Source organism: Mustelus asterias, chromosome 7 (assembly GCF_964213995.1).
Source record: "Mustelus asterias chromosome 7, sMusAst1.hap1.1, whole genome shotgun sequence".
NCBI lineage: Eukaryota > Metazoa > Chordata > Chondrichthyes > Carcharhiniformes > Triakidae > Mustelus > Mustelus asterias.
The window spans coordinates 59024323-59085270 of record NC_135807.1 but is presented as its reverse complement, the minus strand read 5'-3'; the positions used below and the strand labels follow the sequence as shown (position 1 = coordinate 59085270).

General features: G+C 44.4%; 2 protein-coding genes across 2 annotated transcripts in view; both read left to right on the top strand.

Annotated features, from left to right (window-relative positions):
• The first annotated feature begins 991 nt into the window (after positions 1–991).
• Positions 992–15680, top strand: LOC144495475 (ras-related protein Rab-10-like). Its single transcript, XM_078215492.1, has 5 exons — positions 992–1046; positions 10796–10859; positions 14411–14549; positions 15287–15376; positions 15573–15680. Exons 1-5 carry the CDS (start codon positions 992–994, stop codon positions 15678–15680), a joined length of 456 nt encoding a protein of 151 aa, XP_078071618.1.
• Positions 15681–44561: 28881 nt separating this feature from the next.
• garem (GRB2 associated, regulator of MAPK1) overlaps positions 44562–60948 on the top strand; it is a 109266-nt gene continuing 92879 nt past the window's right edge. The window contains exons 1-2 of the mRNA XM_078216097.1: positions 44562–44976; positions 51770–51910. Of these exons, the coding sequence (XP_078072223.1) occupies positions 44868–44976; positions 51770–51910 (250 nt within the window). The 5' untranslated portion in view covers positions 44562–44867. The remainder of the gene's footprint in view (positions 44977–51769; positions 51911–60948) is intronic.

The following is a 60948-nucleotide window of genomic DNA, read 5'->3' as shown; positions in this document are numbered from 1 at the left end:
CCTGGGGATATGGCTATTTTCCATCCTGTGCACATGCCCAACACAGCAAAAGCCTTCAGTGCTTGATTAGTGCTAGCATGCTTGACATGTTTGCCCTGGAAAGGACTGCTTCATTCATAACTTTGTCTTTCTATAAAATGCTGAGAGTGCATCCTAGACACAGGAGATGGATGTTATTGAGCCCCTTTGACTGGTAGTTATACGTTGCCTAGGCTTTGATGCCATCCAGTAATGTGCTGATGATACGATGTACCTTGTAGATAAGCATCCTGGTCTTGTGCGTCAGTTTGTTGTTTGTCCATGCCCATTTCTTTAGTCGGCCAAAATTGATAGCTTCCTTTTCAATTAGTGTGCTAACTCTAGCAAAATAGGGTGGCCAAAAATAAGCCCACTCCAATACCTTTCCACCCATCCCCGAGATCACATCCATAATATGGGAGGGGTGGATTGGTGGGCACAGAAATTGTTAGCATGCCTGCCAAATTTAACCAGATAATCGAGGGATAATTAGGCTTGTTACCAAGCCAGTTGATCCCAATAATACACTGCCCATTAAACAGGGGGTGTGAGCAGTTGGATGGGAGTGGATGGTAGTGGATGGCAATGGGAAGGGAGTTTCTATCTTTGGGGGCTGCGCTTTGTGGATCACGGGTTGGTGGTCCCCATAAGATGGAACCCCCCTTTCTTCCTATCCATCCTCTGACTAAACCCATCATACTGCCCCCCCCTAACCTGCCTAAACCCTTACTGCCCAATACCGCAGATTTACCTATTTCCAAGGATTATTTGGACCTTCTTCTGCTTCCTCATTGCATTCTCGGCACTGCCCACCAACGTATTCTTGGCACTGCCAGGACTGATGGCGCTATTAGCCAATCTGATTGGCCAGCAGCTCCCAAGGGCAGGACCTGCTCCCCAGTGAGATGCCAATCTCCCACGCCGGCTCTGTTTAGTCTGCCTGCACTGTTTTATGGCTGTGGAGTGCGTTGACATGGAGTTGACATTTAGTCTGCTCCATCCCAACTTTGCTCCTGGGGAAGGGTCTGGTGAGGCACCCTCACCCTGCAGTAATATTCAGCACCAGGTTTTTTATTGTCTCTCATTGCAGATCCAAGATAACAAGCATTTGCTGGATGCTTCCAATCATGTCTTCTTGAGCCTGATTGCAGATAGAAACACAACACCCTGTCCTATAACTACAGTTTTCTTGACACTACTGGTAAAGGAGAATATGATACAGGTATGGGATAGATGATCCAGGAGCCTTTGGAGTTGGTCTTCTGAATGGGTGACTAGTGCAGCATAATCAGCAGAGGAAATTCCCTGATCAGGATATGCTGCACTTTGTCTTGTTTTCAGTCTTGATAGGTTTAGGAGTTATCCATCTGCCTGTGTGTGGAAGCACTGTCATTCCAAATCGGAAAAGGAAAACGTAAGTCAGGAGGAAAGAGATAAAGACACAAGACAGAGTGAAGACTAAGGTGCAGCAATGTTTCACCCCATTATTGATCTCAAAATGTCAGATTTGGAGCCGTTGAACTGAATGGTGCTGTTATCGTGGCAGGACTGAGTGAGTCTACAAAGCTTGGGTGGACAGCTGATTTTCTCAAGTATTTGATAGAGGCCCATCTTGCTCATAATGTCAAGTGCTTTTGTGAGATCCACATAGGCAAGATTGGGTGGTGTTTGCGGCTCAATGCACTTCTTTTGAAGCTGATGTAGGGAAAAGTTCGTGCCTACCATGGATCTACCAACTTTGAAGCCAGATTGTGCCTCTGAGTATATTCTAATATAATATTGGCTTATCGATGGTGTCTTTAGCATTGGCATATAAGATTAATGTATCAGCGCAGATAGTTGTGACAAGATTTAAGGTAAGCGACTTCCAGAAGTCGTGACTGGCATCTTAATTGACATCAAAACCCCACTCTATGTTTACAGTGGTCATTTGTGCATTTGTCATGCTAAGATATGGTATAATTGGCCTCACATGTTGATCTTGGGTTGGCTAAACTAGCCTCTTGGAGACCAGGAATGGCAATGTTGAACTTGTGTAGCACACAGTTGGTCAAGACCATCTTATGTACATTTTCTGTTGACTGGAAACACTCATGCATGCGAGGACACAGTCCTGACTTCCAAGCTGGAGAAGCTTCAGCTTTATTTCTTGGGTACCCATTTACTTTCCACTTGTCAGGATAGGATCCTTAGTGTTCACACAGCCATGCAGGAATGCAGATATTGGAGGGTCAGTTCCTTATTGACTGGGAGCAGCCCAGATTGAACTGGGCAGAGAATGACCAATAGAATTCTTCCCACCTTTGTTGGCAACACTTCCCTTCTGCCAGTCGAGCTGACGTTATACCCTGTAAACTGCCACCTCCGATGTTGGACGCCCCACTGTTAAGAGTAATGAAGGGTGCTCTCCATTTGTTTTTTGGCTGGAAAACCAAGGCAGGATTTGAATACACAGACTTGCCCAGCAACTTGACCTTAGATATTGAATTCAGAAGCAGGGCAAGAACCTTATATCTAGAACCCACTCAATTGAAGGAGCTGCCAAAAAAGATGACCAGACATCTAGCTCTCCTGTCCGGTGCCTTTGACTCTCCCAAGACTGACCCACAAGGGTACTTTTTGACCCACATCTCAGACCTCATTGATAGATGCCAGGACGTGTCCACACGCTAGAGGATGCACATCTCTGGGAGCCAAAGTTGCTTGAGATCTCCTGCAATTCAATCCAGAGCCATAGTATGCCTGTTTGTCACGTGTCACCATGAAGAAGCAGTACAGAGAATCTTGGTGATACAGAGGCTGTGTACCGGCAGTAGAGACTTGTGCACAGTGCTTCCTCTTTGCAGCAAGCAAGCCAGCAGTACTAAGTCATGCAAGTGCACTGACTCATAACATCATCCTGTAGCAAAACCACTGACGCATATAGTAGGACAAATGGGAGCAATAACAATACTCTTCACGTATATGGAATTCTGCTGAGACTGAATTCAAATTAAACCTCAAGATAGATTCAAATGGAACCTTTCAGAATACCGAACCAATTGTTTTCCCATTGTAGTATTTAATTATTTCTTAAATGTGTCCAGTAACGGCCTCACCCACACTTCCTGGACAACCATTCCTGTTGATAATGCTCTTGTCTGTAAAGTATCTTAAAAGCAAAGTACTGCGGATGCTGGACTCTGAAACAAAAACAGAAAATGCTGGAAAATCTCAGCACGTCTGACAGCATCTGTGGAGAGAGAATAGAGCTAACGTTTCGAGTCTGAATAACCCTTTGTCAGACCCAGTCGTTCTGACGAATGGTCATCCAGACTCGAAACATTTGCTCTATTCTTTCTGCACAGATGCTGTCAGATCTGCTGAGAATTTCCAGCATTTTCTGTTTTTATTGTTGTAAAGTATCTTCTTGGCTGCTGAACCATTACACAAGTGGCAACTCTCGTCACTGCTTCTGAGGGGGTGGTGGAATGATCCTAATTTGATTTGATTTGATTTATTATTGTCACGTGTATTAGCATACAGTGAAAAGTATTGTTTTTTGCGCACCATACGGGGCATACCGTTCATAGAGAAGGAAACGAGAGAGTGCAGAATGTAGTGTTACAGTCATAGTTAGGGTGTAGAGAAAGATCAACTTAATGCAAGGTAGATCCATTCAAAAGTCTGACAGCAGCAGGGAAGAAGCTGTTCTTGAGTTGGTTGGTACGTGACCTCAGACTTTTGTATCTTTTTCCCGAAGGAAGAAGGTGGAAGAGAGAATGTCCGGGGTGCGTGGGGTCCTTAATTATGCTGGCGTCTTTGCTAAGGCAGTGGGAAGTGTAGACAGAGTCAATGGATGGGAGGCTGGTTTGCGTGATGGATTGGACTACATTTACGACCTTTTGTAGTTCCTTGTGGTCCTGGGCAGAGCAGGAGCCATACCAAGCTGTGATACAACCAGAAAGAATGCTTTCTATGGTGCATCTGTAAAGTTGGTGAGAATCGCAACTGACATGTCAAATTTCCTTTGTCATCTGAGAAAGTAGAGGCATTGGTGGGCTTTCTTAACTATAGCGTCGGCATGGGGGGACCAGGACAGGTTGTTGGTGATCTGGACACCGAAAAACTTGAAGCTCTTGACCCTTTCTACTTCGTCCTCGTTGATGTAGACAGGGGCATGTTCTCCTCTATGCTTCCTGAAGTCAATGACAATTTCCTCCGTTTTGTTGACATTGAGGGAGAGATTATTGTCGCCGCACCAGTTCACCAGATTCTCTGGGCCTGATTTTACCATCAAGTTGCGCCCGTTACCAAACTTGGTAAAGTCGGGCGTGAGGCGAGTAGCGTGATCTGCGCCCGCCTCCACGCTGGTTCCCCCTTTACCAAGGCCCGAAACTGACCACGATCGGGACCACACCCAAAACAGATGCGACGGCCATTTCAATGCATTTGAATGAACCTAAATTGAATTAATGGGCTGCACACCCAACTTTACCGGCACTTCCCCCTTTACCACCGCGTTCGCCAATCCAGAATCAGCACGAAACTGACATGCTCCATAAAAGTCCGATTCGGGCGCTCTATCAGTGAGTGTTAGTGAAGAGGTAAATGTACAGCGTCCGACGGCTCTCTGCTGCTCACGGGTGTCCTTTTGTTGTGGCCATTTTCTATCTCGGGTCGGTGGCGGCTCTGCGAGGGTGTGGAGAGATGGGGAGCTGTTGCTCTGCAGGGTCTCAATATCCGACTTGCAGCGTGGACCTGGGTCTCAGCACTGACCTCGGGTCTTGTGGTGCTGCTGGGTCCCAGTGCACTCAGCTCACTTCCAGCTGAAGGGTGTGCACAAAGCCCTTGCAAATTGCACTGCTGTAGCCTCTCAACTTTGCAAGGAGCTGTGATTGTGGGGAGCATGTGGCTGGGGGAATTGGGGGGCTGTGATTGTGGGGAACATGTGGCTGGGGGAATTGGGGGGCTGTGATTGTGGGGAACATGTGGCTGGGGGAATTGGGGGGCTGTGATTATAGGGAGCATGTGGCTGGGGGAAAGGGGTGGGGGCTGTGACTGTTGATTTGCTAGGAGCAAGCAGCATTCTTTAACCTCTACATCTGTTCCTCTCCATCTTCTCCCCCCCACCCCTTTCAGAGGGACGAGATGGCTTTTGCGATGCAACCAATCGATCTTGTTGTTCTTTTGGTTGCTGCTGGAGCTGAGAAGGAGGAGCTGGAGGAAGAATTGTGCGCCATCGTCATCTCTGCCTCCAAAAGGAGACAGTGCAACCTGCTGCAAGACCTGGCACCTGTCAAATTGACGGCCACTCTGAACTTTTATGCGACTGGCTCCTTCCAGACCCCTAGCGGAAAAGTCTGTGGCATCTCCCAATCAGCTGTGCACACCTGTGTCAAGCAGGTCACAGAAGCCCTGTATGCCCGGGCTGGGCAGTACATCAAATTTAACCTCGACCCGGGCCCATCAGGAAGCCAGGGTTGCAGGGTTTGCCACCATTGTGAGGTTGCCTAATAAGAAGTCTCACAACACCAGGTTAAAGTCCAACAGGTTTATTTGGTAGCAAATACCATAAGCTTTCAGAGCGCTGCCCCTTCGTCAGATGGAGTGAAAATCTGTTCTCCAACAGTGCACAGACACAGTGCACAGCGCTACAGGTGTCACCCTTGCAGTGTTGGCCTGGGAAGCACGCAAGACAGGCAATAGCTGGTTCACCTGAAAGCTTTGGGACTCCTCCCAACAGCCTCGCAGTCGGTCCAGTGTGGCCGTCAGCCCCTCCTGCATTCCCTGGCTCTGTTGCTGCATCTCCAGCAGCTGAGGGAGAAGTGATCTCAGAGGCCCAGCATGTAGCCTGGAGCCAGCTGAGTCCTTGTCTCCGGCAGGCCCCCGCATGCCAGAGGACCCGGATGTTCCCTTCTCCACCCGATGTACATTATCTGATGTGTCATGCTCACCAGAAAGTGACCCAGAAACCTCACCACTGACTGGACCCACCAACGTGTTAGTATCTGGGATGGTGAGTTGTGAGGTGGAAGCTGACGCCAAAATTGTGCCACCTTCGGAGGTCCCTTCACCCATACCCTCCGAGGACTCATCTGAGCTATCTGGATGGGCGGGAGCTGCAGTATGGGCCTGGAATCCAGAAGGCCCCAGGGCATCCCAATCTGTCCCTGCAACACAGGACACAAGGTTAAGTGCAAGGGAGGGAGAGGAATCCGGGATGCTAAACACATTATTCATATTTCTCCATTGAACATAGAACGAAGCACCAAAACATTATATCACAGGAACAGGCCCTTAGGCCCTCCAAGCCTGTAGCAACCAGGCTGCCCATCTGATTTGTCACCCTCTACCCTTTCAGGGACTATACGCTCTATTCCTCTTTCTCATCCCATTCACATAGCTGTAGGGATGCCCCTTAAAAGTCACTATTGTATCTGCATCCGCGAACTCTCCCTGGCAGCGAGTTCCAGGCACCCACTGTCCTCTCTGTGCAAATAAACATGCCTCGTACGTCTCCTTTAAACCTTGCCCCTCGCACCCAAAACTCGCGCCCCCGAGAAGTTGCTTCAGAGTGAGTGGAGGAATGACAGGTGTTCACGCCTTGATGGCAGCCCGACCATGCTGTCCCTGACAGCCCGCATCTCCCCTTCTCTGGAGAGTTCCAGTGCCCACTCCTCGGAGGGGGTGAGGACCCGGAGGTCTGGTTCACCACCTCTTCTCTTCGCCCTCTCACGGGTGTTGCACTCGGTCTTCTCCTGTGGAGACAGAAGGAGCCATGAAAGAAATGGTGGCGTGACTCCTGCAGAGTATCAGGTGGTGGCCCTTAGAGGGCAAGCACAGTGGGGCTCATTGGGGGGATAGGAAGGAGGTGCTTGGGGGTTAGGAGCTGGAACATGCAGGATGCTGGGGATGGAAGGATCTGGGGGAAACTTGGGAGAAGATGCAAGGTGGAAAGCAGCACTCACCCTTGCTGCACAGATGAGGTCATTGACTTTTTTCTGACACTGCTTCGCGGTTCGGGGGGCCACTGCCCTGGCACTGACCGAGGCGGTGACTTCCTCCCAGGCCACATTTCCATCAGCCCCCCTGGGTCTGCATCCTCCTGGGGGGAAGAGGGTGTCCCGCCTCACCTCTGCTGCATCCAGCAGCCTCCCCAGGTCGCCCTCAGAGAATTGGGGGGCTCGTCGTGCGCACATTTTGTACAGGAATGCCTGACTGCCTGTCCATTCTTGAGTTTTCAATGGAGCTGCCCCTCGTTAGGGCAGATCAGCTGCAGGCAGTTTGGCAGAGCATTCCAGCAAGTTCCATACAGTTTGCTTGTTAGCATTGAAGGGAAGGCAAGTGAGCACTTGCAGGTGTGTTGATGTGGAGGAGGGTGGGTGGATCAGTGCCTCAATGATTGGGGACAGAGGAGAGAGAGAGAGGTGTCACACAGCCATCGGAGTCCAGAGGAGTTGGGGGCCTTGTGTGGGAGGATCTGGGGTGGTGGTGAGGGGGATCACCCTTCCTGTTATCTGTAGGGTGGAGGATGGATCTCTCTGCCTGAGGTCAGTGTGGGGAAAGTGGGGTCCGCTGCCACTCTGCCTGAGATCATTGGGGAGGAAGACGGGTCTGCTGCCACTCTGCCTGAGATTGGTGGGGGAAGGGGGGAGGGACCCTGGAACTTTCTGGGTGGCGGGTGGGTGGAGGGATATGGGGGTCAGTAATGTTCTGAGGTGGGGCAATGTCTGTGGGGGCCAGGGGGAGGCATTATCCGGCCTGGGAGCGAAGTGGTAGGGGAGCGTTATTCTATCATTGTTTTTCTGTGCTTGCGCAGTTGGAGGTGCTGATTGGAACTGCAGGGTTTTGGGCAAGTTAAGCCCCGCCCACAGGCTTCTGCAGCATGATTTGGACTCGCTGATATTTTTGCCAGCAGAGTGTGAATGGGGGTGCCTGAGAACGAGTCTAAAAGTCGGATCTGAAACACTCCCAGATTCAAGTCCACCCAGCACTTCGAATCAAAATGATAAAAATAGAGCCCTCTATCTCATTCCTGTACTCTGTCTCGTCATTGTTTGAGATCCGACCCACTACCGTGGTGTCGTCAGCAAACTTGAAAATTGAGTTGGAGGGGAATTTGGCCACAGTCATAGGTGTATCAGGAGTATAGTAGGGGGCTGGGAACACAGCCTTGTGGGGCACCGGGGTGTTGAGGATGATTGTGGAGGAGGTGTTATTGCCTATCCTTACTGATTGTGGTCTGTGAGTTAGGAAGTTCAGGATCCAGTCGCAGAGGGAGGAGCCGAGGCCCAGGCCACGGAGTTTGGAGATGAGTTTCGTCGGAATCCTGGTGTTGAAGGCTGAGCTATAGTCAATAAATACGTTCTGACATAGGTGTCCTTGTTATCTAGGTGTTCCAGAGTTGAGTGCAGGGTCAGGGAAATGGCCTCTACTGTGGACCTTTTGCGGCGGTAAGCAAACTGTAATGGATCCAGGCAGTCCGGGAGGCTGATATTGATTTGTGCCATGACTAACTTTCAAAGCACTTCATAATAATGGATGTCAGAGCCACCGGACAATAGTCATTAAGGCACGCTGCTTGGCTTTTCTTAGGTACCGGGATGATGGTCATTTTCTTGAAGCAGATAGGGACCTCAGATTGTTGTAAAGGGAGGTTGAAGATGTCTGCGAATACCCCCGCCAGCTGATCCACACAGGGTCTGAGTGCTCGCCCGGGTACCCCATCCGGACCAGTCGCTTTCTGTGCGTTGACCTTTGAGAAAGCTGCTCTGACATCTGCAATGGTGACTTCAGATACAGGTTCATTCAGGGCTCCCAGGGTGGAGGGCAGGCTCGATGGCCTCTTGCTCAAAACGGGCATAGAATGCATTGAGTTCATCAGGGAGGGGTGTGTTGGAGCCGGCGATTTTACATGCTTTCATCTTGTAGCCTGTCATGTTTTGCAGACCTTGTCATAGTCGGCGGGGGTCTGTGTGGCTAACCTGGGACTCTAGCTTGGAGCGGTACTGTCTTTTGGCATCTTTGATGGATCGCTTTAGATCGTATCTGGCTTTCTTGTATAGACAGTAAGAAGTTTAACAACACCAGGTTAAAGTCCAACAGGTTTATTTGGTAGCAAAAGCCACACAAGCTTTCGGAGCCCCAAGCCCCTTCTTCAGGTGAGTGGGAATTCTGTTCACAAACAGGGCATATAAAGACACAGACTCAATTTACATGAATAATGGTTGGAATGCGAATACTTACAGCTAATCAAGTCTTTAAGAAACAAACAACGTGAGTGGAGAGAGCATCAAGACAGGCTAAAAAGATGTGTATTGTCTCCAGACAAGACAGCCAGTGAAACTCTGCAGGCCTAGGCAAGCTGTGGGGGTTACAAATAGTGTGACATGAACTCACGTTGTTTGTTTCTTAAAGACTTGATTAGCTGTAAGTATTCGCATTCCAACCATTATTCATGTAAATTGAGTCTGTGTCTTTATATGCCCTGTTTGTGAACAGAATTCCCACTCACCTGAAGAAGGGGCTTGGAGCTCCGAAAGCTTGTGTGGCTTTTGCTACCAAATAAACCTGTTGGACTTTAACCTGGTGTTGTTAAACTTCTTACTGTGTTCACCCCAGTCCAACGCCGGCATCTCCACATCATTTCTTGTATAGGTCAATGTCGCCTGACTTGAACGCCTTAGACCTGGACTTCAGCGAGCACTGGATATCCCTGTTCATCCATGGTTTCCGGTCGGGAAACATGCAGATTTGCTTCTTTGGCACACAGTCTTTTACACACTTACTAATGAAGTCAGTTACTGTAATGGCGTACTCGTTCAGGCTGGTCACAGAGTTTAAATAGTGACCAGTCCACTGACTCCAAGCAGTCCCGTGAGAGATCATCCGATTCCTCAGACCAACATCGCACGGCTCTCTTTGATGGATTCTCCCGTTTCAGTTTTTGCTTGTAAGCCGGGAGCAGGAGCACAGCCTTGTGGTCTAATTTGCCAAAGTGAGGGGGGATGATAGAGCGGTAGGCATGTTTAATATTTGTGTAGCAGTGGTCTAGGATGTTTGGGCCTCTGGTGGAACAGGAGACGTGTTGGTGGTAAGTTGGTAGTACGCTCTTGAGCTTGGCCTGATTGGTGCTCCCAGCCACGATGAACAAGGCCTTGGGATGTTTCATCTCGAGGCTATTTGTAGTGGTGTATATTTCGTCCAGCGCAATCTTCACGTCTGCATGGGGTGGGATGTAAGATGCCGTCAGGATAACGGAAGTGAACTCTCGTGGAAGGTAGTAGGGGCAACATTTCAGCGTCAGGTATTCTAGGTCCGGGTAAGGAACTTTGGATGAGCTGGCATAAGGAACCAAGCCCCATCAAAAAAATGTAAATATTTATTGGGGTGTTTTTGTGCATGTCCCTTCAATGGCTGCTGCTTAAGTCAGTTCAGGTTTTGCATAGAAATTTGCAGTGTGTGTGATGCACACTCAGCCAATTTGTAATTCAAAACTGCAATAAAGATCCCACCTACGTCATAGGAACCTGATTTTTATATCAAAAGCAGCCTCTCATCAAAATGAGTGGGCATTTTGACCTCGTGCTTCACAGCCCAATGCAGAATGCTGGCGACCATAATAGCTTCATGAACAGGGTTGTAAGTATACCATTTTTAGGCTATTGCCTTACGAATTATGTTGGATGGATGGAGTTGAACCTGACCCTGCTGAATATCTTAGTGGAACTTAGTGAATAATATGGTTGATATCATATTGATTGAGTTTATCTGAGTTTGATTCTTTTCCTTTCAGGGATCAATTTCCGAGTCAAAACTATCAAGATAAGAGAGAAGTGCACAATTAAGTTGCCAATATGGTACTGTTATTTTGAAAATAATTTCAATGGCTTGAATTTAGCAGGCTACTTTTGTAAGGGAAAGCAAAAGGGTAGACATGTAGAATAGGGTGCCATACCATTGGCAGTATACTTAGCCTCAAGTCCCCTGTTTCACCACGATTTTATGATTGGTGAGACAGGAATTGGATGGGCCGCTCATTCACTGTTCCTTTGCAACTTCCTACAATTAATGTTATTATAATGGCCACGAAGGCCATGGGGGACTATGGAGTACGAGCTACCTTATTGAGCAGGAAGAGGTTTGCCCAACAGGAAGCGTTCAGTGGGGCCTTTTCAACTTGTTTCTTCACCCGGACTGTTGTTGTAGGTCCTGAGAATCAAAGAATCAAACTCAGATCCCTAGCCATAGCTAGGTATGGCTCATACCATAGCTAGGTATGGCTCATACCATAGCTAGGTATGGCTCATACCTAGCTATGAACCATACATTCCTTGCTACATGATAAAGTGTGCTTAGTGATGGGAAACTGATGTTCAGCAGGATTATTACATTGGGAAAAAAATTTCCATCTCCCTCCTCTGGACAATCTCCGTTAGTCAAGAATCTTCTCCATTAAGTCAAGAATCTTCAAGTCAAGAATATTCTCTGGTAAGAAAAAGCCATTATGCACCTTTTTGGGAAACTTGAACCCTTGAAAACTTGAACTTGAACCAGTGGGGAAGACTGGGCCTAGTATACTGAGCTCATGCGTTACTGCTTCCATGCTAATGTTTTGGATACTGTTGAGGGAGATAGCCTCTCAGGGGAAAATACCAGCAGCAGCCAGGCCTATGGCACCATACCTGGTTCTGCTGTAGAGCAGGGTCGGGCAAAAAGCAAGTGAGCAGTAGTAATAGGGGACTCACTAGTTAGAGGCACAGACAGGCATTTCTGTGGTCATGATCGAGACTCCAGGATGGTATGTTGCCTCCCTGGTGCCAGGATCAAGGACGTCTCTGAGCTGTTGCAGAACATTCTTAAGGGGCAGGGTGAGCAGCCAGAGATCATTGTACACATTGGTACCAACGACATAGGCAGGAAAAGGGATGAGGTCCTCAAATGTGAATATAGAGAGTTAGATAAAAGGCTAAAGTGCAGGACCTCGAGGGCAGTAATTTCTGGACTACTGCTGGTGCCAAGTGCTAGTATGTGTAAGAATAGGAAGATTAGGCAGATGAATGTGTGGCTTGAGAGCTGGTGCAGGGGGCAAGGAATTAGATTTGTGAATCATTGGGATCTCTTCTGGGGCAGAGGTGACCTTTTCAAGGGGGACGGGTTACACCCAAACTGAAGGGGGACTAATATCCTGGCAGGAGATTTGCTAGAGCCACTCGAGAGGGTTTAAACTAGTTTGGCAAGGGGGTGGGATCCAAAGCAGTAGGGAAACAGAAGAGAAGATTGAGGACAGCATGGAAGTTAAAGAGAGCACATTAAATTTTAACGGCAGTGTCAGTATCCCAGTACTAGACAGGTCAGACAAAAAGCAAGGGAAGTCCAGATTAAACTGCATTTACAAAGTTCGCAGATGACATTAAGTTGAGTGGTAGAGCAAAGTGTGCAGAGGACACTGAATGTCCGCAAAGGGATATAGTTAGTTTAAGTGAGTGGGCAAGATGGAGTCTACTAGATGGAGTACAATGTTGGTAAATGTGTGGTCATCCATTTTGGTAGGAATAACAGCAAAATGGACTTAATGACTTAAATGGTAAAAAAGTGCAGCATGCTGCTGTGCAGAGAGACCTGGGTGTCCTTGTGCGTGAATCACAAAACGTTGATTTGCCGGTGCAGCAGGTAATTAAGAAGGCAAATGATATTTGTCCTTCATTGCTAGAGTGATGGAGTTTAAAAATAGGGAGGTTTGTTGCAGCTCTATAAGGTTCTGGTGAGGCCACACCTGGAGTACTGTGTACAGTTTTGGTCTCCTTACTTGAGAAAGGATATACTGGCACTGGAGGGGGTGCAGAGGAGATTCACTAGGTTGATTCCAGAGTTGAGAGGATTGGCTTATGAGGAAAGACTGGAACTGTACTCATTGGAATTTAGAAAAATGAGGGGGATTTTATAGAAACATATAACATTATGAAGGGAATAGATAAGATAGAAGCAGGGAGGTTGTTTCCACTGGTGGGTGAAATCAGAACTAGGGGGCACGGCCTCAAAATAAGGGGGAGCAGATTTAGGACTGAATTGAGGAGGAACTTCCTCAAAGAACAAAGAAAATTACAGCACAGCAACAGGCCCTTCGGCCCTTCAAGCCTGCACCAACAAAGCCGCCCGACTGAACTAAGAGACGGTAAGTGGAGCTGAGTCCACAAAAACATCAGCCATGATCTAATTGAATGGTGGAGCAGGCTCGAGGGGCCAGATGGCCTATTCCTGCTCCTAGTTCTTATGTTGTTACGTTCTTATTTATTTCAGTGCAAGAGGCCTGATGGGCCAGGCAGATGAACTCACAGCATGGATGGGTGCATGGGACTGGGATATTATAGCTATTACTGAAACATGGCTAAGGAAGGGACAGGACTGGCAGCTCAATTTTCCAGGGTACAGATGCTATAGGAAAGATAGAACAGGAGGTAAGAGAGGAGGGGGGTTGTGTTTTTGATCAGGGAAAACATCACGGCAGTACTGAGAGGCGATATTTCTGAGGGTTTGCCCACTGAGTCTATATGGGTAGAACTATATGGGCAGTCCAAAGATGTGTGGGTTAGATGGTTTGGCCATGCTAAAATTGCCCCTTAGTGTCCTGGGATGCGTAGATTAGAGGGGTTAGCGGGTAAAATATGTAGGGATATGGGGGTAGGGCCTGGGTGGGATTGTGGTCGGTGCAGACTCGATGGGCCGAATGGCCTCTTTCTGTACTGTAGGGTTTCTATGATTTCTACGATAGCTAAGAAATAAGAAGGGGGAGATCACTTTGATAGGATTATACTATAGGTCCCCAAATAGTCAATGGGAAATTGAAGAGCAAATATGTAAGGAGATGTTCTCTAAGTTGGCCGTGAGCCATGCTTATCTTCAGCTTGAATTGGACAAGTCCTCCTGCAAATATGTGACGATCCTCCTTGTTCACAAGAAAATAAGAAAAATAATTCACCTTGCTGAGCCTGTTCTGGCCCTCAGCCCAGACCCCAGAGGAATGGGAATAGGATGGGAAAGTGGAGTTGAGGTAGAAAACAAGCCTTGTTCTTATTGAATGGCAGAGTAAACTTGAGGGCCCAGGCAAGGAGGCCATCACTACTGACACAGCTCAGGTGTCTGGTTATAATAACAAATTCTGCCTTGATGATGTGATTGAAACAAACCTCCATATTTAAAGAAGACCCACCAGCTTGGTGGGTGTCCTTGTTGCCTGCAATTGTAGTCAGCTAGACTGGGGAAGGAAAGGGATCCCTCATTCCATTTAAATTAACCACCCCCATCCCATCCTCCTGTAACAATCAAGTGGGGAGAGTTAAAATCAGAGTCAAATATCTTCTGGACTTGTATGAGAGGTAGGTGATGCAATTTCTGGTTTTTCTATTGACAGGGATACAGCTGGTCAGGAACGATTCCATGCCCTGACAACTCATTATTTTCGAGGCTCAAATGGTCTTATGCTTGTTTATGATATTACAAATTTAAAGACCTTCATTAATATCACATATTGGATTAAAGATACTGATGAGGTGAGCTTTTTCATTGGTATGTTATTGCTCCCTTTTTCTGTTACTTTTAAATTTTCCTCTGTTATGATTATCTTTTCCTGTTTACACTGCGTCTAGCTGTGTTGGAGAACAACTTTCTCACAGGCTGCTGCTTCTGAGATGCCTGTTCAAGCATATATGACAACAGTGTAAATCTTGTGGTGGGAATATTTCACACCTGTATACAACAACTTAGCCACCAGAAAGGAATCAGTTCATTGGATGAACTTATCATTTGTTTCAACATTTCATAACTATCCAGTACGTAAGCACTTCAGTAAAATGCACCACTGCACCATCTAAAAGAAGATGATTTTCTTGTGCATACGGGTACTAAATGGAGAATTCCACGATCTGGTGATCCCAGTCGGGAGCTATACTCAGAAGGAATTATAGTCTCAGAAAATCTCAAGCGCATAGCTCATAAATTCGTTTCCATTTATTTTAGTCGGCAGTAAGTTAAGGTCATTATGTACACACACAAAACAGTTTATTTCAGTGTCATGTGATAATATTTAGCTGATCGCATTCTAAATCTGTATAATTCAGCATGGAAAGAAAACAGTGTTTAGCCATATGATTATTTTTACAGTTACATTGTTAAGGCAGTAATGGTGATGAAAAGGCTGTATTTTTGAAATAAAGATGCACACTACTCAGATGTATAATAAATTCAATGTTTATTGAATGTGTAAAGATGGATATAATTTTAATTTCAGCATGCGGGGGATGATGTTGGCCGAATATTGATTGGTAATAAATGTGACATGCTAGTGGCACAGCAAGTTTCACGGGACAATGGGAAAAGGGTATGTTTTAATATTCAATTATAATTTAGTTATTGTTTAGATATAATTTAGAGATCCTCAACTGTGTAGTAAAATGTATGAGAACAATCTTTGAGTCCTGAACAGTTTAGTGACTGGATAATTTAAAAGTATAAAAGCTATTGTGGACCAAGTAAAGTATGGATATGTTCTTAAAAATAGTGATTTGTATTTTAAGCTTGCCCAGGAACATGGAGTGCAATTCTTTGAGACCAGTGCAAAAGAGGACATGAACATCGACAAAGCATTTGCAACCCTAGGAGAAGAAATAATAAGAAAGGTGTGATTTATATAACTTAGTAAAATGACAACAATACCCAAGTGGTCATTTTTTTGTTCATTCCCTTTCAAAATAATCCTGTCCTCTCAAAAGATACTCAGCTCAATTTCTCCACTATTTCTGGGAATTTCTTCATTGTAATGGACAGTAGCTCCATCTGTTCCTTACAAGAAAAGTCTCCACACCTCAGGCTCCAGTGGGGCCCACTATATCAGCAGAGAGTGGTACACTGAGCAAGCAGAGACATATTGTCTCCACGAGTGCCATTATGAGCTTAAACACTGTGGTCAGATCAGACATGAACATAGAACATAGAATCCTACAGTGCAGAAAGAGGCCATTCGGCCCATCAAGTCTGCACCGACCACAATCCCACCCAGGCCCTACCCCCAGATCCCTACAGGAACTTTGACCTCTGAAGAGCAGGATTTGAAAAAGGATGATGGATTGTTCCTCATGCTCACTGAGCCAAGGGTTGGGGGCGTGTGACACCCACCCCTATTTGGTCAATATGAGCAATAAGACAATAGAGATGCTCACAAAATGGCACTTTCTCCTTTCCATCCCAATTAAAGAAGGTACTTTGTGTCAAGTAAGATATGGTTCACACTGAAAGACACTTAGACCATAAGACCATAAGACATAGGAGCGGAAGTAAGGCCATTCGGCCCATCGAGTCCACTCCACCATTCAATCATGGTTGATTTCAACTCCATTTACCCGCTCTCTCCCCATAGCCCTTAATTCCTCGAGAAATCAAGAATTTATCAATTTCTGTCTTGAAGACGCTCAACGTCTCGGCCTCCACAGCCCTCTGTGGCAATGAATTCCACAGACCCACCACTCTCTGGCTGAAGAAATTTCTCCTCATCTCTGTTCTAAAGTGACTCCCTTTTATTCTAAGGCTGTGCCCACGCGTCCTAGTCTCCCCTGTTAATGGAAACAACTTCCCTACGTCCATCCTATCTAAGCCGTTCATTATCTTGTAAGTTTCTATCAGATCTCCCCTCAACCTCCTAAACTCCAATGAATATAATCCCACGATCCTCAGACGTTCATCGTATGTCAGGCCTACCATTCCTGGGATCATCCGTGTGAATCTCCGCTGGACCCGCTCCAGCGCCAGTATGTCCTTCCTGAGGTGTGGGGCCCAAAATTGCTCACAGTACTCCAAATGGGGCCTAGCCAGTGCTTTATAAAGCCTCAGAAGTACATCCCTGCTTTTGTATTCCAAGCCTCTTGAGATAAATGACAACATTACATTTGCTTTCTTAATTACGGACTCAACCTGCAAGTTTACCTTTAGAGAATCCTGGACTAGGACTCCCAAGTCCCTTTGCACTTTAGCATTATGAATTTTGTCACCGTTTAGAAAATAGTCCATGCCTCTATTCTTTTTTCCAAAGTGTACGACCTCGCACTTGCCCACGTTGAATTTCATCAGCCACTTCTTGGACCACTCTCCTAAACTGTCTAAATCTTTCTGCAGCCTCCCCACCTCCTCAATACTACCTGCCCCTCCACCTATCTTGAGATTGCAGGCACAATCTCAGGATAATAACCAGGATCACAACCCAAGGAATGTTGTCTTATTGCTGGAGTGTATTGCCATAGGCACCACATGCTCTCCAGTTCTTCATACCAATAGCCATTCTATTGAACTTTAATAATTAGTATTGGCTGACCATTCAGGGACAAGTGCCATTGCATCTCTGCTCAGTCTTGTTCTGGCAACATCCAGCTATTGGCCTTAGGGAGGTATGGGTAGAAAATTGTCTGGCTTTGCTTTAGCTCCAGAATCAGCAATGTGCAGGCAGCACACACCCCAACTTGGAGTCTGGAATCATCCCAAAACTGAACCTCTACTTGATTTCAATAATTTAGGTGAGTTACCGGCATTTGTTGTGCCTCCGCTGGCAGCTCGGCTATTTGAAGATATAAATATAAAGCCATTTATCTTGCTGGCTGTGGGGCAAATGGAAATTCAAGGAGGGAGGTGAAATGAAAATGTGGTTAGGCTAGCACTCCTTTTCCTAGCTTCACAGCAATAACTGATAGTCTTAAAATAAGTACTTTCTTAGGTGGCTACAGGGACTGCTGAAGAATCCCAAGTGGAGCAGGCCTAGCTTCTGTTTCCTTCATCTCCAACCAGTTTCACAAAACAGCCTAAAACAAGTATTAGACCCCTAATTTGAATATGCAAGGAACTAATTGCTGTTTTACCCGCTGTCAGTGATATCTGAAAAATGATCCCAATTAATTTATCAGTGGCCCAAATACATACACAGTTATCCAACTACAAAATCTGTCAGTATTTTTGGTGAAAAACAATTTCTTCCCTGAGAAACCTTAACTGATTTTACCTTCCCTCAACCAGGGCACTGTTATTAATTTTAGCTCATTCACTCTGCTGGGAGCAGCTCATTCATCAGACAGGATATTCCTGTTCCATTTCATGATGGGCAGTCCCTTAAGCATAAGATTAAAAAGACTTCATCAATTAATTGAATTGTGCACAGGGAATTCATTCAAATGTTGAACACAGAAAATCTGACCAGATTGAACATGTTAAGGTAGCCTTGGGGAGGGAAGACTATAGTCAAGGGGGCATAGCGGCATCAATTCTGCCATCCTATCAGTGTAGGGGAGTCATAGTCATAGAGGTTTGCAGCATGGAAACAGGCCCTTCAGCCCAACTTGTCCATGCCGCCCTTTTTTTAAACCCCAAAGCTAGTCCCAAATTCCTGCATTTGGCCCCTATCCTTCTATACCCATCTTACCCATGTAACTGTCTAAATGCTTTTTAAAAGACAAAATTGTACCCGCCTCTACTACAATCTCTGGCAGCTTGTTTCAGACACTCACCACCCTCTGTGTGAAAGCATAGTCTCTCTGGACAGTTTTGTATCTCTCCCCTCTCACCTTAAACCTATGCCCTCTAGTTTTAGACTCCCCTACCTTTAGGAAAAGATATTGACTATCTAGCTGATCTATGCCCCTCATTATTTTATAGACCTGTATAAGATCACCCCTCAGCCTTCTACACTCCAGAGAAAAAAGTCCCAGTCTATCCACCTCTCCTTATAACTCAAACCATCAAGTCCCGGTAGCATCCTAGTAAATCTTTTCTGCACTCTTTCTAGTTTAATAATATTCTTTCTATAATAGGGTGACCAGAACTGTACACAGTATTCCAAGTGTGGCCTTACCAATGTCTTCAACAAGACGTCCCAACTCCTGTATTCAATGTTCTGACCAATGAAACCAAGCATGCCGAATGCCTTCTTCACCACTCTGTCCAGCTGTGACTCCACTTTCAAGGAGCTATGAACCTGTACCCCGAGATCTCTTTGTTTCATAACTCTCCTCAACGCCCTACCATTAACTGGGTAAGTCCTGCCCTGGTTCAATCTATCAAAATGCATCACCTCGCATTTATCTAAATTAAACTCCATCTGCCATTCATCAGCCCACTGGCCCAATTGATCAAGATCCCATTGCAATCCGAGATAACCTTCTTCACTGTCCAGTATGCCACTAATCTTGGTGTCATCTGAAAACTTACTAACCATGCCTCTCATATTCTCATCCAAATCATTAATATAAATGACAAATAACAGTGGACCCAGCACTGATCCCTGAAGCACACAGGCCTCCAGTTTGAAAAACAACCCTCTACAACCACCCTCGGGCTTCTGTCATCAAGCCAATTGTCACAAATTAGCAATTCATCAGTGGCCAAGCAGTTTCCATTCATTTACCATGAGCAAACGAATATTCATAGTCATGACAAGTCAATAACTGGAGTTGAGAACCACATTGGTTCATAGAACTATAGAATGGTGCAGAACCTAACCATTTAGCCCATTGAGTCCGTACTGACTGTCCGAAAGAGCATTGCACTCAAGTTCTTCCCTCCGCCCTTTCCCCATAACCCTTGCACATTTACCATGGTTAGTCCACCTAACCTATACATCTTTGGATGCTAAGGGGCAATTTTAGCATAGCCAATCCACCTAACCTGCACATCTTTGAACTGTGGGAGGAAACTGGAACACCCGGGGAGAATGTGCAAACTCCAAAGAGACAGTAAGCCAAGGCAAGAATCGAACCCAGGTCCCTGGTGCTATGAGGCAGCAGTGCTAACTATTGTGCCACTGTGCCACTCTATTCACACTTTCTCATCCCTGTCATAGGGTTCCAGATGTACCATCTCTGGAATGGAATGCTGCTCCCCTCTATGTGACTGTGAAATTCCTAGGAATAAAGTAGCATGAAGAACAACGCGATCTAAGGTGCCAAAGGTTAGCCGTACAACATGTCCCATAGCTCTCTCATTCACACCCTTGTACCTAGCACCCTTCACACATTCTGGTTTTCAATATATCTTTTCAGAGAGGAGCCAAAAGTGAGAATGGATCCAGTGGTCCAGGGTGCTTTTCTATGAATACTCATTCAAGGCTGAAGGTGAAAAAGGGAAAGGTGTCTGCACACGCAACTCCAGTAGGAGGCACTGCATGTGGGACAAGGCCAGGGGCAGCATGAGCATTAGAGTCATAGAGTCATAGAGGTTTACAGCATGGAAACAGGCCCTTCGGCCCAACATGTCCATGCCGCTCTTTTTTTTAAAACCCCTAAGCTAATCCCAATTGCCCACATTTGACCCATATCCCTCTATACCCATCGTACCCATGTAACTATCTAAATGCTTTTTAAAAGACAAAATTGTACCCGCCTCTACTACTACCTCTGGCAGCTTGTTGCAGACACTCACCACCCTCTGTGTGAAAAAACTGCCCCTCTGGGCACTTTTGTATCTCTCCCCTCTCACCTTAAACCTATGCCCTCTAGTTTTAGACTTCCCTACCTTTGGGAAAAGATATTGACTATCTAACTGATCTGTGCCCCTCATTATTTTATAGACCTCTATAACGTCACCCCTCAGCCTCCTACGCTCCAGAGAAAAAAGTCCCAGTCTATCCAACCTCTCCTTATAACTCAATCCATCAAATCCTGGTAGCATCCTAGTAAATCTTTTCTGCACTCTTTCTAGTTTAATACTACAGTGGAACCCCGATTTTACGCACCCCGATTTAGCGCAAAATCGGATGTGGCACGATGACGCAATGGACCCTTTTTTTTTGCCATTTCCGGTTTAGTGATTTAACGCGACCCCGATTTAGCGTGACCCCGATAACATTCGTGATAACATTTTATGAACCCCAACCATTGCGTTACAACAAGGCTGCACTGTATCCTTTCTATAATAGGGTGACTAGAATTGCACACAGTATTCCAAGTGTGGCTTTACCAATGTCTTGTACAACTTCAACAAGACATTTCAACTCCTGTATTCAATGTTCTGACCAATGAAACCAAGCATGCCGAATGCCTTCTTCATCACTCTGTCCACCTGTGACTCCACTTTCAAGGAGCTATGAGCATGTACCCCTAGATCTCTTTGTCCTGTAACTCTCCCCAGTGCCCTACCATTAACTGAGCATGTCCTGCCCTGGTTCAATCTACCAAAATGCATCACCTCGCATTTGTCTAAATTAAACTCCATCTGCCATTCGTCAGCCCACTGGCCCAATTGATCAAGATCCCGTTGCAATTGGAGATAACTTTCTTCATTGTCCACTATGTCACCAATCTTAGTGTCATCTGCAAACTTACTAACTATGCCTCCTATATTCTCATCCAAATCACCCAGCATTGATCCCTGAAGCACACCACTGGTCACAGGCCTCCACTTTGAAAAACAACTCTCTACAATCACCCTCTGGCTTCTGTCAAGAAGCCAATTTTGTATCCATTTAGATACCTGACTCTGGAACCCGTGAGATTTAACCTTATGCAACAGCATTAACAGAAGGCTGAGGAGTAGAGATCCAGACCGTGGAGATGATTAGCAACATCAAGGGTTTTTAATCCAAAGGTCTCCTTTCTATTATTGAGTGAGGGGCAGTGTAGGGCAAGGCTGTGATTGTCCAGAGATCTGCTCCACCACACATGCCACATGGTCCAAGAAAACCTGACACCCATGTGGGTTTGGAGGCTTCCCCTGCCAGTGGCCCTGAAGGTGATTGCAGCACTTTTCTTTGCCTCTGGGTCTTTCCATGGAACAACTGGGGACCAGTGTGACATTTCACAGTCAACAACGAGTCAGTGCATTCAGGAGGTGACCTTTACAGGACAGCCCATCATTATGTGGATATGGATAGCCAGGATAGCCAGGCTCAAAGATTCATGGGCTTCACCACTATCTCTGGGTTTCCTAGAGTGCAGGGAGCAATAGACTGCACCCATGTGGCTACATAGGTTCCCTGGCAGCAGCCCTTGAGGTTCATCAACCACATTTGTGCAGTTGATGCCACCATCAAAAGCACATCCTGCACATTAGTGCATGATTCGCTTGGAGTCACCATGACTCCTACATTCTCAGTCACTCCCAGGTGCCTGGGATCTTTGAGGGCCCAGAAAGTTTGAAGGGATGGTTGCTGGGATAAATGGGCTACCCAGTTAACCAGTAGCTCATGACTCCAGTGCATCGCCCTAAGGCTCCAGCCAAGGAAAGGTACAACGCTGCTCACGCTACCACACGATCCCTCATAAAGCAGGCCACAAGACCCCTGAAGATGCAATTCAGATGCATGAACTGCTCAGGTGGCTCTCTGCAATATGGGCAAGTGACAGCCAACCTGACCTCCTGGACAATGGTCTCCCACGCTGGGGAGGTGAAGTTCATGTGCTTCTTTGAGTTTTCCCTGGTGTAGGCCAGTGGGCCCGGACTACCCAAATGAGAGCTTCAATGGACCTGGGACTGCCGTCTTCTTGAGGCTTTTACCTCTGGGTTCCTGACATGTTGGTGGGTCTGATGAAGTTGGGGTGGGCTCGAGAGAGTGAGATGAGTGTGCTGGACTGGTATTTAAAAATGGTGTCATGACCTTTGAACCTGTCAGGTGAGGGTGGGTGGATGAATCAACTTCCAACCTGCCAGAAGAGTCAGAGGAGAACTTGCCTGTGCGTAATTAATGAGGTTGCAAGTGCTGAATCTAGCACGGGATTCTACTATTATGGTTGGTACTATGGTCTAAAAATGGGAGAATCCTGCCCAAGGAAACTGTCTTCATTGGCCAGAATTTTACTGTCCCGCCCGCCACGGAAATCAGAGCAGGCGAGGGGTGGACCATGGAAAGGACTGTTGACCTCAGGTGGGATTTTATGGTTTCGGGATGAGGTAAAAAATGTAAAAACTACTAGCATTTTGAGGACAAATTGCCTTTTAGGCTAGCTTGCTGAGAAAGTTGAAATGGAGTACACATTTCACTGACTACCACAGTAAGGCATTGCAGCACCAATCTCAGTTTGTATTATTCTCATTAACATGATACTTGAGATGTAGTGGCTTAATGACATAACTGAACTCTCAAAGCTTGCTTAAAAATTCATTTGATGTACATCTTATGTAAATACTGGGAAAAAAATACCACATGCAATGTTTTGATTTTATATCCGCACAATATCTCTACATGAGATGTATGTTGCTTAATCATTGCTCTTTTGAAGATTGAGCATGAAGCTGGATGACGAGGGTAGCCAATTATTTCTCCCATGAAGGAATGGTCCCTTCCTGATGTGTGTGCAGTTTGACAGAGTTTGTGAGAAGGTGACAGTAATGACACATTGGGTGGAGTGGCAGCAGCTGTTTCCTTGGAAGTGCCAGAGTTTATTAGCCAGTAACAATTGCTGAAAGCTTCCCATTTGAAGTGAAAGACAGAAGCTTGATTAACTAATCAGTGACGTGGACCCTTGATGAACTATTTGCTGGCTTTATGGTCATAACGACATTTTGAGGAAGCATATGAAGCTAAGTTCTGCGGTCAGGTTATCTCCAACTTGTTCTCTCCAATGAGCTGTCCCCTGCATATCCAGCAATCAAACAGCTACTTACAAGAATCGGCAGAGAGTCTTCTGTAGTGGTGGTTATCTCCTGTGGTATTGCCACTATCTGGCTGTTCCAGGGGGAGTGGAAGTTTGCGACAGAATGCTGCAGTTGGACTGTAGACTGGGTGGTCACGTAAACACTGGAATGATGCAGGCACAAAGGAAATCACATGTCTGTAGCGTGGGAGTTTTCCTCCGGGTGCAGGGTAGCATGTAAGAGCTGCTTAGTATAGTTAATAAACCCACATTGTTGTTAGTTCTTGTCGTCAGTTATTGCAACCTGGTAACTTCTACATGGTGTCAGAGGTTGACAGCGATGGCACGGTGACTTCAATGCATCGATCCACTCTTGTTCAATGAAAACGTCACGGACAACAGGACAAAATTGGAAAAAAGAATGGTGCATCTATTTTTATGCTGACCTATCAGCTAAATCAAAGAAGGTACAGATGTACACTCTCATAAACTTGAAATTTGAGTTCTTTGGTTTTCAAATGGACGAGGAGAAGGAAGATCCCCGGATATTGCTTAAAAGCATGTCAGTAAAGAACATTATATTGGATAAACTTGTGTTCAATATTACCAACCAAAAACTTAATGAATTTTTTAAATCATACACCATGACTTTAAAGATCCCAACAAAAAAATGCGTATTCGACACACTCACCAACAAACTCATGAGAGATCACATCATCCATGGGATCCAAAGTGATGTTGTCCACAAGCAACTTCTTCACGAGAAAACTCTAATACTAGAATCAGCCATCAGCGTCTGAATACTGAATGAGCAGTCGGAAAAAAACAGCAAAGAGTTGAGGTGGAAAGCATAAGTTTTCACAGTACAGAGTGCACCCTGCCCCAACTGCGGCCATCACTCACAGAATAGAAGTGCATACTTTGCATTTAGTAAACGCTGTAACATCGGTGGCAAATTCAACCATTTTGCTAAATGCTGAAGTTGCAAGCCACAGCAGCCTGCCAAGGCCACCAGCCGGTCACTCCTCCAGATTTTAGAACATGAACAGGATAAATGAGTTGGAGCACAATCAGAGTAACCAAAGTACGGAGCCTCCAACAACAATCTATTGTGAGAGTGTTGACTCTATCACAGAGAAAGGTGAGATTTTCACCATGTTAAACATTGCCGCAGCAATTCAAAACTAAAAGTAAAGATCGACACTGAAGCAAAGTATAATGCCCTGCCCAGACAGTTGCTATGGGAAATTGACCCATATGTTACAGCATATCATAGCACTCAGGTGGACCTCATGGCATATGGCGGACAGGTGTGGTCACTCAGCATGCAGGGCAGCTTCCAGTTTCATGTTGTTGACTAAAATGTAAAGCTGCTGTTGGGTCTTCAGGACAGTATCTCATTGGTCCAGATGTACATACTGTGCAGCACCAGGCCTCCGAAATGATATTCAGCTGCAAGGTCATTGGGAAGCTACCTGTCATATATCATATATGCTAATTGACTCGGTACTACCTGTATTTTGTGCTTCAAGAACAGTGCCCCGCGTGATGAAGCAGAAATGAGCTGGATCAAATGACATGATTGGGTGTCATAGCCCCCATAGCTGAAGCTACAGAGTGGGTTTCAGCAATAGTAGCTGCAGTGAAGAAAGAAAGAGTCAGGATCAACATTGACCCAGTTCACCTAAACAAGGTACTGTTGTGACCTCATCATTCCATGAAGATGGTTGAACATGTTATAGCTGATATAACCAACACCAATGTTTTAAACATCTTGGATGCTAGGTCAGGGTTCTGGCAAATCCTGGTGGATGAAGAATCCTTGAAGCTCTACGTTCATGTCTCCAGTCGGCAAATACCATTTCCTTCGCATGCCCTATGGGATCTCCATTGGCAGTGAGGAATTCCAACCTGGCATGGAACTCTTTGCAGGAGTACACTGCAAAATCATCGACATGTACAATGCAAGAACATGATGCACTCTTAATTTAGTCTTCGACAGAATCAGCACCATACAGTTAAAGCTCAAACTGCTAAATGTAGATTTAGGATCAACCAGGTTCCCGAGTGGGTCACTTGCTAACAGCTGATGGTGTGAAGCCAGATGCAACAGCTATATGACAGATGCTCAATCCAAGGTCAAGCATGCCTTGCAGCATTTCCTAGGTATGGCAAATTATCTTTCCAAATTCATTCCTTGCTACAGTGAGGTCACCAGACCCCATCGTCAGCTCCTCCACCAAGATGTCAAATGGTGTTGGCAGGAGCGCCATACTGTTGTGGACAACAAACTCAAGCAGGCACACTCAGGCCCTCTGGTGCTACAATACTTCAATGTTCAAACACCTGTACTCTTATCCCAACACAAACTCAAAGCAGTCTGCATCCAGAATGGCAGACTAGTAGCCTTCGCACCAAGAGATCTCACTGACACTAAGACTTGCTGTGTCCAGATCGAGAAGGAGCGCCTTGCCCAAGTCTTCGCCTGTCAGATATTTCATGACTACGGGGGCAATTCTCCCAAAGAAATTCAAAGTATCGAATTCACGTAAAACTGGAGTAACTCTGCTGGTTTTTTTTAGTGGGATTTTCAAAATGAATCTCCCACACTCTGAGCACTGCAGGATGCCTCGGAGAGATTCACGCTGAAAATTAGGGGGCGAGGCCTATTTCCTCTGGAGAAGCTGTGGCACCCAATGGGGAGCCTACTAAATGGCCTCCACTGATATCCCCCAGTCCATTGCACTGCTAGACCAGCATTGCAGGCTGGGAGAATCACTCCCTACATCTCTGGTCATTTTGTCAGTATCAAAAGTGATCATCAGCCACTTATAACTATTCTTAAAAAGCCTCTTCATATTGCATCAGCATGACTGCAGCACGTGATGCTTAAGGTATAATGCTACAATCTCAGTGTTGACTATAAACGTGGCATATCTTGCTGATGCTTTTTCTAGAGCCTTCCTACCTACCACTGACCAGGCAGTGAGGAGGACCTTGACATCATGACTGTTCAGGTACTTTGGTCTTGTCAAATCGAAGGATTCAAAGGTACCCTACAGGTGGATCTCATATGCGGACCACTTCATGATGTTGCTATGAAAGACTAGCCCAAGTCTTCAAAGGAGCTTCCCCACAAGATTCATACATTCTTCTCTATGAGAGAGGAGCTAACCATACAAGACTGCATGGCCAATGATTCATCATCCTCATCTCTTTGCAGAGGTACTATATCAGCAACTGTACCCAGGGCTGCAGGCAACTAGGTACAGAACAAAGGAATCCCTATTTTGGCCCTCGATGTATGTGGACATGGAGAGGGAAGTTTCCAGACGTGCACCATGTAATGCGCTCAAGTTGCATCAAGCCCAAGAACACTACATGAGGTCTCAGATTTCCCATGGTCACTCACAACAGCAGATATCTTCAAATGGAATGAAAAACAGCACTTGGTCCTTGTCAACTCATACTCTGGTTGGGTTCAAAATCAATTACCTGCCAGACAGGAAGTGCAATATTGTCACAGGCAAGCTGAAGAGACACTTTGCCACATATGGCATCCCTCAGAGGATAATGGCAGACAACACTCTCCTGTTTGTCTTCAAGGAGTTCAAGGACTTTGAACACACATAGTCCCAATGGGACAATGAGCATATTACGAATAGCCCCCTATACCACAGTCCAATGGCCTGGCAGAATGGGTGGTATGCTCAGCACCCAAGCACCTTCTTGAGTAGTGTGCCCATGACAGCACAGATTTCTAAGCTGCACTCCTCAGCCCCATTCCTTTGCTAGCATATTGAATGTTCTTCAGGTGCATCAGCACACGATCCCCATTGTCAAGGCCCTGTTGTAACCAAAAGTGGAAACGAATGTGAGTGGTGCTCTCATGAAGGGGCGATGAAGGGGAAAGAGATACGACAATGGCATTGCTCTCAGGCTCTGCCCTTCAGAACCTGGTCAAATGGTCACGTGGCCATGACAAACAATTCAATTCAATTCAATTCAGCTTTATTGTCATTGTATAGTGCACAAATACAACAAAAAGTGAGCTTGCAGGCTCCCAAGATACAAAGAAAAAAAGCAAATGCAAGTAGTCATTATAAAATAGTGCCAATAGTCATTAAGTGAATATATGCATATTCACTTAATATCACCTGGGGATATGTTAAAGGACAGAGTTCAGCTGAGTAACAGCTCTGGGGAAGAAACTGTTCCTGAGCCTTGTCATACAGGCTCAAATGTATCTGTAGTGCCTCCCAGATGGCAGGGGGCAAACAGTCTCTGGCTGGGATGGATGGGATCTCTAGTAATGCTGAGAGATCTCTGCAGACAGCATTTGTGATAAATGTCCTGGATGGCTGGTAGTTGGGTGTCGATGGTGTATTGGGCAATTTTGTCTACCCGCTGCAGAGCTTTCCAGTCATAAATGGAGCAACTGCCGTGCCACACCGTAATGCAGTTTGACAAGGTGCTCTCTATTGTGCACCAGTAGAAGATTAAGAGAAGCTGGCGGGACAGGTTGGTTCTCTTTAGCCTCCTCAGGAAGTATAGGTGCTGCTGAGCCTTCTTCACTAGGGAAGAGGAGTTGAGGGACCATGAGAGGTCCTCTGTGATATGGACGCCCAGGAATTTGAAGCTGCAACCGTTTCCACCTCTACCCCATTGATGTAAATAGGAGTGTGTGTGCTACCTCTGGACTTCCTGAAGTCCACAATGAGTTCTTTGGTCTTCTTAGTGTTGAGGGCCAGGTTGTTTCCAGCATCACCAGATGTTGGACCTATTCCCTGTAGGTTGACTCGTTATTATTAGTGATCAGGCCTACCACTGTAGTGTTGTCTGCGAACTTGATGATGGTATTGGTATCATGGACAGGCATGCAGTCATAGGTGAAGGGGGACTAGAAAACAGGGCTCAGCACGCATCCTTGAGGAGCCGTGGTGCTCAGGGTTAGGGTGGGGGAGGTGAGGTTACCTAACCCAACAGACTGAGACCTGTTGGTTAGGCAGGGTCCAGTTACAGAGGGAGGTGTTGACTCCTGGGTATGGAGTTTGTGGACAAGCTTGGTGGGGATCATGGTGCTAAATGCTGAGCTGTAGTCAGCGAACAGCATTCTAACATAGGTGTCCTTGCTTCCAAATGGGTCAGGATGGAGTGAGGAGTCATAGAAATAGCATCTTCCGTTGCCTGTTTACATGATAAGCAAACTGGTGCTGGTCGAGGTTGGCAGGGACATGGCTTTTAGATGAGTCAGGGCCAGTCTCCCGAAGCATTTCATAATCATTCAGGCTCATCACATTCGATTGCTTTGGCACAGGAACAATGGTTGTACACTTGAAGCATGCGGGGACCACCGCCCAGGCCAATGACAGGTTGAACATGTCAATAAAGACCTCAGCCAGCTGATCAGCACATGCCCTGAGTACCAGTCCAGGCTGTGTCCCATTTGTGGACATCATTACAATGTCTGCTGAAGTTATTACTGGGCAGTCAGGTCTCCGAGCAGAACCCCGGCTTAATAGATCACGGCCAGGATTCTCCCAAAAAATTCTAGGTGTTGAATTTGCGGGAAAACTGGAATAATTCACGCTGTTTTTTTACTGAGAGTTCGCACCAGAATTTCCCACACTCTGTGCAATGCAGAGGCCACCAGCGTGAATATCATTAGATTTCAGGGGGCAGGGCCTATTCCCGCTTGGGAAGCTGAAACCAGCGGGTCTCTGCACATGCGCAGTGGCCCCGAACTGTCAGTCTGACCCCCCCCACGGCAAACTCCCCCCAGAAGACCCCCCCGACTGCCCCGCCCCCCAGCCTGCCCCGATCGCTGACCACTCTCCTGCTCCGGCCGATCCTTATGCAGCGTGGCAACAGGACGCCCACCCCCACCGATTGCCCCCTAGGCCCTGCCCCCACATGCCCCACCCCCTAGGCTCCAACCGCAATAGGCCTTGCCCATTGGCACTGCCCCAGGTGACCATGCCCAGGGGACACCAGCTGCTGGCACTCAACCCTCTGGGGACCGAATTGCCCACCTTTCACTCCAGTGGGGTTGACCTGATAGTTCCCTGAAAGTGAGGACCTACTGTAAACCCCACCAGAGTGAAACACTCTGGGGGAGACTTGTGGGCCTGGAGAATTCAGTCCCAGGCCCATTAATTACATTTAAATTACATTAAAAACAGATTAAAATCACTTACCTGGTCTTCCCGCCGGTTTCCAGTGCAGATCTGACGGAGCCAGAAATCTGGTGCTGGGAGATACGCTCGCGGTGGGAATGCATGCACGAATGCCGCGCATGCCCAGCCGTGAGATTCTCCCATCCCGCTGCATTAGAAAATCAGCGCGGCAGGGTGGGAGAATCGCCCCCCCCATAACTTTTATTTTTTTGTTCAGAGACGTGGATGAAAAGAGTTACAGGACTGCCAATTAACTTTTAACAAAAGAACAAAAGAGCTTGTTTCCATGCTGTAAACCTCCATGACTCTATTTTTAAAATCAGAAATATATCGATGCCCTTCTTGAAACCATTTGTGAGTCAGACTCTACCATGCTATGGGGCAGCGTGTTCCACAAATTCACCACCCTCTGCGAGAAGTAGTTCTTCCTCATCTCAGTTTTAAATCTACTGCTTCTCAACTTATACTGTGACCTCTTGTTCTCGATTGCCCCATAATGGGGTCTTTTGGTCTACGTTTAGTCTTTCAATCCCTTTCAGTATTTTATATATCTCGATCAGATATATCCTTCTAAAGTCCAGCGAGTATAAGCCTAACTGTTTAATCTCTCCTCAAAAGTTAATCCCCGAAATCAATCTGGTGAACCTCCTCTGAACTGCTTCCAATGCCACTACATCCTTCCTCAAATAAAGAAACCAAAACTGGACACAAATTTACAACAAAGAAACAGGTTAGTCACACCAAAAGGTTCATTCTGCACATGGGTCCCCTCCCATCTGTCTCGGTGTCCCTATTAAGATAGCCTTCTATTCCTTTCTCCCTCATGTGCTTTTTTTAGTTTTCCTTAGGATGTTTCTAACCCTGTTGTGTTGATTATTCATTGTGGTAGTAGGATCCATATTCTAACCACTCTGAGGGTAACGGAGGTTCTCCTGAATTATCTTTTTGATTTATTAGTGACTATCTTATATTTATGGCCTCTCGTCCTGGACTTCCATATGAGTGGAAGCATCCTCTTTGTGTCCACCCTATCAAATCCTTTGATAAGACTTCTATCAGGTCATCCATTTTCTCTCAAGGTCCCTAGCTTCTTTAGTCTTTCCTAATAGGTATAACCTCTTCATTCTGTCATCATCTTTGTAAATCTATTTAGCACCTTCTCCAGTGCCTCAATAACTATTTTTTAATATAGGGACTGGATCTGTTCACAGTATTCCACAAATATGATTGGCCTTTATACATGTTTAACATAAAATCACTTTTTAATTCTTTCCATTCCAGAAATGAAACCCATTGCTTTGCTTGCTTTTTATGGTGTTGCATTGCTACTTGTAGTAATTGGTGTATCGATATTCCAGAATCCTCTGCTTGACTACCTTATTTAGACACTTACTTTCCAATGAGTATGCAGCCACTTTATTTTTCCTACCAAACTATATTACCTTACACTTATCTATATTGAAGTTAATTTGCCAATTTTGCACCCATTCTGCAAGTTTATTAATTTATTCCCATATTTTCCCAGTCTTCCTTTGTAGGAACTGCAATGCCCAATTTGGTGTCTTCTGCACATTTTGAAATTGTATTTCTGATTTCAGAGTCCAAATCGTTTATGTAAATGGTGAACAACAATGGTCCCAGCGCCACTTTTTGTGGAACACCACTTCCCACTTATTGCCAGACTGAGTAAGTACCTTCAGTCCCTATCCCTATCCCCTATATTGTAGCAAATTAGCTATCCTTTCTGCTACTTCATACGTTCCACTCTGTGTCTACTATGTGGTACCTTATCAAAGGCCTTTTGATGTTCAAGAGTAGGAGAATATTAGAAGCAAAGGAGAGTGAGACAGCATCAAAATATAATATTAAACATATACGTAGGACAGCCTTGCAGATTTCCATATTATAAAGGTCTGAAAGAAGAGTTGTGCCTTCAGTGACTTTGCTTCACTAAGGAAACTCTACAACACCAGGTTAAAGTCCAACAGGTTTATTTTGTAGCATGAGCTTTCGGAGCTACTTCATCAGATTCACTTGAAAGCTCGAGCTACCAAATAAACCTGTTGGACTTTAACCTGGTGTTGTGAGATTTCTTACTGTGCTTACCCCTGTCCAACACCGACATCTCCACATTAAGGAAACCCTGATATTGAAATTCCACTTCCACATGACCTACAGCCTCAATCAAACAATGGTTCTCTCTGTGTCTATCAAAGTCAATATTTCACTCCGCTTTTCTGCCACAGATACCTAGTTGCCTAGATCTTAGACAACATCAAGCCAGGGTGTATGCAGTCCTGCATACGCAAGGTTACTGATATTACCACAACAAGAGTTGGGAATTTGTCTTGGGATAATTCCTAGATGGCAACATAAAAAGACTGTTCTGTTACTGATGCACCATCAATTTACGAGGACTCCAGCGAGTGAGTGAAAATAACAGGCTTTTAATCGCAAAGAACTGGAACACACCCTTGTAGCTAACCTGGCCCAGACTGAGGCAGGGGGGAGGAACCGTCACCTTTATACCTCGTTCAGGTGGAAAGGGAGGAGTCTCGGGTCAGGTGCAGCAGGGGTGTGTCCAGGCATACAACATGTAATTACAGTGGATCACCACAGTTACATCATGTACCTGATTGCCCAGAGTACAGGAAGCAACTGAAAGCACCCACAGTTCATTGCAGGTTCCAAATGTACTAATAGAACATTACTAAATCCATCAGCGTGGTTGTTGAGAGGAACATCTGGCTTTGAAGTTTTCTCTGCCTGACATAAGGACATCTGAGCTCAATGATTGTAAATAAGACTCTGATATCCTGGTTCTTGCTGCTCCATTTACAAACTTTCTTTCCTCTCCAAAGTTCCTAAATGTGTTGTTACCACTTATATCCATTCCCATCTTTCCCAGAACTCCTGGTTTCCACAATACTGAATCTGTACTTCTCAAAGTCACAAAAGATTATAAAAGGGACCTAAAAAATTCCTACCAGCATGTAAATAGTATGCAGGTAGTAAGAGGCAGGGTGAGGCCTATTCGTGACAAAGAGGATGATGAACGCTTAGAGGCACATGGCAAAGCTAGAATACGCAATGTGTACTTTGTTTTGGTGTTTACTAAGGAAGAGGCTGCTGACAAAATATAGGTATGTTGACAAAATATTGGTCGAAGCAGAGATGGTAGAGATAGTGGATGGGGAGACAATTGATAGGAAGAATGTACAGGAAAGGCTGGCTATGCTTAAGAATGGATAAGTTGCTTGGTCCAGATGGTTTCCATCCAGGTTGTATTAAGAAGTGGGAGTGAAGATAGCAGAAGGGCTTGCCATAATCTTCCAACCTTTTCTAAATTCAGGGGAGATATCACAATATTGGAAAGTGCCATATGTGTCATCCTTATTCAAGAAAGGGTATAAGGGCATTTCTAATTGCTGCAGGCCAGTCAGTTTAACATCAGTGCTGGGTGAGGTTTTAGAAACAATAATCAAATAAATTAACTGACACTTAGATTCATAGAATCATACAGTAAAGAGATTTGGTAATATATTTAAAAATGTCTCATCTCCCATGTTGTATAAGGACACTAGATTTGGTAAGAGAACAATTGAGACAGGTATGCCATGGTTATAATTAAGCATTTATATGACACTGCAAAGTTAGAATCCTTTTCAAAACCTGTGTGCAGAGGATGTTTCTGTCATAGCTGGTGACTGCAGTATTAGTTGATACAAATGTCACTATTGGCCTTTAGGCAATTTGTGGTTTATTTGAGGGCGGAATGACTGGGAGAGATGCTGGACATAACTGTTAATAAAAGAGAGCAAGGATTATTCAGTTAAAGTGCTCTGACTGAAGGCAAGTGTTGGAGCTGTCCCACTTCCTTGCTATCCTCTGTCAATGTCTTCTCCTTCATTATGTTAAAAGTCCTCAACAAATGTTGGCTCCATATTTTGTCCTAATCGCAGTGTGGGATGTACTTTATGGGCTGTACTGAGGAACAACAATTGTCCAATGATTGTTGGAGGACTCACTGAACGTGGTCTCTGAGAGTTTGTTGAATAACATCTGATTGCAGCATAGTTTGGCCACCAAGCATGGTTTCAGAGGAGTCATGAGCCAAGTGTGCAAATAGCCCGTGTACTCAAGTTGCTCATCACTCACTTTCTATGCAGTCAAAGAGTTGGGGATTGTGGTTTGCTGTAATATAAATGCATTATGGTAACTGTAAGGAAAACAGCCACAAACCTTAAATGATGCACTGATGGTGATCACGCACCAATTACAGATTTATTTGGCAGGGTCATCTGAAAAAGCCCCAAGGGCAATGGTGCAGACAGTGAAGCCCAGGAATTTGGAGAAGCCTGAAATCTGCAAATCCCAAATCCTGCTGCTTCTACATAATCAGTGGAATGAATGCAATGAAATTATTTGGAATTTGTCACTTGCATAATGAGAACAAAATGGCATTTGTCATCCGTTCAATGTAAGTGTAAACTGCAGCTTGGTTGAAGTTTCTGACATCCCTTGCAGCAACCTGAAAAGAGATGGAGGCAAAAAAAATTGAAACTGAAGTGACCTTGACTATAGCAAGTAATGTGCTAGCTGTTGCAGCTAATTGTAGGTCCTGACCTATAAATGTCTTTGTAAACGAACATGATTATCAGCATTCAATTGAACTGAATGAAACGCTATTTAAAATCCTGAGGTCAGCATGACTTACTGCAGTCCATGATTTGCAAACTTGATCGTTGTTCTTTTCTGTATTTGTAGCTTGATTGGCTGCTAACTGTCCTTGAATTTCATCTGAAAGGCAGTTAAAGCTAATGAATGTTGAATCAAATGCACATCATGCAACACCCAATTTGTATTGGTGATGTCAGAATAATTCTGATGATGAAATCCAGGTATTTTTCATTCAATCTTTCAGAGTATCACACAGAAAAGGAGGTGGATTTGAATTGATTAAATACTACAACCAACATTTTTAATCAGAGTCTGAGAACAGTCTGTTCACTCGGTTCTCTCAGTAACAAGAGGCATAATACAAACATACCATAGAGGGTCATTTGGCCCCTCAAGCCTGCTCTGCCGCTCAATAAGATCATGGCTTTAACTCCACTTTCTTCTCTCCCCAATAACCTTCAACAATCCTTTAGATCCAAATCTGCCTAACTCAGCTTTGAATATATTCAATGACCCACTTCTGTCTGGGGATTGCCAGCCTGGCAGTGCCAGGGGGCCAGGCTGGTGCTGCCAAACTGGCAATGCCCAAGGGCACCCCCCTTTACCTTCCATGGCCCCCCTTCACTCCAGCAGGGCCGGGCTGCCGGCTGCCCGTTAGTGTGGAGCTGCTGTAAACCCCACTGGAGTGAACCACTCCTGGTTGGGGGGGGGGGGGGGGGAGACTCTAGTGGGCCCAGAAACTTCAGTCCTGAGCCCGCTAATTACATTCAAATCCTCATTAGAATAAATTATATAGTTCTGCGCCGATTTCTGGCATGGAGCTGACAGCGCCGGAAATCCGGCAGCCGGAGACCCATGGAGGCTGTGGCGTCCAGCGGGAAGCCCGTTACACAGCCTCCGCTTGAGTCTCCCGGCCCACTGTGCTGAGAATCGCCCTCCATGTTGTTATTTGTACACCAATACGCATGTTGTTCATAAAAATGGTGTACATGCACCACTTTGCGATGATCCAGGCAAACTAGCAGGTTCTTCATTTTAGTACCTCCTCCCCCTCAGAATCCACCAGTGCCCTGCAGTGTAACATGTCTGCTTCATTATATCTTCTGCACATGGCCCAGTCACTAGGCAGTCCCACACTTTACCCATATCACACCTTCACACCTTCCCATATAGGTCTGTCTCCAGAATGGTCATACACTCACCCTTGCTGATTGCAAGAAGCCCATTCAGCTTCATCCTGCATTGCAACCAGGTCCTTTTGACTACTCAATGGCTGCTACGTTCCTCTGTGACCTCCTCCAAGGTTTCTTTGACCTGGTAATGAGATCTCTTGCCATCCCTTGGCATGAGGATCTTCTGCTGATCACTCACAGTCTGGAGGAGGACTCACAGGGAGGCATTGTCAAACCGTGGAGCTGTCCTTGATCTGAGCCCCTCCTTTGGTCTGCCTCCATTTGTATTGTCATGTGAAAAATATGAAGATTCAAATGTGATACTGTTGGAAAGGCGTCAATTGAATTTCCTCCAATGTGGAGATGCAAACAGTGTTAAAAAATAGAATATGACTCTTTTTCTGAACACTTCTTATTCAGAAGGGAAATGAATCAGTTGTGCTCAGATGTTTTTCCTCCTTGGTAAGGGTTCTGAATGAGACATTGCTGGCACAATAGACACACAAATGGAAATGCGTATTCTCACTTTGCTCTAATGCTTCAACTATGGATTCTGTCCTGCTATCGGTCTGATATTTTTCCTTTATTCTTTCATGGGATGTGGGTGTCACTATCAAGGCCAGCATTTGCCCATCCTAATTGCTCTTGAAATGAGAGGCTTGCTAAGTAATTTCAAAAGGCAGTTAAGAGTCAATTGTATTGCTGTTGATTTGTGGTCCTAAGTAAGGATGGCAGATTTCCTTCTCCAAAGGGCATTTACAACAATCAGTGATAGTTTCATGGTCACCATTAGTGACATCCTTGTATGCTTTCTCAAAGTCTGTTGTCCAGTCCCTTGGCTGTTTCACACATAGTAAGTTATGCAATGGCTTCAATAATGTAGCTAAGTTAGGAACAAATTGTCATAATAATTTACTAATCCTAAACGGGACCTTAATGCATCACATTCGTCGGATGTAGTCCCTCTAAAATAGCATCCATCTTTTTAGGTGCTTTATGTATACCTTTACTATTAATAACATGACCCAAATACTGGACTGATATCTGAAAAAGTCATATTTTTCTTTTTTGATACACAGACCATGTACTTGAAAACTTTCAAATGTTGCTTATAAATTATTCAAGTGCTTTTGTTCACTGGAGCGTGTAATTAGAATATCATCCAGGGAACATTGCGCTCCAGAGTGACCGCTTAAAATGCGATCCATCGATTTTTGGAATTATGTTGGTGCGGCTGGTATTCCAAAAGGCATTATTTTATAATGAAAAAGACATTCTTGAGTAATGATGGTGAGCAATGGTTGAGATTCAGCAGCCGGAAATTTCCTATCCCACCCGCCATCGGAATGGTAGTGGACGGGACAGAAAATTTAAGGGTCCATTGAGCTTGGGAGGAAATTTCCGGTCTTCTGGTGCCTGTAGCCAGAAAATCCCGGCCAATGACTACATTCATCTGTAAATATACTAGTAAAAGATTACTCTTACTAAATTTCTACCCACCTGATAAGCCAGCAAACACATCTTCAATTAAAGGATACTGATTAGCACACAACACTGGATTTATGGTTGTTTTAAAATCACCACAAATACGAATTGAACCATTTGGTTTCATGACTGGTATGATGGGGTAGCCTAGTCACTCATCGTAACCGGCTCCAATGCACCAGTGTTAACAAGTCACACTAATTTTTCTTCAACCTTGGGATGATTGCATATGCCACTACTCTTGCTTTGAGACTTTTTAGTTGACTATTATGCTTTATTTTGAGTTTCACTTGAACTCTTTTCTTTGAGCCAAGTGCTTCTTCAAATACACGCTTATATTTATCCAGAATGTGCTGTAGGTATGTTTTGGCATCAACATTGTTGACAGTAATCCCCTTAAGCTTTATCTTCAACCATGATCTCCCAAATAGAACTGGGAATTTACCACAGACCACATGAAGAAGCAACTTTGCCATTTGTCCGCTCAACTCTACGTTGATGTAACCTTTTAACGACACAATCTCTTTCGTGTATATCCTTAAAATCACATCAACTGCTTTTAAAGGAAGAAGCTTCAGCTTTTGCTGGTATGTAGTTTCAGGAATTAGAGATACAGCAGCATTCATTTCAATCTCTATGCTAATAAATTGTCTACTTAACCTTGGAATCACCCAGAATTTATTTGATCCACCCTGTATAGATAAGACATTCAGTTGGAGCTCTTCATCACATTTTTGGACATTCTCTTCTTCACAATCATAATTCTTTTCTTTCATGTTGTAAATTATTTTTGTAGAATGCAACTTGTTGTTCCTGAAGTAACCCAAATTCTTCTTAGAACCATAGAACCATAACAAAGTTACAGCGCAGAAGGAGATCTTGTCCGTGCCAGCCCGAGGATACCCAGCTGCCCTTTCTAATCCCACCTTTCTGCACTCAGCCCATAGCCCTGTAGCTTGCTGCGCTGAAGATGCAGATCCAGGTATTTTTTAAGAGTTTAGGGTTTCTGCCTCCACCACTAAGTCGGGCAGCTAATTCTAGACACCCACAACACTCTGTGTAAAAAAAAGTCTTACTCATGTCCTTCTATACCTCATGTCCCTCTACACCTCATGTCCCTCTACATCTACTGTTACTTATCATGAACCTATGTCCCCTGGTTCTCGAATTCGCCACCATGGCAAACAATTTTATCCCGTCCACTCTATTTCTTCCCCTCATAAATTTGTGCACCTTTATCAAGTTACGGCCTTCTTTGTTCCAAAGAAAGCAACCTCAACCTATCCAATCTCTCCTCATAGCTTCACTTTTCTAGCCCTGGCAACATTCTTGTAAACCTCCTTTGCACTCTCTCTCAAGGGAAACTGGTCTAGCCCAACAGTTTTTACAATGTGACCCATTTTGCCACAATTCTTGCATCGAGTATACTTGCTCCAGCATTCACTCCTGAATGACCCATTTTGTCAGATCTGTGACATGCTTGCTGCTGTCTTGACTTCTTATGGGCAGTTCCTAACTTGTGGATATTCATTCATGCACCAGATTGTGAAGCCACTTTAGAAGCCAGTTCCATCAACACTGTGATTTCTACTGTGTCTTTAAAGTTAAAGCATGTGCCACCCTTTTTAAGGTTACCACAAGCTGAACAATGCTTTCAGCTTCCACTTGATTCCTTTGGTGGAACCTGAACCTGAACCATTCTGCGATGAGCAGTTGCTTTGGAGAGTAATGCTCTTCAAGGGTCTTTGTCAAGTCATTGTAAGCTTTGGTTCCTGGCTTTGCTGGATGAACCAAGTTCTGGAGCAAATTAAAGGTTTTACATCCTATTGTACTGAGGAAAACTGCAACTCATTTTCCATTTTATTCGCTTAAACAAAGTATTGAAAATGTTCTGCATAGGCACTCCATGATTCATTTTCTTCATTGAAAGAACCCATGAAACCTAATTGACCTGACATTTCTCTTGCAGGCATGAGCAACTCAAGACTGCTCAGTATATGTTTTTATTTTCCTGTCTTCCCAGTACGCCCCTTTTTACCCTGGAGACAGTTGTTTTGATGTTTTGTTTTAAACTGCCCCCGCCATTCAGCAAAGCATCCATTATCTGGAATCTCACTCTTCTCTGATTGGAAAACCCCCCTCTTTTAAAACCACTCCAAGAACTTTTTCTTATGTGGCCTTCCTTCGCTGGCACTTTAATCCTGTTGTTACTTCTCCCCAGGCTTCTAATATTCGAAGTGTGTGGGTCCACAATGAGTTTGTCTCCTCCTTAGGATCTTTTCTCAATGTTCTTGATGCAACAAAATCCCATCCTTATTACCAATTTTCTTTCTGTAATGTCCAAACTATGTCAGGCATTATGGGTTTTACACAGAAAGAAAATACTTGGTTTGCATACGTATATTGAAAGTAACACACAGTGGGTTTATTGAGAGATGTTCTCTGCACTGCACCAAGTACAAGCTCAAAGTAAGACAGCTGCCTGTGGCAACACCCAAATGACATCACCATCAAATCATGTGACAAGTTCTTAAAGAAACCTACAACCGTTTTAAATATATAACAATATATTTTTGTACATTTCATTGCTTTACATGCAGGGAGAAGGTATTTCATTAAATACCTTGGAAAAAATTCAGGGAGTACTGAGGGATTAAATGAGACCACCTTTAAATCAGAATTTAATTCAGGATATTTGGCATATTATAAAAGAGTGAGTTATAGGATTGGAAAGACCCTGGTAATATATGGGATTATGATAGTATGACAGTACTTCTGAAACAATCAGTCAAACTATCAGATTCATTCCTCATCATTAATTAGAATTTATAACAAAATCTCAGACTCTGTGCAACTAATAAAGTAAATGAGGCACTTTGTACCTCAAATCTCCTGCTTTATCATGGAGGTCCTGTGGAATAAAATATGGTCGATTAAGGGTTGGATAAAGGTAATGATCATGACCTACATGACAGGGCTATCACATCCAAAGACTAAGTGCCCAGAGTAGGTACTCAGGCGACATATGTTCTAAAGGTGTATAATGAATGAAGGGATGCAATAATTGTAAAAATGTCCATTAAAACTATCTGCTTGTTTAAAAACTAGTTGAATGTTCAGGGTGATGGGCAAGAAGCAACGTCCATGGACTTGCAGTATGGGATGAAAGAGTGGAGAGTAAGAAAATGCAATGCAAGTACTAATAGTGGGCCCAAAAGTGATTCATGTCAGAAATTAATCATATACTGGAGCAAGACCTTGCCCCCGTACACAAGGGTGTTGGATAGTAATCCCCACAGATGCAAAAGTGCAAATAAAGACTGTAACTTGAATAGATTAGATTATAAAATAAAACCACAGAATTAGAAGCAGAAGTCTGCATGAACATGAAATTTCACTGGCTGCCAATAAACGTGATTGTAAACTAATATGAGAGGCAACACAAAATGAATTAAATAGTTGGAAGGCGTTTGGAGTGCATTCTGAGGCATCAGATAATGAGCAACCAGCTCTGTCTCATAGATGGATTTGTATCAAGAATATCATTGCAGATGGGGCTTTAAAAAGTGAATAATTAATATAGATGTCAGAGTGGTCTCTCCCACAGCTGGAAAAGTAACCTTGAAAATATTTTATCTCTTTTGGCCTGTATCCTTGGGAACCTAAATCAATTGACATAAAAGCATTTGTACATTCCAGAGAAGAATGTTTCTGAAACCATTTAGCGAGGCAGAAGATGCAGAAGGAAAGCCATGGAAACTAAACAAAAGGGGCTACAACCCTATTGATGCCTGCAGATAGGATATTTTTAAGTGAGATCTGTTTTTCCTAAAATAGATTGTGCCCAAGCAAAAGCACACCTGACAATGTTTTATTGCATTAATATATGTAGTTTCCAATACACACAAATGCACTACACTTCGAGCCCGACTGACAAATTGGTTGTCAGTGTAATTCTTAGCACACTGAGGGCCCAATTTTACCATTTTCATTCTGAGTGCTGAATCTGGGCGCAATTCAGATCCGACTTGGAAATCTGCTTTCAGGGGCCTCCATACGCACTTAGCCTGAAAAAAAAGTTGCGGGTCTGAATTGCGATGTGGGTGGGGCTTAGCGCGCCTGAAACGATCGGAGCTTTGAACTGCACATGCGCAGTTAGAAAAAAATATTGAAAATTGTGCCACTGTCACATCACTCCCGGGCCACAAAAAATGAATAAACCACATCACCCCCACCCTTACAATGTAACTGTCCCCCTTATCCATCCACCCCCCCCCACTACCCAGACCGATTGCAACCCTCTGCCCCTTTCCCCCCCACCGATCGCCCGCAGAGTGGCAAGGGTCCCCCCTGCCCCTTCCCCACCTACCCCACCACCAGAGATACATCTGACCCACCTCTTCCTCCCTCCCCCCCTAACAGATAACAATCGGGCCTCCCTCCTCCCTCCCCACCCCCCTCCCCAGAGAAAGTTCAGGCCTTCCTCCCCCACCAGACAACAATCAGCCCTTCTCCCCCCCCCCCCCCACCAACACCAGACAACGATCTGGTGATAAAGTCAGGCGTGAGGCCATTAACACGATCCGCGCCCACCTCCGCGCAGATGCCCCACTTTACCGAGGCCCGAAAATGGCCACGATCTGATTTGCACCTGAACGGGCGCAAATCAGATTGCGGCCATTTGCATGCATTTAAATTGAATTAATAAACTGCCCGCCCAACTTCATCAGCAATTTCTCCCTTTACTATTGCGTTCGCGCGTCCAGATTTGGTGCAAAACAGACATCCCTCCTCCCTCCCTCCCCCCCTCCCCCCCCCCGCCCCTCCCCCCCCCCCCCGCCCCTCCCTGATCTGAGTTAGAGAGCCGCCGGAAGCTCTGAACTTAAGCTGGTTATTCACACTGGGGTGGGGGGTTTCACGTGACTCCTCACTCCAAAATAAAACTATTCACCACCACGAACTGGTGTTTCAAGTTGAGCCGCCCTTGCAAATAACATCCATGTGGTTCATGAAACTGACACTTTTTGTGGCATAAATACTATTTGCCATTTTCAGCCCAAACCAAGTCTTGCTGCATTTGGAAGTGGACTGCTTTAGTATCTGAAGCGTTTGTAAATGGTGCTGAACATTGTGATCAGTGAAAATCCCCATTTCTGACCTTGGGGGCGATTCTCCCATTCAGACCCACTAATTTTTTGGCAGGTCGGGCCGGGAGATGTGCGTGTGCACCGATTCACGGGATTCACACATGCGTTATCAACGCACGCACATCTACTGCCGCCGGATTTCTGGCACGGTCGGGACCACATAGGAAACTGGCAGGAACACCAGGTAAGTCATTTTAATCTATTTTTAATGTGATTTAAATGTGATTATTGGGTTGGGGACTGAACTCTCCCACCCGCCAGTACAAATTCACTCCAGCGGGGTTTAGAGTAGCTCCCTATTTTCAGGGAATTAGTGGGAGACCCCTAGGGGCACCTTCGCACTGCCCACTGGGCATGGGACAGTGCCAAGGGGGCAGTGCCTAGGGGCAGGGTCAGCTGTGGGTGAGGCCAGGGGGCGATCGCTGGGGGGGGGGGGGGGGGGGGGGGGGCGCTGCCACTCTGCAGACAGGATCGGTTGGGGCTGGAGGGAGGCTGGGGTTGGGGTGGTCTGCTGGTGGGGGGTCTGCTTCCTGTGGGGGGGGTGGGAGTCTGCCGGGGTGCGAGTATTAGGGGGATCATCACTGCTGGGGGTGGGGACTGGATGTTGAGGCGCTCTGGGATGGGGGGGGGGCGGGGGAGAGGGGGGAGTTGGTGCTGACCTGGGAATGGTTGTGGGAGCTGCGATCGAGTTGGTCAGCGATCGGGAGGATGACAGTTCGGGTCCACTGCGCATGCACAGAGTCACAAAACTGTCTCTGGCATGACTAGGCCCCGCCCCCTGAGCTTTTAATGTTATTCACAATTGTGACCTCTGCATTGCACAGAGTGTGGGAGACTCGAGTCTGAACTCCCACTGAAAAAGCAATCATAATATACATCAGTTTTCCTGCGAATTCAGCACTTAGAATTTTTTTGGGAGAATTGCCCCCAAAGTCTGGGGCAAATCAGAACAAGTCTGATATTTCCAGTGGAAACAAAAGGGCACAAATAAAAGTTGACTCACAGTCTCCACACTAGATGTGGAGAGACTGCTGAAGTGCTGCTGGAATTAAATCCAAGCATTTTATAAAGATTCACAAACATCAGCAATTATGGAAATTAATTTAGCTGTCAATGTAACTTGCACATAAACACACATGAAGACCTCCACATCAGGGGCTATTTAGGAAAATCAAAGGGCAAAGAAATGAACTGCAAATTAAGAGTATTAGATTTTAGTTTAGATTTTAATTAAATCCAGCAACCTTTAAAATTAACATAAAGGAATTTGGAGAAAGGAGATCAGATAAACTAAAATATTTTGAGAAATGTTGACTATTGGTGAAACCTCAGAAAATACAAAGAAGTTTCAATATTTGTGAAATATATATATATATATCAGCTTAATTCCTTTTGGCAGGAAAGGAATGAGGTGGGATGTGCGGGACTGCTTATTTAACGAGAGTACTTATCTGTCTTTATTTGTGTTCGGCTCAATTGCGAATTCAGTGCGAAATATCAGGACTGAAAACGCTGATTTTGTTCTCTCTCCACAGATGCTGTCGGACCTGCTGAGATTTCCCAACATTTTCTGTTTTTGGCGTAATTAAATAATTCTTTATATGAGGAAAACCTTATGTATGTAAATACACCAAAATGTCATAAATAACACTGATGAGTAAATTATGATGAGGAATATGAATTAACAGCATTAAAAGAGATGTATTTTATAAAATAAGATGAACATTTCTGGTTACAAAATAAAGAGTAGTAATGCCCATTAAAAATAGAAGGGAGCTGGCAATGTTTAAGATTTGATTACATCATGGTGGCACAGTGGTTAGCACTGCTGCCTTACAGCCCCAGGGACCTAGGTTAACTTCCGGCCTTGGGTGAATGAATGTCTGTGTGGAGTTTGCATGTTCTCCCCGTGTCTGCGTGGGTTTCCTCCAGGTGCTCTGGTTTCCTCCCACGCTCCAAAGATGTGTGGGTTAGGTTAATTGGGGGCCATGCTAAATTGACCCTTTGTGTCAGGGGGACTAGCCCGGGGTGCCTATGTGGGGTGACGGCGATAGGGAATGGATGGGATTGTTGTCATTGCAGGCTGGATGGGCTGAATGGCCTTCTGCACTGTAGGGATTCTATGATTCTATAATCTAACAGTAAAGCATAGAGATGATGACTGCAAATGCTGCATATATTTGATTAGATTTAAAGAATAAGGGAGCTGAAGAAGGCAGGAGGGGTTGTGCTGGGTGGAGAGAGAAGGGGTGGGGGGAGGCGGATAAGGAATTGGGGGAGCGGGAGGGTGAGTGGGTGGAAGCTGGGGAGGGGGTGAGCGAGTGAATGGGAGGGTGGTGTGGGAAGGGGAGGGGTCTGCAGGGGGTGTGAGGAGGGGAGGGAAATTGGATCGGGCGGAGTCCTTGTTACTGCCCCGTCCTGTCATCTGGAGCGAGTGGGGCAGGTCCGGCTGCTTCTCCAAGTGAAGCGTGTGACTCCTTGGCATGGCGTTTCGGGAGGCCTGCAGGAAAGCGAGCTCGACAGCAGTGCAAGCAGCCGCAGCCTCAGCCCAGCCCCGGGGAAAAGCTGCGGCTGGGCGCCTCCTGGCACAGAGCGGCGCTGCCGGGCGCCATGGAGACACTGAGCGGCACCAGGGAGATTGAGTGGAGCGGCGTGGCGAGGCCGCTGGACCTGCTGGTCAGCACCTACCGGCTACCGCAGCTCGTCAGGCTGGAGAACGGTGAGGAAGGCCGGGGCCCAGGGCTGGCCTGGGCTGAGGGAGGCGCGTCCAGCTCGCCGCCCGGGGGGGGGGGGACTCGGGTCAGGGAAAGGCCACAATCTCCAAATGTGAATCCACAATAATTAAAACTTTCAGGAATCTTCACGGTGCGGCTGTGGTGCAGACTGTAGCCGGACTCGTTGCTTAGTTTTCAAGTTGCTTTAATTGCGAGTAATAAACAGCAACAGCTCCAGATTATATTGACATGAATTTTAGACTGATATCTAAACTTTACAATTTTTACCGGGTGATTAATCACCGGTAAATATGGTGATGTGGTCAAGGTGTGGAATCAGAGGGAAAGGGGAGATTTTGAATTACTTCAGTTTGGAAAGTGAAGTATGTGACAACGCTTTTAAATTCGGCGTAGAGATGGATTTTATCTTTTATGAGTGAGCTCGGGCTCATCCTTGCAAGGCACGCGAATGTTTTGTTAAAAAATGCATTGTCAAAATTACGATAGTTGAATCAAATGCTTTATCAACGTTTTCTTTTTATGTGACTGCAATTGATCGGATTGAAAGCCTGACTAGGGTAGGTAACCCACTGGATGTTTGGTGACTGGTTAACTAATAAATCAGTGTATTGCAGTCCAAAGGTGCTGGGTGTTGCTCTGCCGGAAAATGGACGTTGTTGCGTATTACTCTGTAGTTTGTTTTCTCTGTCACATGCCGTATTGTAGATGGATCAAGTACAATCCTGTACAGCATCTGTGCCAGTCCTAAATGTGAAATTAGTTGAAATGAATCCTCTGAGGAAACAGTGTGGCCATTGATCAGCTGGAAGTAGACACGAGGCTGTTTTTTTTTAACCAATCCAAGCTCAAGTTTTGACGATTGGAGTGGCAAGATTTTATATAAAATGCTTTTATATTTAATGTTTAAAGAGTACAACAGAACATAGTTATCTGTCAAGTGCTGTTACTGTGCCTGGAGAGACAAACGTGTACCATTGTAGGGATTACAAGATTTTAACCCAAATAAAATACTTTGACTTTGTAAACATTCTACCTGTCACTGTTGTATTTAAAAACTAAAGATTGCATGTTTCACTTGCTCAAACAAAAGTCTTAATGAGTTATGTTGCCATTCACTCTAAAATTCATATTCAAGAAGGTCCAAAGTGTTCAAAATTGAATTGCGAACCAAATTCAAAATGATTAAGAGAAACAGTGGTGATGAATATGAATTTAGCATTTTTAGATCCTGGATTAGGTACTACATCAAATAGGAATCCTGATTTCAGGTGTTCAATTTGAAACAGTTTTTTATCCCTTTTCAGATTGTTTTGAATACTTTTAGTGTAGTGGAAACAAATATTACAGATCATTCACTGCAAAGTTGTATTATTTGCTTTTGAGCATTCGCACTTGAACAAGATGAAGTGGGAAAGGGTATAGTGTGTCCAGCTGCTCTTGTGAAAACATTTGAAATGGAAGACTATAAAATGAACTATATCAAGAAATTGAATTTGAGTAAATAGCTTGAGTTGAAAAGCTTGTATTGGTGCATGCATAAGGGGGAATGTCTGTGCTATAATTTCTATGTAGCCTCTTTTAAGGCCAAGTTAAGGAATTATAATAATATTAGGCCTTAATAGATTTTTCTAAATTCCTTAATGACTAAAGTATTTTCAAAACATGAGCAATCATCTCATTGGGTATCTATAAATAATCTGTGATTTGACCCCCAAAGGTTCATATTGCCAGTGCAGCATGAAACTGAGCTGATTAATTTAATAATTTATTAATTAAATTAAATAATTTACCATAGCTATTCCCCCTGACACTAAGGGGCAATTTACCATGGCCAATCAACCTAACCTGCACATCTTTGGACTATGGGAGGAAACCGGAGTACCCGGAGGAAACCCATGCAGACACGGGGAGAATGTGCAAACTCCACACAGACTAGAATTGAGCCCGGGTCCCTGGCGCTGTGAGGCAGCAATGCTAATCACTGTGCCACCCTTTAACATGATTTTAAATGGGTTACAAGTCCAGCCAGGAGTTTTTTGTTTGCTTTTCTGGTGAACGTTTTGAAAACTGAGTTAGTGATTTCTGCCACTCTGTTATGGTTTGCATCAGAGCCTGTTTTTTTTAATAGAAAAATTATGGGAGTTGTTTCTGCAGTTTTAGATTGAGCAGTAGGAAGCTTGTTTGATGAACTGATTTTAATTGGGGCTGTTTGAGTCCTTCATCTTTTCTAGTTGAATGGAAATTAATGAAATGGGTTATACTTGTGTATTATTGTACAGAAGTAGTGGTTGTTTGAGATTTAGAATTATAATTATGATGTGGCAAAAACTCGAGCAACAATTGAGGTTATTAATTTGGAATATTAGTCAAAAGTTATGTAACTATTAGGATTATGTAGTGTCATAAAATGTCAAGTGTATTTGACATAGCATCAGTACGCAGGACCTCAAAGTAGGAAGAGCGTGTATTTAAAACAAACAATATAACTTCGTGGAATAGCAGGAGTATTTGCATTCCCATTACAAAAAAAATGGACAAATGACACAGCTGTTACATCATCTCTAAATGAAGAAAGCATGACCAATCCTACAGTATGTAGGTCCTCAAACAATTTTAAACTGTAACCTGGGGGGTTACATGAAGATGCTGTGTAATCTGTTTATTTGGTGTTTGCCCTTTGGATCTCCCAAAAGTGTGTAAATTAAAAATTGAGCAAATATTAAGGATAAATCAGTTTAAAGATTCTCCATTCCTGACCAATTAACTGTTCACGTCTCTGCTTAGAGTTAGCGAATACATTATCCTTGAAGCTTGTCAAACTACCCTGTCAGTTTATATAACTAAAACTGTTCACTTCAACCTTTTGGCAGCATACATAATGTGCAGTCCTTAGTTTAGTGAGTAAGTATTTGCAAGTTGTGGTGAATCAATCATGCTGGTTGTTGTAGATGAATGATGAACAGCCATTTTGCTTCAGATCTTGTTTTCTGGCTAATGCCTGAAATATGTTGGAAATCTAGAGTTTTGTCTATATTTAAAATGTTAGCTTGGTGAATTTGGTCTCGATCAAAACTCCAAACACCACTTCCGGATAGGCTAAGTTTAATATTTGAAAAATAAAAAAGATAAAACAGCTATTAACTTGCTGCCTCACATCCTTCTGCCTGAGCTGGGGCTCAGATAAATTTAGTAACTTTTAAAGAAATAAATTCAGTGATCTGCAGATATTAAGATTTGATTTGGTTGTGTGCTTGAAGCTATTTTTTGTGATCACTGTTGAAATTGCTAATTTCTTAATGCATTGTCCTTGGAGTAAAGTCCTTGATAAACCCATGCTGTAGTTATTTGCAGGGAAGAACATAGAAACCTTTGTGGTTGGGCAGGTAGTTATTAGCTGTGTTGTTTGATGAAAATAGTATTTTACTTGGAATTTTTTCATGCTCTTTAGTTGGATATTTCTGAGAAATATTTGCACACTGCTGAGGTTAACTTAGCTGCGAGTCACCGATTGATCTAATCATATTTTCTCTGGTCAGTGACGGTGGGATCCAAACCTGGGTGCGCAGAGCAATTCTCAATATGCTACTGCCTCCGCTTATGACATGTGACATTAAGTGTCATGTGAGGTAACTGGCAGTTATGCAAAGTCTTTTCCATCACCAGTATATCCTAAGGTATTCCACAGCCAAAATGAGTCGCTGTTGGTCACTTGTCATGTAGAAAAACCTATTGATTCAGTCCATTACTTTTTTGTAAAGACATAAGTCTTAAGGATGTTGGATCTGCAATTATGAAGAATACTTCTTGTTCTTTGAATGAATCAAATTATGGCAGAAATATTAATGGAACTGGGCTAACCATATAAATACTGTGGCTGCCAGAGCAGGCAAATCCTATGTTGAGTAACTCGAGCTTGTCCACCATCTCGAAGGTACATATCAGGAGTGTAATGGAATACTCTCCACTTGTCTAGATGAGTGCATCTCTAACAACACTCAAGAAGCTGAACACTATCCAGGACAAAGCGACCCGCTTGATTGTCACCCCTTCCACAAACATGCAATCCCTCCACCACTGATGAACAGTGGAAGCCATGTGTACCCTCTACAAAATGCACTGCCGGAACTCACTAAAGTTCCTTAAGCAACAACTTCCAAACCCACGTCCTACCATTTAGAAGGACAAGAGCAGCAGATACCTGGGCTCCCTTCCATGTTATGCACCATACTGACTTGGACATATATCGCTGTCCTTTCACTGTCACTGGATCAAAATCCTAGAATTCCTTCCCTAACAGTGCTGTGAGTGTACCTACACCACAGGGACTACCGCAGTTCAAGAAGGCAGCTCATCATCACCTTCTGAAGAGCAATAAATGCTGGCCTCGCCAGTGGCGAGCACATTCCATAAATGAATTAAAAATGCATATTAGAGTCCTCTGTGAGCTTGAATTCTACACAGTGAGCAAATTATCTCTGCTGTTAACCATGTTATGGAATGTATAATAAGTTTTGCAAATTGAATTGTACTTGGGAACAAGAGTAGGATATTAAGCCTGTTGAGCTCCTTCTGCCATTTAATCAGATCATGGCTAGTTTATATTTTGGCTCCATTTACCTGTCTTTAATACATTGTCCTTAATGCCCTTTCTACTAATCTGTCAATCCTGATTTTGAAAATTGCACCTCAGCAATCATCCACAGCCTCTAGGGGAAGAGTTCCAGATTTTCACTACCCCTTGAGTGAGCAGGTGCTGTTCAGTCCTGAATACCCTCCCTGTACTCCCTTGTTCTGGGATCCTCCACCAGTGGAAATAACATTAAAATACGAATGAGGAACAGGCCACTTAGCTATTTGTGCCTGCTTTGCTTTCAATAAGATCATGGCTGATCTGATTTTAAACTCAGCTCTACATTCCTGCCTATCCTGATGATATTTTACCCCCTTGCTTATCAAGAATCTATCTATCCTGCCTTAAAAAATATTCAAAACTTCTGCCCTATTACCTTTGGAGGAAGAAAGTTCTAAAGATTCTCGATCCTTTTGGAGAGAATTTCTCCTAGTCTCTGTCTTAAATGGATGACCCCTTGTTTTAGTTCTAGATTCTCCCACAGGAGGAAACATCCTTTCCGCGTCCATCCTGTCAAGTCCCTTCAGGATCTCTCGAGTTTCTATATCTACTGTCTAATCCTTTTATCATTTAGATCACCTCTCAATTGTCTCAATTCAAGGGAAGGTTTTAGTTCTAAAATAAAAGCAAAACACTGTCATTGTTGGAAATCTGAAATAAAATCAACAAGTGCCTGAAATACTTAACTGATCCAGCTGCATCTGTGGAGAGAGAGACAGAGCTAACATTTTGAGTTGATTATGACTCTTCAGAATTAGAGGAAGGTAGAAATGTGATGGGTTTTATGCAGTTGAAAGGAGGAAAGTTGTGCAAGAACAAAAGGGAAGAAATGGGATAGCAGATGGGAGAAATTTAATGCCTTTTTTTCCCATGGGATGTGGGTACTGGCAAGGCCAGCATTTGGTGTCCGTCCCTAGTCGTCCCTGAACTGAGTGGCTTGCTAGGTCACTTCAGAGGGTAATTAGCCTGTGGGTCTGGAGTTGCATGTAAGCCAGACCGGGTAAAGACGGCAGAGTTCCTTCCCTAAAGGTCATTCGTGATCCAGATGGTTTTTTTATGATAATCGGTGATAGTTTCTTGGTCACCATTACTGACACTGACTTTAAATTCCAAATTTATTAATTGAATTCAAATTCTACCAGTTGCAATGGTGGGATTTGAACCCAAATTCCCAGAGCATTAGCCCGGGCCCCTCAATTATAAGTGCCACAACATTACTATTATGCCCCTGGCTCCCCATAATATCATGGAACAAAAGGCAAAGGGAGTGGTAATAGTTGAAGCAAAGAAACAATGTATTTGTCCATACTGAATCTGAATGATTAGAACAATAGACAGGTGTGTATGAAGATTTCAGCAGTTCTGTACAGTGCACATCTAGATAGGAAATGTAGAGATTATTACAGTTATTACACTGGCAGACTTGCATATTTATAAATTGTATTTTGCTTTTGAGAAATGTCCTTCAGTCAGGTTAGAATTGACAACTCTTTAGCTGATGTTCCTGCAGTTCCTGTCTGAGGTCTATCCCTGGGCAGAATGGAGATTCAGACACTTGAATTTCTGATGCAAATCTGAAATTCTTAAAGCCATGACTTCTTTATAACAGAGAAACTGAAGTGACTGTAATCCGTATTGTTAAAATTTATGATTTTTGAACTCCTATAATTTGAATAATCTCTAGGTGTTAAATATAAAATGGTCACAAATAAATCCAGTAGGACATTTTTAGATAATGAAGTTTCTTCGGTGAGTGGTGGAATGTGGAGCAGTGAATAATTCGGGGAAATAGCGAAGCTGTATTTAAAGGCAGCTAAATAAGCAAAGGGGGGGTTAAAGGAACAGAAAGATTATATAGGTAGGGTTAGTTGGTAAGGGATGGCAAGCAGCTGTTGTGGAAGATAAACAGCATAAATCATTTGGACCAAATGGTCTGTTTCTGAGTCAAATTATTACTGTATTGTTGCTTGATTCAAATTATTGGATAGTTTTATTTTAAGCATGAATCACTTTGAATTTTCACAAGTCAGTAGAATGTGCAAAACAAACGGAAATGGATGATTGTCATTGAAGTATCTTGCAAACTATAAACAAACTGGTGATTTTATCTTCTCTCTCCACTAATGAAGATTATATTTTCTTCGCAGGGGAAACTGTGGAAGGGATTCGTGAAAATGATTTGGTTTTGCTTCATTCCTGTCGACAATGGACAACTATCACTGCTCACAGTTTGGAAGAGGGTCACTATGTGATAGGACCAAAAATAGAGATTCCTGTTCATTATGGAGGTAAGACTCAAAGAATCTCACTGCTTCTACCAAAAAAACAATTAAAAAAAAAAAGAACAAGAGTTGTTGACATTGTTTGACCATGAATGTTTCTTTATATGAGCAAAATCTATTAGACTTATTGCTGCACGACTGTGTGGGCTGACGGAATCTTGCTGGAAAAGGACATTTTCCATTGATTTAGCTGTAATAGCTTTTTGAAAAGGAAAGTTCCAGATATCCTTGAAGAGGCAGTTGATTTTTTAAAAAAGTGACTGTTTTGATGCTATTCTGATCAGATATGTAGGCTACATTACATTAACATCCAGAAAATATAATTTTTTTAGGGAGTGAACTTCTATTTTGAATTTGAAACCTGATATAATCCTGCACTAAGCATTAAGTATGCTGACATAGAGGATATTCAAAGATGCTTTGTGTGTGTAACGTGGACAGAATAGCTTATTGTAATTCTGCCTTTCATTTTAAAAGAAAATTGCAGTCAGCATAATCCTGATATACTATCAGAGCCACTAGCCTGTATGTAGGCAGATTAAGCAGACTGTAGCTATACTTCTATGCTTAGTGTGTCCTGATTCCATATCTTAGACAGCAGTGATGGACTTGATAAACGTTAGCTATGACAGTAACCTGGGTACTTTTTGGGTAGGTGCTGAAGGAGGACTTAAGTTAAGCTTTTTGTGCCAGCGTTATAGTTTCATAGAAGATTCTTTTAGCCAGCAGAACTTCATCACATTGTTTCAGCAAAATCTGAGCAGTTCTCACTCAAGAAATGGGTGTTAATTACAGTAGTTGTTTTTAGCAGTCCTGAGTGACTTCAACATGACATGAAAATTAAAATTGCTGAGGTACCATGATTCATTTCTTAAAACATTCTTAGCTTGATCTTCTCATGGGCTTTTGAAATGTGCCAGGCTGAATAGGGGAAAGCAATTGCTGTCAGATTAACTTAAGAGCTAGCAGTCTGGGTTCTTCTGCTCCTGAAAATAATTTATTGCAGCCTGAAGCATTTGGTAACATATGTGGTTTAAGATCACCATCTTACCCCGCATCTTTATTATGTTGTTCCCTCACAGCTAGCGATGATTTTATATTGCAAGGATTTAATCTGACTGAGGGACTGTTGTGGTTCCCTAAGTTGTACTAACTCTAAAGTTAATATATTGGGGAACTAATTTTAAGGTTAGGATATTTGACATAAAAATGATTTGCTGAGCCATAGGGCATTGGTGCATGCTTTCTATGCCTAATTGCTTTTGTTGCACCTTTCAGAGTTGGTTTATAAAAGTAAATGGCAATGAGGATAATATTATCTAATATTATCTTTTGATTGCATACACTCTAAAATACTTAGGCGTAGCATTGGCTCAACTTGGACCTTAGCTTTGGCTCCCCTTATTTTTCAAAGCCCTTCTTTGAAGACTTTGGGGTACTTATTGATGACTTCATACAGTTCTCCCACGAGATCTCCAACCAGTTCACCCCCCCCCCCCCCCCCCCCCCCGATAATGGAGATTGTAGCATTTGTCACATTTGACAAATAGCTTTTTGTCGCATATCTGCTTCCATTTTTAATAGGTGGCCATTTAATAACACCTCCACCATTATAAGGGCAACCTTTGTCATGAAGGTGCAATTTGATTGCATTGTTCCTGTTCCTGGTTATGGGCCTACCTGCAAGGTACTGTCCAGTACTGGCCTTGGTGGTAGGCCCCTTTTTTCGAAGTAGCACACATTTTGACTATCCTTGTATCTTAGTCTCAGTTGTGGTCTACTGCAGCATTTGGAATAATCTGCCATCAGGCATCGACAACCTTCAGACATCTACAACCTTCAGGCACATGCTCCCTAGGTATCTAAAGGGTGTCTCTGACCTTTAACTGCCTAGTAATGTGACTCAGGCTCCACCGGCTGAAAGGGACTCTGTGATATTTTACCAATACCATCGCTCTCAGTTGAGGGATAGGTGTTGCATGAGCCTGCCCCTCCCCCCTCCCAAATTGGAAGACACTATTATCTGATGTCCCCTGTAGTTCCTGAGCTCCTTTCTCTGCATTCTCCAATGATAGAGCTATCTCAATGGCCTCCTTTAGATCCAAATTAGGTTCTGCCAGTAATTTTTGGACTGTCACATTATTTCCGCAGACTAGTCTATCTTGCAACATGTTGTTCAGAGGTAGCCTGAAATCAGTGCTCTGCCAATTTTCATAGCCTGGTCAGAAATTCGGTGACAGATTCCTCAGGGTTCACTCTGCCGTGTTAAAACAGTGTAACAGGAGTATTATGGAAATTTTAGGTCTTAATAGTTTTTAACCAAGTTCACCAATTCATTAAAGGTTTTGGAGTCAGGGGCATCCGGGTAGGTCAGACGTTTTATTACACTGAAGGTCTGGACCCGCATGCCATCGTCCCCCTCAATATTGTTGGCCCAAAAAAAGTAACGCGTGCGCTCTGCATATTGGGCTTGCATCGTAGGCTTCAAGTTTACCAAAAAAAGGCATTTTTCTTCCTGGAGGATTACTTGTCTCGACAGGAAAGATGGTCTGGAGGGAAGAAATGCACTCACTTTATTCCTTGTCGCCAATGTAATAATCTTACCGAGGCCAGTCTTCTGTCACCAGTCACCCTTTATTTACAGTGTGTTTGCAGTACCGTTCAGCGGCTACAGAGTGCAGGTCAGCCCTGAATCTTTCGACTGCTGACCTGAGTGGAGCCAGCTGGTTTTAAACCACCCCCCGCTCCTTTCCTATTGGGCAAGCCTCCACTCAGGGGAGCTCGTATTATACAAGGCCCAGAGGGAGATCCACGATTCTCCGTGGCCATCAAAACAGTAATGTAGTGATTGTTATTGGATTAGTAATTCTTTCAGAGGTATGGACTAATGCTCGAAAGGCACAAGTTCAAATTTCACCACTGGGTTTTTTAATTCAAATAATTCAATAAACCTGGAATAACTGAGCACATATTGGCCATGGTGAGCATGAAATTGCTGTGTTTTTAAAAATCTGGTTCACAAATGTCCCTTGGGAAGGAAATCTGATTATCCTTACCTGGTCTGGTCTGTATGTGACTTCAGATCCAAACTGATCTCTGAATTGACCTTGCAAGCCACCTTAGTTGTACCTCGGGGGCATTTAGAGATGGGCCATAAATGATGACCATGTTTCTCAGCATTTTGGCTAAGAGAAAGCGTCAGATCAAGCCCGAGTTGGAGTGCAGTACCTTTCTTGTCAGCTTGGATCTTGTTTGTCTCTCTTGTGGGGCCCATGAATTGGATTCAATTGGATTTTGAATTTGGTGTTTGGAGCAAGCAAGGAATGAATTTGGGTTTGCCTGGTCCACTCTGAGCATTGGCTTTGTAACTTAAAGTTGGAGTAAAAAATTAAAACAATAAGCGATGACTGTTGCGAAGTTGAGAATGTTACATTTTGGTGTTTGTAAAATTATTTTAAAAATTGTAAAATGCTAAGAGGTGCAAGTATTGCATGGTCCCTTTAAAAAGGTAGTGTTTTTTTTCTGTGCTTATAAAGTTTAAAAAAAATACAGATGCATATGCAGTACGCAGACTGAAACATTTGTATCAAAGGCCAAACAGCAGGGTTGCCTTGGTAACAGGCTTCAGGCATTTGGATGTTTTTGAATTCAGCCTATCAGTTTAAATTAGGCTTGGATGCCAGCAACCTATTAGATTTGAAATTGATGTTTTGGTAACCTGAGAACCAATCATATTGTAGGGGATGTTCGATATGTCATCACGGGTATAAAAGAACAGGCAGTGGGACAATAAGCAGAGACAGCAACTACCATCTGCCACAGCTCATAGCTTTTAGCTCAAAGCCTCATCTAGATAGCAAAGAAGACGACAAACCTGATTGTAATTTAGAGATTGACTAAAATTCTGTCTTTTTGTTAGTAAGTGGTCCCTTTTAAAAAGGTATTTATCTAAACCGCATTCCATTAGAATCGTGTTTTATTCGGTTTGTTAATAGTTTGGTTAACTTGTTCACTGTTAGTTAGATAAACAAATTGTTGATTTTAAAGAGAGTCTCGGGTAGTTATTTTGATTTAACCACTAGAAGTTGCTGAAGCGCAGTTATTATCACTTCTCACACACTTTTAACAGATCATGAGGCGAGGTATTCCTCTTTGGTTAGGTGTTATTTTCTCGGGGGAGGGGAAATCAACCCCCACTTCATAACAATGACTATGCCAGCAATGCCCACGCCCTGTGAATGAATCAATACATAAAACTCTGCATGAAAATGAAATGGAAATATGGTTTGATCTTGGAGTCATGATATGATTGATTTGCTCAAAATGTCTTGCTAATTTGAGCAATATTTCATCTCCTAGCTATATTCTGAGAAGTGACCATGAAGTGTTTGGAGGCATTAACATGCTGCTGGAGTAGTATTAATTTTACAAAGTTGTGCTTTTATCTGAGTCATACTTCACATAGTGAAAATTTCAAATTTAATCCTGTATGTTGATGGTTGATATTTAGTTTTGAATTGTGATGTTTGCTGTTGGCTGTCCTTTGAGGATGCATCTGCTCAGGCTCATGCGTTTTTGCCATGGGTCTTCATGTAACTGAGCAAGCTAATCTTCACCCACATCTTTGAGCTCATAGGGCCAGATGTCCACAAGGTAGTGAGACCTGGAGTGCACGGTATGCTGTTTTTTCTTTTGTTCCCTCATTACTAAGCTGTTGTAAATCGTGGCACGGTTTGATGGATAGTTTGTCACCATTTTAAATTATTGATGGTTCACTCTTCCCAGTTGTTAATGTGATGCTGCTTTGCTTCAAGGAGCGCTTCACAGTGTATCCGAAGCATTTTCTTTGTCCTCTTTTGAAACATTGGCAATTTGAGAGTTGAGAAATCAGGACCTGTTTTTTTGGTGGGGGGGAGGGGGGTGAGGATGTGGAGAGACTGATTTCAACCATTTGCAGGAGATTTCCTGAATGCTTATGCAGCTAGCTTCAAAAAGGACGCTAGTGTTTGATCACCCTCCCATTGAATCTGGAGTATGCAGCTCAGACATTGCTGGTAGAATTTATCTAACCCCTCGTGTTGTTGATACATAGTGCAGGTCTTAATTGCAGTATGGGAGTGTGATGATGACAGCTGTTCTGTACACTAGAACTTTTGACTTGTGAGATCTTTGTTGTCTTTGCTGGCACAACTGATCTGGTGTTGGATGATCTCATCAGTGATGGCCTTTTGAGTGAGGTGGTTGCCAAGATCTGGGAAGTGCTCAACATATTCCGGAGTGTTTCCTTCAACATATCTGGGAGTTGCAAGATTTGACTGACCAAGTGTGGGTTGATGTGAGTTTTGTTCTGGCGACATTTGAGGACTGGCCGAGTTTCTTGTACTGAAGGGATGGAGAGTGGTTTTCAAATCCAGTGCAGAGTGGGCAATGACACTAGTCCTGCACAAACTGTTGATCATGTATGTCTATGGTGATCAGTTTAGTTCGACATGGAGGCAACTGAGGTTAGAGTTTCCCATCCATGTGGGATTTAGTACTGGAGGCAGTTGATTTTTGATGAGATGAATAGCCATTTTCAGGTAGATTGTAAACTGTATGGGGCCAATACACAGCCTTGCTTGACACCTGTCTAGATTTTGAAGGCGTCTGTTTGAGAGCTGAAGACAGCTACAGTCATTTCCTGAAATCATTGCATGATTGTGATGAAGTTTAGACTCCTGATCTTTGGAACACAATCCACAGAGCTTCGCCGTTTACTGAGTCAAATCACAGAATTGTTATGGCGTAGGAGGAGCTGCCAAATGACTCTCGAAATGAGTATTGTGACTTAGTGCCATTCCTCTGCCTTTTCCCTGTAACCCTGCATGTTGTTTCTATTCAAGTAGTTATCTAATGCCCTCTTGAATGCTTTGATTGAACCAGCCTCCACTTCCAAAGCTTTGGCTAGGTTAATGTATGAAATGAAGAGTTCCTGGTCTTATTCTCAACATTTTTTTTGGATTTGTCTGACAACAAAGACCACATCATCATTGAATGCAGCTTGTCATAGAGTGTGAACTTGGGAATTTGGTGAGTGAGGGAGTTTAGTACAATGAGGAAGGAGAGAAACAGTGGTTGGTGAATATTTTGCTCATTTATCTTTCCAAATTCATATCATTTAATGGAAATAAGGTTTTTTTAGTAAGGATTGCTAGCTCTTTGAGAATAGGTGGATTTCTTAATTACAAATTAATTAAAACAAATTAATTAACACATAATAAAGGTGACAAAGGGATGATTTGTTGTGACTGCAGAATGTGGAAGTGCCTGCACACCAGTGTGATCCAGAGCAATCATGTCTGTAGTAAGTGTCAGTAACTTGAGTTTTGATTCCGGGTCATTCAGCTAGCTACCGCACTCCAAGCACAAGAAGGGCTGAGTTACCTGGACACTTTACTCCAGGGGGTGGTCACAGCGCCTGGTTTATTGTCTTCTGATTTGGGCAGGAATAGGAGGGGGTGACTGAAAGTGAGGCAGGTCAGGGGATTGAGAAGGTAGATGTGGAGGAGCCTCGGCTCTTGCATTTGTCCAGTAGTTTCAAGGCTCTTGCAGCTTGTGGGGATGAAACTGGGTGTTACAGAGTGGATGAGCAAACTGACTATGGTAAGGAAAGCCATTCAAGTGGGAGTAGTTGATAGGAGTGTAGTGATAAAAGTCAGGGTATGGACACAGTTCTCTGCAGCTGAGAGTCCAGATGGCCGTGTTCCCTGCCCATTGGCAGGGATCAGGACATCTGCTCGGTCTGGAGAGGAGCTTGCAATGGGAGCAAGAAGATCCAGTTGTCATGGTCTAGGTTGGTGCCAATGGCATAGATGTGTCTAGGAAAGAAGTTCTGCTGAGGAAATATGAGCAGCTAGGAGCTAAATTAAAAAGCCGAACCTTGCATACCAGAGATTATTACGTGAGCCATGAGCATATTGGCGTAGGGTAAATAGGTGGGGAGATTAATGTGTGGCTCTGATGCGCGACAATCAAGCACGTGGAACAAGGCTTCAGCTATTGAAGGCTTTTATTAGCAAACAATGGAACTAACTAACACGAGTACACCAGTTCAGACTGGAGGGGTCCTGCCGGAGCAGAGGGTCTTATACCTCTCCCCCGGAGGCGGGGCCCGACCGGGATGTGCCATAACAATATTTACTACAGGTAAACACCCTAACCCAACAACATTATACAACCCCCACAGTGGCAACACCCTAACCCAACAGTAACATAAGAACAACCCCCAGTGGTAACCAACGATGGTTCACCACATTCACCCCTCCTTTAAAAACAAAGGCCGGCGGGGCGCAAAACAGGTCATATATGTACAAAATTCACAGGCCCAGACGGTCTGGAGGACCGCACCGTCGCTGTGATCTCCTCAACACCGGTTGCGACACCGGAGCAGGTGCTTGCGGTGGCGTTCTCTCCAAAACAGCGTCCGGCTGTCCCCTCGAGGACTCCCGGGCCGGTTGACCCTGGTGAGGCGATGGTGCAGGGGATCCTGGAACCTTCTGTGGTGGCGCCGATCTCCGAGTCTCAGGCAAGCTGTACATGGGAGTATAACTGTTATGCACTGGTCCCGGTGCTGACCGCGCCACGTCTGGGGAAGAAATAAGTAATAGGGGATTCGTGACAGGGGGTATGGGAGCGACAGGAGTTGCTACGTCCCCTGCGGGCGCCAGGTCTCGAATGGAGACTGTGTCCTCTCGCCCGTCAGGATATGCCACATAGGCATACTGAGGGTTGGCGTGGAGGAGTTGGACCGGTTCGACCAAGGGGTCGGACCTGCGGGCCCTCACATGTCGCCGCAGAAGGACGGGTCCTGGGTACGTCAACCAGGCTGGTAATGAGACCCCCGAGGACGACTTCCGAGGGAATGAGAACATCCTCTCGTGGGGAGTAGCATTGGTTGCCGTACACAGGAGGGAGCGGATAGAATGAAGCGCATTTGGAAGGACCTCCTGCCAACGGGAGACTGGAAGGCCCCTGGATTTCAGCGCCAGTAGGACAGCCTTCCAGACTGTAGCATTCTCCCTTTCCACCTGTCCGTTACCCCTAGGGTTGTAGCTCGTGGTTCTACTAGAGGCAATCCCGTATGAGAGCAGGAATTGCCTCAAGTCGTTGCTCATGAACGACGAGCCCCTGTCGCTATGTATGTAGCAGGGGTACCCGAACAGGGTAAAAAGCTCACTGAATGCCTTAATGACGGTGGCAGTCGACGTGTCCGCACAGGGGACAACAAACGGGAACCGGGAGTACTCATCTATTATATTGAGAAAATAGACATTCCGGTCCGTTGAGGGAAGGGGGCCCTTAAAATCCACACTCAGCCTCTCGAAGGGGCGAGTGGCCTTGACCAATTGTGCCCGGTCCGGTCGATAAAAGTGCGGTTTGCATTCCGCGCAAATCCGACAGCTTCTCGTCACTGACCTGACATCCTCCACCGAGTAGGGCAGGTTGCGGGCTTTTACGAAGTGGTAGAGTCGGGTGACTCCAGGATGACACAGGTCATTGTGGAGGGCCTTCAAGCGGTCCTCCTGCATGATGGCGCATGTTCCGCGCGAGAGGGCATCCGAGGGCTCATTGAGCTTCCCTGGACGATACATAATATCGTAATTATAGGTGGAGAGCTCAATTCTCCACCGCAAGATCTTATCGTTCTTGATCTTGCCCCTCTGCGTGTTACTGAACATAAACGCCACGGATCGTTGATCCGTGATCAGAGTGAACCGCTTCCCTGCCAGGTAATGGCGCCAGTGTCTGACTGCCTCCACAATGGCCTGGGCCTCCTTCTCCACCGCTGAGTGCCGAATTTCGGGGCCTTGAAGGGTGCGGGAAAAGAACGCGACGGGCCTGCCTGCCTGGTTTAGTGTGGCGGCTAGGGCGAAATCAGATGCGTCACTCTCCACCTGGAAAGGGATGGATTCATCCACCGCGTGCATCGTGGCTTTCGCAATGTCGCTTTTCAAAGCCTTGAAGGCCAATTGGTCCTCCGGCGTGAGTGGGAAGGTCGTGGACTT

Coding starts and splice junctions, on each gene's coding strand:
- LOC144495475 (XM_078215492.1), top strand. CDS start 992: ATGGAGTTGACATTTAGTCTGCTCCATCCCAACTTTGCTCCTGGGGAA. Junction 10,860..14,410: donor ACAATTAAGTTGCCAATATG/GTACTGTTATTT, acceptor TTCTATTGACAG/GGATACAGCTGGTCAGGAAC. Junction 14,550..15,286: donor GGATTAAAGATACTGATGAG/GTGAGCTTTTTC, acceptor TTTTAATTTCAG/CATGCGGGGGATGATGTTGG.